We start from the raw sequence: 72,089 nt of genomic DNA, 5'->3' as shown, positions 1-72,089 counted from the left end.
CCAAGATGGTCAGCGAGTTGCTGGCATCGCGGTATAGCTTGTCAAGGTTGTCACGAGAAGTAGCAAGGGCACGTTTTTCTTCCTACAGACAAGAATCAGTTTCTCCAAACATCAAGCAAGCAATAAGAACACAGCAAACAAAGCCAAGATTCATAGGTCACCTTTTCATAGTTGAGCTGAGCATGGAGAGTAGAGTTCAGCGTGTTAACATCATTCAGAGAAGCAGAAACCCGGGCCAGTTCAGTCTGACCTTGAGAACATTTTTCTTCAAGATCAGAGCACCGCCGGGCCAGTTCAGTCTAACCTTGAGAATATTTTTTCTTCAAGATCAGAGTACTATCGAGCCATATCTGTCAAGAAATAGTCAAGCAAATGTGTAAAATAAAAAGTAGATTAATCAGGTAGCCAAAAAAGGAAGTAAAAGAGCACTGACCGGCATTTGCCACCTCCAAATCAGATACACGCCGCTGAAGCAGCACTGGATTCCAACGCGCCAGAGACAAAGCTCCTTCTGTGACAGAGGCACCCTGCAACCTCAGCCGACTAGACATCTCATCAACCAACGTCTGGCATTAAAAACAGACAAGCATGAGAACAATTATATACATGGGTAAAGTCAGACCAGAAGAAACCAAAATACCTGGAGGTTGGAGAAGAATGAGGGAACCCCCAAGTCGTGAGAGGTCAACTGATGGCTCGGCGAAGGATCACCAACCGGAACAACTCGCAACGAATCAGCAGGAACCAATTCAGTGTCATCAGCAGAACCCAGAACTCTGTCATCGGGTGCGCTGGCCTCTAAAGCGACTCCTTGACCGAAGGCTTGGGCTATCGCCATGCAACCAGAGTGTGGAGGAGAAGACCCTACGTGAACATCCATGGAAGTGTGGGAGGGAGAACCCACTCGGACACCCTCGGGGGCTGGGTCACAGCTCGCGTTACCCATCCGAGCCGAATCATCTCCGGCAACACCCTCGGGGGCTGGGTAAGCGCTACCGCCATCCATGAGGGCCGAGTTCTCTACAACAGCCACCTCTAAGGCTGAAGGACCCTCAGTCACTTCCGTGGGGGCAGAGCAATCCAGACCAGCCTCCTGACCCTCAAGACCGCGCTCTAAGGTCGATGAGGCGCGGGACGCTGCCCGGGATGACCCCAACCCGGCATCGGGCACATCAGCACAAACAACCATCGAGCAACCATCTGCTGGCTCTAACAACAGATCTTCTGGAACCATGTCTTCAAGAGTTTGATCAAAGTTCGCCAGAGATAATTCTTGCAGACCAATGAGGGTAGACAAAGCAAGAGAAGGAACACCACTACTTTCCCCACTAGCTATGTAACGCCGGCTGTTCTTCCGAATCATAGGGATTTCATCCTCTTCTTCATCATCTTCATCAACAACACGGACAGTACACCCATTGGGGTCAGCATCAGACGGGTCACACCCATTGAGATCAGCTTCAGCAAATTCAGGCACTGGCACTTCCTCAGCAACAGGAACAGAAGGACCGGCACCCTGATCCAAGCTAGACACTCGACGAAGACGTCTCTTCTTCTTCTTCTGCCCCTCAGCAGGAGAAGTGGGTTGATCGGCTCGGCGAGATCGTTTCGGGCGAACATTGTCAGACCTCTGAGCATCTGTCACACCCGGTTTCAAAAGGCAAACCGAATGCGAACTATGTACGTGCCAGGATCAGAATTCACGTACACAGCGATTACATAAATGAACATCATCGCATAGTGCTCGAATAATAACATAAAAGAGTATTAACTTATTACATCACAGAGTCAGAGACATCCACATAGTCATCAACTTAACGGGTAAATCAAAGTGCTGAGCGAAACGCAGTAAAGATAGGGCCTTCACAGGCAGCTGACTGGGGGTTGCCGCCAACCCACACCTAGAACTCGTCGTAGTCTTGGAACTCCTGGAAGTCTCCTTCCACGGCTTCATCTTCTCCTGAGCAGTGGTTGCAATGTGGACAACCTGGTGTTTTGTGGTAAAGCAAGGATGAGTACACATCAATGTACTCAGCAAATGCCCCGTTTGGCTGAAGTGGACTAGCTTTTATGTGGGGTTAGGCTCAAGCAGTTGCTTTTAGTTGGTCAGGTATTTATTGTTAGTAGAAGCTAGATTTTATCATAAAACCCAAGTTATAATCCCAAAAAGTACCTCCTCAGAGAGGAAATACTAGAATACATAATTAAAGTCACCATCATTAACCATCATCATTAAAGTCATCATCTGAGGTGTATCCAGAGTATCTCTAATCAAAGAGGATCCCAAGGCTGCTCTTAACCGTGAGCATGGCTGATATATCAGTTTCAATACCCTCTGCAGAGGTCGCACACTTTACTCATGAGCCGTGATTCCCGTCTTACCCGAGGATCATGACTCCCCATTGATCACTTCCTAGGTGGTCCGGCAGGGTATCACTACGTAGCCTTTACAAAGATTCCCTAGAGGTCATAGCCGCCCGTTAGGTTTCTCCAGTTTGATAAACACAGTACCTCTCCCCGCAGGAGGGTGACTAACAAAAGCAAAACGAAAGAACCTCGGCACTCAGCCTCGGCAGAGCAAGCACTGTGCCTGGACCCCATTGACGGCACGACGGCGAAGCAACTACACCTCTAGTTCCTCTAATTAATTAGCTAAGGGCATCCCATTTCACCCTCATGGTTGCACTGTTATCCCGGGTGGTCTCTCAACGAACAGGTCCTTACGGAGAGGTACTCGGGAAACAGCCCGAGTCCCCTTAAATGCCACAAGTATATCATCATATCCAGAATAAAATCATAGTATCATCATTGTATCTCATCATGTTCATTGATTAAAGTAAAGCGCTAGCATGTAGCTAACCATAGTAACCCAAAAAGGTAAATCAAGGACAAGGTAAATAGAAAGCTAGTAAATCCTTAGGTTGTTCATAGTATGTGGGACAGTGTATTATAAAGTAAATGGGACATAATGGGTCAGAGGACACTTGCCTTCACCAAACAGATGCTCAGGGTCTTCAATCTCGTAGAACTCGAAGAGTTTTGATCTCTTGGTCACCAACGCTTGATCATCGATTCCTGGAAGCTTGGAGATGGATCGCATTCTAATCGCAACGCGAAGCGAAGACGAACATACACAAGCAAGCCAACACATACATATGCATAAGAACATTACACCATACAAGATAAAACATCATAAAAACGAGCAATATAAAGTAGAGAGCGCTTCTCCGGTTACGTGAGGAAAAGAAACGCGACGGTCGAGGCTACAGTCAAGGAGTTATCGTGTTTACGTTAAACAAATGTTAAAAATAACATTTAATTCGACATTGACAAACATAAATGTTATATATCAGTTAGTTCGATTAATCTGCTACACTAACAAATATCAGTTAATTAAATAATTTAATTAAAACAAGAGATCCTACGCGAGATGGATTTATGACGTGTGAAACAGCACGATAGCATGTAAACGACGCGCGGACACGCACGACATAGCACGCTAACGACACGCGAAAATAGCGCGCGCGACGAGCGCGAATACGCACGAACCAGCACGCGACCACGAGCCCATCACACACGAACAACGCGCAGGCAGCACGTGAACGACGCGCGAAGCAGCACACAACCGTGTGCTGAACAGCACGAGCGATAAACGAGAAAAGCTAAATCGGTGACGGGTTTATACTAAACAAGTGTTAGTTAAATAAAAAATGAGTTAAGCTAATATTAGCCCGGTTAATGTTTATTATAAAAGCGCGAGATAAACACTACACATTTAATCTAATTGAAATGTTAGTCTAATAAATATCAGTCGAGCGAACCTTAAGTTAATTTCTAAGATGTATGACTTGACGAACTAATGTCACTAACATGAATATTCATAAGTGGCAAACTATTTATTATCACGCGCAGACGCCGTGCGACACACGTGATCGTCACGCGACGACCCACGCACACTATGTGACAACACATGCGAACGGCACGCGCGACATACGCAAAACAACGCGCACGAGTCAATGCGACTATACGCGCGAACAACACAATGACGCGTAAAGGATGTCACGCGCGAACAACAAACAAATGATTAATGAAAAGTATTTCTGTTGGTATTAACCATGTTACCCTGCATTTATAAAAATGCAAATAAAACTATAAATTAGTTTTATTTAAATTGTTATTCTAATAAATATCAGATGGACAAATAATTAACCAATTAATTAAAACTTGCGTCATGGCAAAATAATGTTACTAACATGAAATTGGTGTTGCCACAGAGTAGACGCGACCGAAACGAGTCAAAACAGATTTACTACGGATAATATATCGAATAAATAACAATTTACGGATTGTACAACGCGACATATGAAAACCGCTAAACACACGTCATGACTACACCAAGTAAGTTTAAAATGAAAAACATTTACATCGGTATTAATTATGTTAATATTTATATATGAAAGTACAAATTAAAACTACAAATAAATTTTAATTAGTTTGTTATTTCAATAATGTTTGGACAAACTAACAAGTAAATAAATAAATAAAACATGTGTCATGATGAAATAATATTTTTAACATGTACACGATACTATTACGAAGTTAATAAAACTGAAACGGAATAAATCGGACGTCTAACGCAAATGGTAACTTGTATTTAATAACACGCGGATTTAATGCAGTGGAGCAATATAACTGGCCAGAGCCAAGCCACACAGAGGCCTACGAAGTCGTGGGCGCAGAAGATCCAACACGAGGCAGTTCCCAAGACTCACAGCATGCCTGCATGCGAATTTGAAGATTACGCAACATACGCATGTACAGGAATGCATGGCATTGGATGGGGCCAGGCGGTTTCCAGGGAGCTAATTATGTGCATGGCATCACGGGACGGTTATTTCTTCTTTCTCATCACGCACGCACGCACGCACGCACGAGAGTCTTCTTCCTTGGAACAACGGCTCTGGGCTTCCTGCGCAGGGACGGGGCTGCGGGCCGGACGCGCAGCCGCAGCTGGAGAGTCGCCATGGGCGCACGCAGGAGCCGGAAAGCCGCGGCCAGGGCTGGACAGCGGTGGGGCTTCGCCGGATAGAGGCCGCACCAGCAGGGGAGACGCGCGCTAGGGGCATAGTGGTTGGCCGCACGCGCAGGCACGCGAGCACGCCGCCTGGGAGGCTCAGTCGCACGCCAGCGGCGGCGAGGCAGAGGCCAGGCACGCTGCGTGGGTGGCCGGGGCTGGGCGCCACACGGAGCTGTAGGGGCACGCAAGGCAGAAGCGCGCACGCGCGCTATGCTGCTGCGGCACTGCGCTGGGTGGGCAAGCGTCCACCGGGAGCGCAAGGGATGGGCAGCGTCGGGGACGGCGACCGCCACGGCGGCTCTACAGATCTGGGCATCGGTATAACGGATGAAGGGAGGATGAGGGAGCTGCGTACCTGGTAACTGCTGCTCGTGAGATTCGGATCTAGGGGAGAAGTTCGTATCTGTGTAGAGGGAAGGAGTTTTAGCGATAGAGAAATAGAAGAAGGAACGTCTGCATATATAAATAAAGGTGGGGTGGGGTGTGGCGAGGCGGTTGCGCGTACAACGCGCAAGGCGCTGCGCGACGAGGCGAGGCAAAACGAGGTGGCTGCGACTGATTCTGAGTTGATGCTCGTGTGTGAAACAGATAACAATTTAGGAACAACAGATTTGACTCATGGGCCTGAGGTGTCAGCGAGTGGAGCATGTGAGGCGGTTGTGTCTACGCGATACGGCGAGGGCGGGGAAAAGGTTGCACACACGAGCGTTGCGTGACAAGACGACGCGAGGTGAGATTGATGGAGGGGATAGACTTAGACGGAGGGTAGACAGTAGGAATAGACGATGGGTCGATGAGGTAGTCGGGGATGGCAGATGCAAGCGACTTGCTGTTCGCGAGGAGAAGCAGTTTGTTGATCTCACGAAAAAGAACACGAGATCTGGAACAGGCTCGATGAGAGGAAATATATATATATATATATATAATTGAGTTTCCAAAATTTTATAGTTTTCGCAAATACTAAATTTTAAGTATTTAATTAATATTAGAAAAACTAAAATTCATATTTCATGCTCGAAGAAACCTTCCGAAGATTCCAAAAACTCTTGGAAACATCCTCGAGATATTTTAATCTGTTACGATAATATTTTGCATTCATAAACACTATGCATCATCATGAATGCAACAACCAACGTTCCTCTAAGATTTTATTTTACTAGGCTTATGCATAGATATAAAGCAAAATAACTCTTCACTATTTAGGAAAAAGAAATAAAAAGCAAGGAAAAGAGAGGGTAACACCTGAATTTTGTGAATATTAGAAAAAAAAATCTATACCCCCAAAGTCAGGGCGTTACAAATCTAACCCCCTTAACAGGAATCTCGCCCCCGAGATTCAAGAAAAAGGTAGCAAGAAAAACAAGGTTGGTTCATCGGTTGTTCATGGCTTTCTTGAGTTGACTTTGACTGTGCAAGGTTAACTTGCAGATTGGTTGCTTTGACCTTCATATGTTCACGACCCACTGATGCAATTCTTGAGGATCTCTTGGACCTGTGGGTTAGGACCCATGCATGCTTTCACTGCACCACTCTGATCTTGTTAGTTGATGTTGATCGCATTGTCTTTATTGGGGTTAGCAGCTAACCCCCTTAACAGGAGCGTTGATATGCACTTGGTGAAGATGCTGCCGACTCTGATCTTGACTGATTTGGATGAGTTGGAGGTTGCCAAATGGATAGGTGCAAGAGGAAAGAATAGAGAGAAAAGGTAAGTATAGACGGATTAGAGAGAGCAGGGGAGAGAACCCAACTACCTAAATATATGACACTCACCTAGCAAATTGATGCCATTGCGGACCAAGGGCCACAACACATCAACACTCATTCCAAAGAAGCAAATCAGTCATAGCAGAAGGACAACCATCATGAGCACACAACAACAAACATCTCGTGCTACACGTTCCTTTTAATTAAATGGTGGTCTTTCCTTAAAAAGGGATACTACTCTAAGGCCAACAAAAGGCAAGGGGAATAATAAGACATGGAGGGTAGGGGCATGAGCATAATAAAGGATGGAGCTAAAGCAATGATTGTAACCGACAAGGGAGAGAATGCAACCAAGGTCAGGATAGGTAAAACACCGTTCTCAAATCGAGATGGAAAAGATGATATTTCAAAAGGTAGGCATAAGATAACATCATGGAAAGATCTAGAGATTACAAAGGTAAGGGAGGTGAAATAAAAAACACACCAAAAGATAGAGTTAGGACAAGACTTGCAACGCGACAGAGGAAAAAGGGAATGAACAAGAGCGGGATAGGCAAGACATCACTCTTGAAATGAAATGGGAGAGGAGGCTTTAAAATGCAGGTGCAAGATAAGCTGATAGTCGCCTAGAGGGGGGGGGGGGTGAATAGGGCGAAACTGAAATTTACAAATATAAACACAACTACAAGCCAAGGTTAGCGTTAGTAATAAAGAAACGAGTCCGCGAGAGAGGCGCAAAACAAATCAAAAGCGAATAAGCAAGTGAGACACGGAGATTTGTTTTACCGAGGTTCGGTTCTTGCAAACCTACTCCCCGTTGAGGAGGCCACAAAGGCCGGGTCTCTTTCAACCCTTCCCTCTCTCAAACGATCCACGGATCGAGTGAGCTTTCTCTTCTCAAACACTTGGAACACAAAGTTCCCACAAGGACCACCACAAGTTTGGTGTCTCTTGCCTCAATTACAAGTGAGTTTGATTGCAAAGAAAGGATCAAGAAAGAAGAAAGCAATCCAAGCGCAAGAGCTCGAAGGAACACAAGCAAATCACTCTCTCTAGTCACTATGGCGTTGTGTGGAATTTGGAGAGGATTTGATCTCTTTGGTGTGTCTAGAATTGAATGCTAGAGCTCTTGTAGTGGTTGGGAAGTGGAAGACTTGGATGCAATGAATGGTGGGGTGGTTGGGGTATTTATAGCTCCAACCACCAAATGTGGCCGTTGGGAGGCTGTCTGCTTGATGGCGCACCGGACAGTCCGGTGCACACCGGACATGTCCGGTGCCCCCGCCACGTCATCACTGCCGTTGGATTCTGACAGTTGGAGCTTCTGACTTGTGGGCCCGCCTGGGTGTCCGGTGCACACCGGACAACTACTGTTCCTTGTCCGGTGTGCCGGAATGGGCGCGCCTGACTTCTGCGCGCGCAGAGCGCGCATTAAATGCGCGGCAGAGAGCCGTTGGCGCGGAGATAGCCGTTGCTCCGGAGTCGCACCGGACAGTCCGGTGAATTATGGCGGACTATCCGTTGGAGTTTCCCGAAGCTGGCGAGTTCCTGAGGCCGCTTCTCCGTGGCGCACCGGACACTGTCCGGTGTACACCGGACAGTCCGGTGAATTATAGCGCGAGTGCCTCTGGAAATTCCCGAAGGTGGCGAGTTCGAGCTGGAGTCCTCTGGTGCACCGGACATTGTCCGGTGGTGCACCGGACACTGTCCGGTGTACACCGGACAGTCCGGTGCTCCCAGACCAGAGGGCCTTCGGTTCCCACTTTGCTCCTTTATTGAATCCAAAACTTGGTCTTTTTATTGGCTGAGTGTGAACCTTCTACACCTGTGTAATCTATACACTTGGGCAAACTAGTTAGTCAAAATGTTTGTGTTGGGCAATTCAACCACCAAAATTAATTAGGGACTAGATGTAAGCCTAATTCCCTTTCAATCTCCCCCTTTTTGGTGATTGATGCCAACACAAACCAAAGCAAATATAGAAGTGCATAATTGAACTAGTTTGCATAATGTAAGTGTAAAGGTTGCTTGGAATTGAGCCAATATAAGTACTTACAAGATATGCATGGATTGTTTCTTTCTTATATAACATTTTGGACCACGTTTGCACCACATGTTTTGTTTTTGCAATTTCTTTTGTAAACCCTTTTCAAAGTTCTTTTGCAAATAGTCATAGGTAAATGAATAAGGTTTGCAAAGCATTTTCAAGGTTTGAATTTTCTCCCCTTGTTTCAAATGCTATTCCTTTGACTAAACAAAACTCCCCCTAAATGAGATCCTCCTCTTAGTGTTCAAGAGGGTTTTGATATATCATTTTGAAATACTACTTTCTCCCCCTTTTGAATACAATAGGATACCAATTGAAAATATTCAACACTTAAGTTTTGAAATTGGTGGTGGTGCGGTCCTTTTGCTTTGGGCTCTTACTTTCTCCCCCTTTGGCATGAATCGCCAAAAACGGAACCATTAGAGCCCTCGAAGTACTATCTTCCCCTTTGGTCATAAATAAATGAGTTAGGATTATACCAAAGACGAAGTCCGGTCCTTTTGCTTTGGGCTCTTGCTCTCTCCCCCAAAGACAAGGTCCTTTTCTTTGATGCTCAGCTTTTCTCCCCCAAGAATGGAGAGTCTCTTGGAGTGACGGCGAAGGATGAGTTACGGAGTGGAAGCCTTTGTCTTCGCCTAAAACTCCAATTCCCTTTCAATATACCTATGACTTGGTTTGAAATAGACTTGAAAACACATTAGTCATAGCGTATGAAAGAGACATGATCAAAGGTATATAAATGAGCTATGTGTGCACTTTAGCAAAAGAAGTTCCTAGAATCAAGAATATTGAGCTCATGCCTAAGATTGTTAAAAGATTGTTCATCAAGTGGCTTGGTAAAGATATCGGCTAATTGATCTTTAGTATTAATGTAAGAAATCTCAATATCTCCCTTTTGTTGGTGATCCCTTAAAAAGTGATACCGAATGGCTATGTGCTTAGTGCGGCTATGCTCGACGGGATTGTCGGCCATTTTGATTGCACTCTCATTATCACATAGCAAGGGGACTTTGGTCAATTTGTAACCGTAGTCCCGCAGGGTTTGCCTCATCCAAAGCAATTGCGCGCAACAATGGCCTGCGGCAATATACTCGGCTTCGGCGGTGGAAAGAGCGACCGAATTTTGCTTCTTTGAAGCCCAAGACACCAAGGATCTTCCCAAGAACTGGCAAGTCCCCGATGTGCTCTTCCTATTGATTTTGCACCCCGCCCAATCGGCATCCGAATAGCCAATCAAATCAAATGTGGATCCCCGAGGATACCAAAGCCCAAACTTAGGAGTATAAGCCAAATATCTCAAGATTCGTTTTACGGCCGTAAGGTGAGCTTCCTTAGGGTCGGCTTGGAATCTTGCACACATGCATACGGAAAGCATAATATCCGGTCGAGATGCACATAAATAGAGTAAAGAACCTATCATCGACCGGTATACCTTTTGATCCACGGACTTACCTCCCGTGTCGAGGTCGAGATGCCCATTGGTTCCCATGGGTGTTTTGATGGGCTTGGCATCCTTCATCCCAAACTTGTTTAGAATGTCTTGAGTGTACTTCGTTTGGCTAATGAAGGTGCCCTCTTGGAGTTGCTTTACTTGAAATCCTAAGAAGTACTTCAACTCCCCCATCATAGACATCTCGAACTTTTGTGTCATGATCCTACTGAACTCTTCACATGTAGACTCGTTAGTAGACCCAAATATAATATCATCAACATAAATTTGGCATACAAACAAGTCATTTTCAAGAGTTTTAGTAAAGAGTGTAGGATCAGCTTTTTCGACTTTGAATCCATTAGCAATAAGGAAATCCCTAAGGCATTCATACCATGCTCTTGGGGCTTGCTTGAGCCCATAAAGCGCCTTAGAGAGCTTTTAGACATGGTTAGGATACTCACTGTCTTCAAAGCCGGGCGGTTGCTCCACATAGACCTCTTCCTTGATTGGTCCATTGAGGAAGGCACTTTTCACGTCCATTTGATAAAGCTTAAAGCCATGGTAAGTAGCATAGGCTAATAATATGCGAATTGACTCAAGCCTAGCTACGGGTGCATAGGTTTCACCGAAATCCAAACCTTCGACTTGGGAGTATTCCTTGGCCACAAGTCGAGCTTTGTTCCTTGTCACCACACCATGCTCATCTTGCTTGTTGCGGAAGACCCATTTGGTTCCTACAACATTTTGGTTAGGACGTGGAACTAAATGCCATACCTCATTTCTAGTGAAGTTGTTGAGCTCCTCTTGCATCGCCACCACCCAATCCGAATCTTGGAGTGCTTCCTCTACCCTATGTGGCTCAATAGAGGAAACAAAAGAGTAATGTTCACAAAAATGTGCAACACGAGATCGAGTAGTTACCCCCTTATGAATGTCGCCGAGGATGGTGTCGACGGGGTGATCTCGTTGGATTGCTTGGTGGACTCTTGGGTGTGGCGGTCTTTGTTCCTCTTCCTCCTTGTCTTCCTCATTTGCATCTCCCCCTTGATCATTGCCATCATCTTGAGGTGGCTCATTTGATTGATCTTCTTCTTCATCAACGTGAGCCTCTTCCTCATTTTGAGTTGGTGGAGATGCTTGCGTGGAGGAGGATGGTTGATCTTGTGCATTTGGAGACTCTTCGGATTCTTTAGGACACACATCCCCAATGGACATGTTCCTTAGCGCGATGCACGGAGCCTCTTCATCACCTATCTCATCAACTTGCTCTACTTGAGAGCCATTAGTCTCATCAAACACAACGTCACATGAGACTTCAACTACTCCAGTGGACTTGTTAAAGACCCTATATGCCCTTGTGTTTGAGTCATAACCAAGTAAAAAGCCTTCTACAGTCTTAGGAGCAAATTTAGATTTTCTACCTCTTTTAACAAGAATAAAGCATTTGCTACCAAAAACTCTAAAATATGAAATGTTTGGCTTTTTACCGGTTAGGAGTTCATAGGATGTCTTCTTGAGGATTCGGTGTAGATACAACCGGTTGATGGCGTAGCACGCGGTGTTGACCGCCTCCGCCCAAAACCGATCCGAAGTCTTGTACTCATCAAGCATGGTCCTTGCCATGTCCAATAGAGTTCTATTCTTCCTCTCCACTACACCATTTTGTTGTGGCGTGTAGGGAGAAGAGAACTCATGCTTGATGCCCTCCTCCTCAAGGAAGCCTTCGATTTGAGAGTTCTTGAACTCCGTCCCGTTGTCGCTTCTAATTTTCTTGATCCTTAAGCCGAACTCATTTTGAGCCCGTCTCAAGAATCCCTTTAAGGTCTCTTGGGTTTGAGATTTTTCCTGTAAAAAGAATACCCAAGTGAAGCGAGAATAATCATCCACAATAACTAGACAGTACTTACTCCCGCCGATGCTTATGTAAGCGATCGGGCCGAATAGATCCATGTGTAGGAGCTCCAGTGGCCTTTCGGTCGTTATTATGTTCTTATGCGGATGATGAGTGCCAACTTGCTTCCCTGCTTGGCATGCACTACAAATCCTGTCTTTCTCAAAATGAACATTTGTTAGTCCTAAAATGTGTTCTCCCTTTAGAAGCTTATGAAGATTCTTCATCCCAACATGAGCTAGTCGGCGGTGCCAGAGCCAACCCATGTTAGTCTTAGCAATTAAGCAAGTGTCGAGTTCAGCTCTATCAAAATCTGCCAAGTATAGCTGACCCTCTAACACTCCCTTAAATGCTATTGAATCATCACTTCTTCTAAAGACAGTGACACCAATATCAGTAAAAAGACAGTTGTAGCCCATTTGACATAGTTGAGAAATAGAAAGCAAGTTGTAATCTAAAGAATCAACAAGAAAAACATTGGAAATGGAATGGTCAGGAGATATAGCAATTTTACCCAAACCTTTGACCAAACCTTGATTTCCATCCCCGAATGTGATCGCTCTTTGAGGATCTTGGTTTTTCTCATATGAGGAGAACATCTTTTTCTCCCCAGTCATGTGGTTTGTGCACCCGCTGTCGAGTATCCAACTTGAGCCCCCGGATGCATAAACCTACAAAACAAGTTTAGTTCTTGACTTTTAGGTACCCAAATGGTTTTGGGTCCTTTGGCATTAGACACAAGAACTTTGGGTACCCAAACACAAGTCTTGGAGCCCTTGTGCTTGCCCCCAACATATTTGGCAACTACCTTGCCGGATTTGTTAGTCAAAACATAAGATGCATCAAAAGTTTTAAATGAAATGTTATGATCATTTGATGCACTAGGAGTTTTCTTTCTAGGCAACTTAGCATGGGTTGATTGCCTAGAGCTAGATGTCTCACCCTTATACATAAATGCATGATTAGGGCCAGAGTGAGACTTCCTAGAATGAATTCTCCTAATTTTGCTCTCAGGATAACCGGCAGGGTATAAAATGTAACCCTCGTTATCCTGAGGCATGGGAGCCTTGCCCTTAACAAAGTTGGACAATCTTTTAGGAGGGGCACTAATTTTGACATTGTCTCCCCTTTGGAAGCCAATGCCATCCTTGATGCCCGGGCGTCTCCCATTATAAAGCATGCTACGAGCAAATTTAAATTTCTCATTTTCTAAATTGTGCTCGGCAATTTTAGCATCTAATTTAGCTATATGATCATTTTGTTGTTTAATTAAAGTCATGTGATCATGTATAGCATCAATGTTAACATCTCTACATCTAGTGCAAATAGAAGTGTGCTCAACGGTAGATGTAGAGGGTTTGCAAGATTTTAGTTCTACAACCTTAGCATGCAATATTTCATTTTTATTTTTAAGGTCGGAAATAGTAGCATTGCAAACATCAAAATCTTTAGCCTTAGCAAGCAATTTTTCATTCTCAATTCTAAGGCTATCAAGGGAAGCATTCAACTCATCAATCCTAGCTAGTAAATCAACATTATCATCTCTAGGATTTGAAGTTGAAATATTGCAAACATGTGAATCAACCTTAGCATTTAAACTAGCATTTTCATTCCTAAGGTTGTCAATCATCTCACGGCAAGTGCTTAGCTCACTAGATAATTTTTCACATTTTTCTACTTCTAGAGCATAAGCATTTTTAACCTTAACATGTTTCTTATTTTCTTTAATTAGACAATCCTCTTGGGAATCCAAAAGGTCATCCTTTTCATGAATAGCACTAATTAATTCATTTAATTTTTCTTTTTGTTCCATGTTAAGATTGGCAAAAAGGGTACGCAAGTTATCCTCCTCATCACTAGCATTTTCATCACTAGAGGTTTCATATTTAGTGGAGGATCTTGATTTTACCTTCTTCCTTTTGCCGTCCTTTGCCATGAGGCACTTGTGGCCGACGTTGGGGAAGAGAAGCCCTTTGGTGACGGCGATGTTGGCGGCGTCCTCGTCGTCGAAGGAGTTGCTTGAGCTTTCGTCGGAATCCCACTCCCGATAAACATGGGCATCGCCGCCCTTCTTCTTGTAGTATCTCTTCTTCTCCTTTCTTCTCCCCTTCTTGTCGTCGCCTCGGTCACTGTCACTTGATATAGGACATTTAGCAATAAAATGACCGGGCTTACCACATTTGTAGCAAACTTTCTTGGAGCGAGACTTGTAATCCTTCCCCTTCCTTTGTTTGAGGATTTGGCGGAAGCTCTTGATGACGAGCGCCATCTCCTCATTATCAAGCTTGGAGGCGTCGATTGGTTGTCTACTTGGTGTAGACTCCTCCTTCTTTTCTTCCGTCGCCTTGAATGCGACGGGTTGAGCTTCGGATGTGGTGGGTTCGTCAAGCTCGTTGATTTTCCTTGAGCCTTCGATCATGCACTCAAAACTTACAAAATGCCCGATTACTTCCTCGGGGGTCATTTTAGTATATCTAGGATTACCACGAATTAATTGAACTTGAGTAGGGTTAAGGAAAATAAGAGATCTTAGAATAACCTTAACCACCTCATGGTCATCCCACTTTACGCTCCCGAGGTTGCGCACTTGGTTCACCAAGGTCTTGAGCCGGTTGTACATGTGTTGTGGCTCCTCTCCTTTGCGAAGCCGGAACCGACCGAGCTCCCCCTCGATCGTTTCCCGCTTGGTGATCTTGGTGAGCTCATCTCCCTCGTGCGCGGTTTTGAGCACATCCCAAACCTCCTTGGCGCTCTTCAACCCTTGCACTTTGTTATACTCCTCTCTACTTAAAGAGGCGAGGAGTATCGTTGTCGCTTGAGAGTTGAAGTGCTCGATTTGGGCCACCTCATCCTCGTCATAGTCTTTATCCCCTACCGACGGTACCTGTGCACCAAACTCAACAACATCCCATATACTTTTGTGGAGTTAGGTTAGATGAAATCGCATTAAATCACTCCACCTAGCATAATCTTCACCATCAAAAGTTGGTGGTTTGCCTAATGGGACGGAAAGTAGAGGTGCATGTTTAGAAATGCGAGAATAGTGTAGGGGGATCTTACTAAACTTCTTACGCTCTTGGCGTTTAGATGTTACGGAGGGTGCATCGGAGTCGGAGGTGGATGTTGATGAAGTGTCAGTCTCGTAGTAGACCACTTTCATCATCCTCTTTTGCTTGTCTCCGCTTCGATGCGGCTTGTGGGAAGAAGATTTTTCCTTCTTCTCTTTGTGGTGAGAAGAAGATTTCTTCTCCTTCCCTTTGTTGGAGGAGCTCTTCTTCTTCTCCCTCCTTTTGGTACGGGACTCTTCCGATGAAGTGCTCACGTGGCTTGTAGTGGGCTTTTCGCCGGTCTCCATCTCCTTCTTGGCGTGATCTCCCGACATCACTTCGAGCGGTTAGGCTCTAATGAAGCACCGGGCTCTGATACCAATTGATAGTCGCCTAGAGGGGGGGTGAATAGGGCGAAACTGAAATTTACAAATATAAACACAACTACAAGCCGGGGTTAGCGTTAGTAATAAAGAAACGAGTCCGCGAGAGAGGCGCAAAACAAATCAAAAGCGAATAAGCAAGTGAGACACGGAGATTTGTTTTACCGAGGTTCGGTTCTTGCAAACCTACTCCCCGTTGAGGAGGCCACAAAGGCCGGGTCTCTTTCAACCCTTCCCTCTCTCAAACGATCCACGGATCGAGTGAGCTTTCTCTTCTCAAACACTTGGAACACAAAGTTCCCACAAGGACCACCACAAGTTTGGTGTCTCTTGCCTCAATTACAAGTAAGTTTGATTGCAAAGAAAGGATCAAGAAAGAAGAAAGCAATCCAAGCGCAAGAGCTCGAAGGAACACAAGCAAATCACTCTCTCTAGTCACTATGGCGTTGTGTGGAATTTGGAGAGGATTTGATCTCTTTGGTGTGTCTAGAATTGAATGCTAGAGCTCTTGTAGTGGTTGGGAAGTGGAAGACTTGGATGCAATGAATGGTGGGGTGGTTGGGGTATTTATAGCTCCAACCACCAAATGTGGCCGTTGGGAGGCTGTCTGCTTGATGGCGCACCGGACAGTCCGGTGCACACCGGACATGTCCGGTGCCCCCGCCACGTCATCACTGCCGTTGGATTCTGACCGTTGGAGCTTCTGACTTGTGGGCCCGCCTGGGTGTCCGGTGCACACCGGACAACTACTGTTCCTTGTCCGGTGTGCCGGAATGGGCGCGCCTGACTTCTGCGCGCGCAGAGCGCGCATTAAATGCGCGACAGAGAGCCGTTGGCGCAGAGATAGCCGTTGCTCCGGAGTCGCACCGGACAGTTCGGTGCACACCGGACAGTCCGGTGAATTATAGCGGACTATCCGTTGGAGTTTCCCGAAGCTGGCGAGTTCCTGAGGCCGCTTCTCCGTGGCGCACCGGACACTGTCCGGTGTACACCAGACAGTCCGGTGAATTATAGCGCGAGTGCCTCTGGAAATTCCCGAAGGTGGCGAGTTCGAGCTGGAGTCCTCTGGTGCACCGGACATTGTCCGGTGGTGCACCGGACACTGTCCGGTGTACACCGGACAGTCCGGTGCTCCCAGACCAGAGGGCCTTCGGTTCCCACTTTGCTCCTTTATTGAATCCAAAACTTGGTCTTTTTATTGGCTGAGTGTGAACCTTCTACACCTGTGTAATCTATACACTTGGGCAAACTAGTTAGTCAAAATGTTTGTGTTGGGCAATTCAACCACCAAAATTAATTAGGGACTAGATGTAAGCCTAATTCCCTTTCATAAGCATCATGGTAAAGATCAAGGGATGACAAGGGTTAAGGTGATAATAGACAAACACAACCAAGGAGGTATTTTAGACAAAACGTGCGAGGTATCAAAGAATGGGAAGCAATAAATGGTGAAGTAGGTGAGGCATTATCCTCAAACAGCGATGGAAAAGAGCAGGCTTTAAAGGGTAGGTTCAGGATAAGCATGTGGGCAAGGGCATAGGTATCACGAGGGTTTAAAGGTAATAATGGACAAGGATGTAGAAGAGGAGGTAAATGGGTATAAGAACCAAGGATATAAATACCACAGAGGGTGGAGTTAAGACAGGACGTGCAAAAATAAAAAAAGAGGGTACGTCCAAGGGCCAGATTAGGTAAACTGCCACTCTCAATTTGAGGTGGAAGAGCGGAGATTTTTTTAGTATGAATAAAGATGAGTATCAAGGCAAGATCGATGGATGACAAGGTGATGGTGATTGTCGGGGACCATAATTAGGGGTACCCTCAAGACGCCTAATTCTCAGCTGGTAACCCCCATCAGCATAAAGCTGCAAAGGCCTGATGGGTACGATTAAGTCAAGGATCAGTCCACACGAGTGACTTGATCACGCTTCACCCGAGCCTAGCCTCGGCCGAGGGCAGCCGACCTCGAGAGACTTCCGTCTCGCCCGAGGCCCCCCTTTTTACGGCGGACACATCACCGGCTCGCCCAAGGCCTTGGCTTCGCTCAGAAGCAACCTTGACTAAATCGCCACACCGACTGACCAAATTGCAGGGGCATTTAACGCAAAGGTGGCCTGACACCTTTATCCTGACACGCGCCCCCCCCGGCAGAGCCGAAGTGACCGCCGTCACTCCACCGCTCTTCTGACCAGTCTGACAGAAGGACAGCGCCGCCTGCGCCACTCCGACTGCGGTGCCGCTCGACAGAGTGAGTCTGACAGGCAGTCAGGCCTTGCCAAAGACGCCACGGCGAACTCCGCTCCGCCCGACCCCAGGGCTCGGACTCGGGCTAAGACCCGGAAGACGGCGAACTCCGCTCTGCCCGACCCCAGGGCTCGGACTCGGGCTAAGACCCGGAAGACGGCGAACTCCGCTCCGCCCGACCCCAGGGCTCGGACTCGGGCTAAGACCCGGAAGACGGCGAACTCCGCTCCGCCCGACCCCAGGGCTCGGACTCGGGCTAAGACCCGGAAGACGGCGAACTCCGCTCCGCCCGACCCCAGGGCTCGGACTCGGGCTAAGACCCGGAAGACGGCGAACTCCGCTCCACCCGACCCCAGGGCTCGGACTCGGGCTAAGACCCGGAAGACGGCGAACTCCGCTCCGCCCGACCCCAGGGCTCGGACTCGAGCTAAGACCCGGAAGACGGCGAACTCCGCTCCGCCCGACCCCAGGGCTCGGACTCTGGCTAAGACCCGGAAGACGACGAAACTCCGCCTCGCCCGACCCCAGGGCTCGGACTCCGCCCTGGCCTCGGCCGAACGACTTCCGCCTCGCCCGACCCCCTGGCTCGGGCTCGGCCTCGACAACAGAAGACAGACTCAACCTCGGCTTCGGAGGAGCCCCCACGTCACCCTGCCTAGGACACAGACCCGCCACGTCAACAGGGAGCGCCATCATCATCCCACCCCGAATCGACTCGGGTCACTGTGAATCATCTAGGCCCCTTTGGTAATGTTTTGGTAATTAATGACAACTACTTGTGGACTAACGATTCTTGGAGAAATAAGAATGCAGGGTTGGACCACATAGAACAGGAAATGTAGAAGAGTCATACGCATTGGTTGTGGATCAGATGAAGGCAAAGGTATAATATAGGTTTTACTTTTGCCGGTCTTGAGGAGTTTAGAGAAGATACCTGACCGGATTAGTAGGCTAGATAACCGTACTATTAAGAGGGGTCAATGACTTAGATCTGTGTAAAACTTAGTGCCTCATAGAGCATCAAGTAGTTGCATTTGCATAAGGACTAACAGCGCTTCACATTTCGCAAGTCAAAAGTTCTTTCAAAAGCAGGTTTGAAATTGTGAAGTCTTGGTCGCGCGGACCGTCCGGCCGTTGGGGGCGGACCGTCCGCGATCCTCCAGAGGGTCCGAAGTCTGACCAGTTGTGTTGGCAATGTGTTCTATTGCACTACGGACCGTCCGGGCTTTAGGGCCGGACCGTCCGCAGTCCTGACCAGAGGAAGGGTGGCGTCGGGTCAGTCCTTGAATTATAGGCGGACGGTCCGCCTGTGAGGCGCGGACGGTCCGCATGTGTCTAACTCGTCTTTGGACAGGGACTGTGTGTTTTTATAGATTTGTACTACGGACGGTCCGGGGGTCCAGTCCGGACAGTACTGTCTCAGGTCGCGGACGGTCCGGGATTTATAGCCGGACGGTCCGCGTGTGTTAACTCCGTTTGATCCGAGGCTCGGGTGTTTGAACTTGCCAGGTCGCGGACGGTCCGGCCTTGTAGGGCGGACTGTCCGGACCCACCTTTTGAGTCTGCTCTGACATGTTTCAACGGTCATTATAGCCGTTATGGTGTACGGCGGACCGTCCGGCCCTAGGGCGCGGACGGTCCGCGTGTGCGCAGAAATGCCCCCTTTTGCACATAACGGTTGGTTTTAGATGGGGGACTATAAATAGAAGGGTAGCTCGTGTGTGAGATCTCTCTTGGCCATTCCTTGCACACATTGAGCTCATTTGTGATCCTCCAACTCACTCTCTCACACTCTTTGCTTGAGATTGCATTCTAGTGAGAGATTGAGGGTTCCTAGTGCATTTGCATCATTTGGTGATTCTTGAGGCACTAGGTGGTACACCGAGCAAGCGTCGTTGGCTTGTTACTCTTGGAGGTTGCCGCCTCCTAGACGGCTCGGGTGATTGTCTCCGTCGAGCTCTCCAAGAAGATTGTGGAGAAGCCGCGGTGTTGATTGTGAGGGGTTCGCACCTACCTCGCCGGAGCGGCAAAGGTGACATTAGTGGAATCGAGGTATTGAGTGATTTCTTGTCCACTTGGCTCAAAGATCAAGTCGTGTCTTGATAGAGGAGCAAGTGAGAGCTTGAAGTCCACCTCAACGTGGATTAGGGGTGATCGGCAAATCACCGATACCACGGGATATATTTCGGTGTCTATTCCTTCTCGCATTACTTATTGCCTTGCAATTGATTAGTGTTTTGCTTATTGTTCTTCAAGTATTCAATCTCCGTAGTTGTCTTTCATACATTGTTTACTTATTGACACTAGTAAATTTATTCCTCTTGTTGAATTGATTAAATTTACTTAGTATTGTTGTTTTTAATCAAAACCGTCTATTCACCCCCCCTCTAGCCGGTGTCCTAGATCCTACAAGTGGTATCAGAGCCGAGGACTCCATTGTTTGTGGATCTAATCATCCCGGAGTGGGACAAAATGGCTAGTAACAACAATGTGCACATTGGGAAGCCACCGCACTTTGATGGAAACAATTATGATTATTGGAAAATAAGAATGTCAATGCATCTTAGAGCAATGGGTGGAAAAATTTGGCCAATTGTTAGAGATGGATTTGTTGTATTGAAGGAAGATGAACCATCCGTTAGTGTTAATGAGAATATCCTCACAAATGATCAAGCCATGAATGTCTTTTATGATGCTCTTGATATAAATGAGTTCAATCGTATCAAGAATCTCACAACCGCTCATGAGATTTGGGTAAAACTAATGGAAATTCATGAAGGAACTACAATTGTGAAGAGTGCCAAACTATATGTGTGCAAAGGGAAGTTTGAGCAATTTATTATGAAAGAAGATGAGAGTGTATCCGATATGTTCAATCGGTTGAATGAGATAGTAAATGAACTCAAAGGACTTGGTTTTAATGTACCGGATGTGGATTTCACACACAAGTTCCTTAGATCACTTCCGGAGAAATATGAGACTATTGTGACAATGCTAGTAAGGAGTGATCTATCTACAACCTCTCCAACCGAAGTATTGGGAGAAATTCTCACTCAAGATATATTTAAGAAGTCACAAGCCGATGCTTTAAGTTTGGCAAAGAAGGTGAAAAATGAATCTATTGCTCTCAAAGCCAAGGCCTCAAAGGCAATTGACAAGGAAGATAGCAATGATGAAGAAAATGAAAGTGAGAGTGATGGTGACATGGCTTTATTTGTAAGGAAATTTAATAAATTCATGAAGATGAAAAGAGGTCAACCTAGAAGAGGTCAAACATCTAGAAGAAATGCTTTCAATGATAGAAAATGTTTTGAGTGTGGGGAACCCGGTCACATTGCCATGAATTGTCCAAGCAAGAAGAAGAAGGGCAAAGATGAAAGTGACAAGAAGAAAAAGAAATACTATAACAAGAAGAAAGATGGCAAAGCCTACTTAGTTGAATGGGACTCGGATGATAGCTCGGATGATGATGATGATGACACCTCATCCAAGCTTAATGCCGGAATTGCCATCAAGGAAGCTCCCTCACTCTTCTCATCCCCCCATTGCCTCATGGCAAAGGGAGATGCTAAGGTAAAAATCATCACCGATTTAAATGATATAAATGATGATGATGATATCGATGATGTTGATGATGATGGCTATTCATATGATGATCTTGTTAGAATGTTAGGTGAGGCCGATGACTACATGCACAAAGAAAAAGAAAAATTTAAGGCCTTGAAGGAATTGTATAAAAACCTCCAAGTGTCTTTTGAGGAGCTCAAGACCTCTCACAATGACCTCAAGGAAAATTGTGAGAAGCTTGCGGATGCTCAAAAATCATCTATTGTGCATGAAGTTGAGGTGGTCACTAAGGATGTTGGAGTCACTTGTGACTTACTTGATAGTCTTACAAGTGAACCACTACCTACTAACTCTATTTGTGATAAATGCAAAATTTCTCTCAATGATAATATTGCTCTTGATGAATCAAAAATTATTGTTGAGAATGAAGTGTTAGTGGATAGAATAAATACTCTAACTCATGACCTAGAAAAGGCATATGGTGGTAAGAAGAAATTGGATTTCATATTGGGGAGTCAACGATGCTCTCTTAACCGTGAAGGTCTTGGATATGTTCCCAAGAAAGGAAAGAATGCTTTTGTAAAGCAAAAGACATTGTTTGTGAAAGAATGTGACAAAGTGTGTCACAAGTGTCACAAAAAGGGACATGTTAAAAAAAATTGTCCCAAGTTCAAACATGTATCCTCCACTTGTTTTGAGCATTGTTATGTTCTTTCTCATAATGCAAAAGGTGTTCATGCTAAATTTGTTGGTACTTCAATTGTTGGAAACAAAAAGAAAGCTATTTGGGTGCCAAAGACCTTGGTCACTAACATCCAAGGACCCAAGCAAGTTTGGGTACCTAAAAGAGATTGATTTCCTTTTGTAGGTAAACTACAAGGCGGGAGGGAATCATTGGGTGTTGGATAGTGGATGTACTCAACACATGACCGGGGATATGAAGATGTTTACTGTAACACCCTGAATTTGGGGGTATAAAATTTCTTTGCTCATATTCACAAATTCAGGTGTTACTTCCTTTTCTCATCCTTCCTAATTCTTTTCTCTCTCATTTCTATAGGAGCTAAGTGCTTATTTTACTTGTAACCATAGTTTATTATGTTAAACCCTAGTGGAGTATGAATTGTTGCATCATGTTGAACCCTAGATTTCACTTTTGTTTGGTGCATAATTCTCAAAAGGTCTAATTTGAATTTGGGGCTCATTTGAATTTGGATCAAATAGAATAAATAAAAGAAAAGGGAAAAACAATTCAGAATAAAAGGGAAAGGCAAAGCAGCCCACTTACCCGCCCTCCTCGGCCTTTCGGCCCAGTCGGCCCACCCCGCGCGCGCCTCTCCCCCCCTTCTCTCTCTGCGCAGCGGGCCTGGCCTGTCGGCGCGCCCGCCTTCCGCGCACCCGCCTCCCTCTCCCACTGCTCGTCCAGCCCCACCCGTCGGCGCCCGCCTTCCCCGCGCGCGCCCGCTCCCTCGCTCTCTCTCTGCCCGTGGGCCCAACCCGTCAGCCCCGCTTCTCTCGCGCCCGCACCCGTTTTCTTCTCTCTCTCTGCGTCGCGGGCCCGGGCTGTCAGTCCCGTCGTCCCCGCGTAACCGCCGCCGAGCTGCTCGCGCCCACCTCCCCCGCGCCCACGTCGCGCGTGGAACTCGCCCCACCTCGCCCTCGGCCACTTGTGCCCCGAGCCCACTCGCCCTCACCCTTCCCCCCATTCGCGCCCCAATTCTCTCTCCCCCCCCTCGCTGCGCGCACGCAGAGCACCGCCGCCATAACCCCGCCGTCCCGAGCTCGGTTCTTCGTCGCCGTTGGAGCTCCGCCGCGCCCTTAGCCCCGGTGAGCTCCGCCCCGACGCCCGCAACTCGGAACGCGCCCCAATTCCCTCTCCCCCTCCCTATTTCTCTCTGCCCGCGCTCACCCGTCGTCCGCCGTGCAGCCGCCACCGTCGACCCGGGTCCCCGTCGCGTCTCCGTCGCCGCCGAGGAGTCCCCGGAGCCCGCCTTGAGGTAACGGACCTCTCCCGCCCCTATCGCCCTTTGTTTTGCTCTCTGTTGCGTTTGATTGCTCGCCGGAGTAGAGTAGCCCCGCCGCCGAGCCGCCCCGCCGTGAATCGCCCCCCTCCGGTGCCTCTGCCCCGACCCAGACCCTACCGGAGAACTCCCCGCGCCCTCCCCGACCTCCCCGACCACTCGGATTGCCCCAGAGCCCCGCCAGTCGCCCGTGCCCCTCGTCTCCGGCAAGCCCTCCGCCGCGGGGACGAGCGCCGCCGCCCCAGCTAGCCGTAGGGAAGACCCAGGCCGCCCATCCGATCTCCGCCGTTCAACCCAGATCGGGCGGCCCTGATTCAACTCGCCCGGACCTAATCCTGGCCGTCCGCCAGCGATCCAGCGGCCCAGGCCCACTGCCCCCCCTCACCCCGTCTCTCTGCCCGCTAGGCCCCACTTGTCAGCTCGCCCACGCGCCCGCGCTGTCCGCCCGACCCCGCCCGTCAGTCCGCCCGCGCGCTCTGCCCGCCCGGACCCGCTTGCCAGTCGCCCGCGCCCGCGCTGTCCGCCCGGCCCCGCCTGTCAGCCGCTCCCGCCGCCGCGCGCCCGCGCGCCCGCCCGCAGGATCTAATCCTGGCCGCCGATCTGAGATCCAACGGCTGTAGGCGCCCGATACCCCTTCGCCCGCGCATTTTCTTAAAGAGCCCCCCTGTTTTCTGGAAATTGCGCCCGCCATCCCTGGTTTCTCGCAGTTAAGTCCCTGGCCCTTTTATTTAATTAAAAATAAGTCCTTAGGGTATAATTTTAACCCCTAAACTTGTAAAATTCATAACTTTGTCATATGAACTCCAAATTAGGTGCTTCAAATTGCAAAATGTTCATAATATAATTATCTATCTGTTTATGCAATGTTTCCCTGCTGTTTCCATGTATTAATTAATAGCTAATCACTAGGATAGGATTAAGACTATTGAAACCTTATTTAAGATAATTGGAAATGAGTAGACTTTAATAAAAGTTGGATTACTTAAGTTTAGGGACTTAAACACCTAGGTTTAGGAACTTAAACCAGGTAATTATTTAATCCCACCACTAACTTAGACCTGATTAGTGGATAGTGAACCACTTTGTGTAGTCCTCTACCCCCAGACCTAGGGAACTTTAGAGTGCCTACCCCTTTCTTGTTATGAACTTGTGGCCCCTCTCTACTGCATATGTTTGGTATATTGTTTTTGTTTGTTATTCTCCCAAGTGCATAGTGTGAATGATTGCTTTGCGTAGACAACGAGCAGTCTGTGTTCCCCGAGGCAGTTGCAGAGGAAGTCCCTGAGCAGCAGTTTGGTGAAGGCAAGTGTCCTCTGTCCCACTATGTCCTATTCATTTATAACTTACTACCCCGCATTACTCACTTGAAACCTAAGGATTGACTAGCTTTACACTTTACTTTGTCCTTGATGACCTTATGGGCTATTATGGTTAGCACTTTGCTATTGCTTTAACCTAATCAATGAACATGATGTGGCTATTTATGATACTGTTATCCTGTTGATGTTGATGATCTTGTGATACTCTAGGGGGCTCAGGCTGTTTCCTGAGTACCTCTCCGTAAGGACTGGTTCGTTGAGAGACCACCCGGGATAACAGTGCAACCATGAGGGTGAAATGGGATGCCCTTAGCTGATTAATTGGATGAACTGGAGGTGTAGTTGCTTAGCCGTCGTGCCGTCAATGGGGTCCAGGCACAGTGCTTGCTCTGCCGAGGCTGAGTGCTGAGGTTCTTTCGTTTTGCTCTTTGTTAGTCACTCTCCTGCGGGGAGGGGTACTGTGTTTATCAAACTGGAGAAACCTAACGGGCAGCTACGATCTCTAGGGAATCTTTGTAAAAGCTACGTAGTGATGCCCTGCCGGACCACCTAGGTAGTGGTCAATGGGGATTAGCTCTCCCCGGGTAGAAAGGGAATCATGACTCATGGGTAAAGTGTGCAACCTCTGCAGAGGGTAGTGAAACTGGTATATCAGCCGTGCTCACGGTTAAGAGCAGCCTTGGGATCCTCTTTGATTAGAGATACAGATGGTTCGAGATACAATGGTTATGATATGGTTTTGGTTCGACTATGATGATGATGTTCCTCGATGAGGAAATGGTTTACGGATTGGTTAATGCTAAAATCTGGCTTCTACTAATGATAAATACTTGACCAACTAAAAGCAACTGCTTGAGCCTAACCCCACATAAAGCTAGTCCACCTCAGCCAAACGGGACATTTGCTGAGTACGTTGATGTGTACTCATCCTTGCTTTACCACAAAACACCAGGTTGTCCGCATTGTAACCACTGCTCGGGAGAAGGCGAAGCCGTGGAAGGAGACTTCCAGGAGTTCCAAGACTACGATGAATTCTAGGTGTGGGTTGGCGGCAACCCCCAGTCAGCTGCCTGTGAAGGCCTTATCTTTACTGCGTTTCGCTTAGCACTTTGATTTACTTGTTAAGACAATGACTATGTGGATGTCTATGACTCTATGATGTAATAAGTACTCTTTTAAGTTATTATTCGAGCATTGTGTGATGATGTTCATTTATGTAATCGCTGTGTACGTGAGTTCTGATCCTGGCACGTACATAGTTCGCATTCGGTTGCCTTCTAAAACCGGGTGTGACATAAGTGGTATCAAAGCCGTGCTGACTGTAGGACCGCTGACCTAGAGTAGCACTGGTCGTACTAAGGACTGTTGACCTTCCCTCTCACCTTGACCTCTGTTGTTACTTCAAAAGTCGGTCACCTCGACCAACCCTATGTTTTACTATCTATCTATACTATACCTTGTTAAAATTTTTATCTTATTCTATCTTTGGTTTATTCACTTGTCATATTAGTTCTGCTCTTACTCTTGTGCTTACGGTGTCTTTTGTAGATGGCTCGTCTTAGGCACACTGCACGTAAGTCGGTGATTCCTTTCCTGCCGTCTCGACTTGCGGAGCGTCCTCTGCACCGCACCGTGTCCGGATAGTCGAGTCACCTGGAGAGGCTGCACCACCGCCTGCGTGAGGAGCAGGAACGCCGGTGCCAGCACGGAGAGCAGCAGGGCTCTTCCTCCTCACCCCAGCAGGAGGTGGAGACCGTGAGGCCCCGTTCCTCTGTTGCCCAGCTGGAGGCGCCCCTTGTTCCACCGCGGGACGTCCCGGCTGTTGGAGGAGCTACTGGAGGAGCCACTGGAGGAGATCCCGACGACGACGACTCAGACCACAGCACGGAGTCCTCTGAGCCGCAGGAGGCGGAAGGATGGGTCGCCCGACCCATCACCCGTGACGCCGCTCGCGGTTGTCACTTCCACGACGCACTCGACACCTTGCTGCGCCAGGCTTTCGACCGGCACACCTGGTCGATCGAGTATCGTTGTGTGGTCTACCAGCACAGTCGCGGGAGGTACCCGGACCGCTGGGAGGCTACCTGCCTAGTTCGCCGTCCGGAGGATGACCTCCGGGGTGCGGAGGCCGTTTCGGAGCACTATTCCATCTCCGAGAGGGACACTGCAGAGGCGGCTATGCAGGATGCAGCACGACGTGCACTCTCTCAGTACTGTTCTTTGTTCGGTGGCGTGGCCGACGGTCTTAACCTTCGGTACTACCCCCGCCGCCCTACTGGCAGCACAGAGAGTGTGGTTGTTTCACCTGTTAGTGAGGCTAACCCTAGGTTGAGCAGCACAGTCAACCTAGTCGCAGTGCTTAACACGGAGCTGGATCACTCTCTGGACGAGCTAAGCAGGGCTCGAACGGAGATTGCGGAGTTGCGTGCTGAGCTGGCAGAGCGCCATCACCAGGAGGGTGGTTCCCCCGCTCCTGTTGGGACTCAGCACCCATACCGCTCACCGCCACGTGGTCACCACACTTATGGTTCTCCTGTCTGTAAGACCAGGATAGATCTGGATCCTTAGATCGTTAGCGTCGGAGTTTGTAATAATTCTTAAGTCAGATGTCTCAGTCTTAGGTAGTCAGTTTAGTTTGCTTATTAGTTGCTTCCATTTAGTTTAGTTTGCTTATCAGTTGTTTGCATGCTTGTTATGATGAACCTGTGTTGGATTTGGATCTTTGTAATGACTGTAGCCAACATGTGGGTTTCCCCTGCAGTTTGGCTTAGCTAGTAATATTAATGAAGTCAGTTGTTTAGCTGGGAAGCCATTTACTCTTACTTTCCTTTCTTATCTGAGAAGCTGTGTTGAATCATAATAAGGATCAGTGAAGCTCTTTTGTTCACTCAGTGTCATGAAGAATTCTGTATTCTCTTTTCTTATGCTGAAAGATTGTGAGATCAATGCTGATGTGTGAATGTCTTCCACAGATGTCTGACAACAGGCGCCGATGCAACAGGCGTGCTCAGCTAGAGCAGCATGACCAGCAGGAGGAAAATCAGAGGCAGCCTCCCCCACCACCCCCGATGTCAGTGGAGCAGATGTTCTTGATGCAGACCCAGGCAGTGCAGGCCATTGGGCAGACTCTGGCAGCCATGCAGCAGGCTCAACAGCAACCCCAACCCCAATTGCAAGTGCAGATGCCCCAGATGCCACGAGATAAGCGTGGTGAGTTCATGAGAGGGCACCCTCCTACCTTCGCCCATTCTGCTGACCCCATGGATGCAGAAGACTGGTTGCGCGCAGTGGAGAGGGAGCTGCGCACCGCCCAATGCAACGACAGGGAGAAGGTTCTGTATGGTCCCCGCCAGCTGAGGGGAGCAGCCCAGTCCTGGTGGGAGTCCTACCTCGCCACCCATGCTGACCCCGAAGCCATCACCTGGGAGGAATTCAGCGAGAGTTTCCGTCGGTACCATGTGCCAGAGGGACTGATGATCGTGAAGAAGGAGGAGTTTCTGGCCCTGAAGCAGGGACCCCTGTCTGTTAGTGAGTACAGAGACAAGTTTCTGCAGCTGTCTCGTTACGCACCTGAAGACGTCAACACGGATGCCAAGAGGCAGTACAGGTTCATGAGAGGTTTGGTGGATCCCCTGCATTACCAGCTGATGAATCACACCTTCCCCACCTTCCAGCACCTGATCGATAGGGCAATTATGACTGAGAAGAAGCGTAAGGATATGGAAGATCGGAAGCGCAAGATGAGTGGACCCCAGTCCGGAGGCATCAGCCGTCCACGTTTCTCAGGCAGTTCATCTCAACAAGGCAGACCTGGTCACCCACAGGGATATCAGAATCAGAATCAGCGTCCGCATCAGTAGCAGTTTCAGAGGCAGTACCCGCAGCAGCAGCAGCAGTATCGTCAGCACAGCCAGCAGGGAGGTAATCAGTATCAGAAGCAGAACAACCAGGCACCTCGCCTTCCTGCCCCAGCAGCGAATCAGAGCAACCAAGCAGCCCCAGCACAAGGAGGAGGCAGAGGATGTTTCCACTGTGGAGATCAAGGCCACTGGGCGATGCAGTGCCCAAAGAAGACGGCTCAGCAGCAGACCAACCCCAATGCTTCAGCAAAGCAAGGTGTACTGCAGCCGGCAGCAGGCAATCGTAACCAAGCATACAACCGCGGAAAGGTGAACCACTTGGAGGCCGAAGCGATCCAGGATGCACCAGATGTGGCAGTAGGTATGTTCTCAGTCGAATCTCATCCCGCAAAAGTGCTATATGATACTGGTGCAACTCATTCTTTTGTCACTGCAACCTGGGTAGAATTGCATAACATCTCAGTAGAGGCAATGATGCCGCCCATGAGGATTAATTCGGTTGGTGGCAAGGTGCAAACAGATAAAATATGTTCAAATATAATGGTGGAAATAAGGGGGATAGGATTCCCCAGTGACTTAATAGTAATAGACACCCCCGGGATAGATGTTATTCTAGGGATGAATTGGTTAATGAAGTATGAGGCGAATGTTAGTTGTGACAAGAGGACCGTAACATTGAAGTCCCCGTCAGGAGAAGAGGTAGTGGCCGAGCTATGGATGCCTAAATCAGCGGAGGGAGCCTGTCATCAGATTTCAGTTGATAGTAAGGAGCCCAACCCGCTCGAGGCTATCAAGGTGGTGTCGGACTTTCCGGATGTGTTTCCTGAGGAGCTAACGGGCATGCCACCCGAGAGAAAGGTTGAGTTTGCCATAGAGCTTGTCCCTGGTACCGCCCCCATCTCCAAAAGAGCCTATCGAGTGTCTGGACCAGAATTGGTGGAACTCAAGAAGCAGATAGATGAGATGTTAGAGAAGGGTTACATCAGGCCAAGCACCTCGCCTTGGGCCGCTCCAGTGTTGTTTGTAGAGAAGAAAGATGGTACCAAAAGGATGTGCATAGACTACAGAGCCTTGAATGAAGTCACTGTCAAGAACAAGTACCCCCTGCCCAGGATAGAAGATCTGTTTGACCAGCTCAGAGGTGCCAGCGTATTCTCGAAGATAGATCTGAGATCTGGTTATCATCAACTCAGAATCCGACCCTCGAATATACCGAAGACAGCATTCATCACCAAGTTTGGGTTATATGAATTCACAGTTATGTCCTTTGGTTTGACAAATGCGCCAGCCTTCTTTATGTACCTGATGAACAGTGTGTTCATGGATTATCTGGACAAGTTTGTGGTAGTGTTCATCGATGACATTCTCATATACTCTCAAAGTGAGGAAGATCATGTAGAACATTTGAAGATGGTATTGCAAAGGCTTCGAGAGCATCAGTTGTATGCCAAGCTGGGCAAATGCGAGTTCTGGATTCATGAAGTCTTATTTCTGGGTCACATCATAAATCAAGATGGGTTAGCAGTGGATCCAAAGAAAGTAGCAGATATCCTGAACTGGAAAGCACCGAAGGACGTTCGTGGGATCAAGAGCTTTATTGGAATGGCCGGATATTATAGGCGTTTCATTGAAGGTTTCTCGAAGATTGCTAGACCAATGACAGCGTTGCTAGCGAAGAAAGTTGAGTTTAAGTGGACCCAAAAGTGTCAGGAAGCATTTGAAGAACTGAAAAATAGATTGACTACAGCTCCTGTGTTAGTCCTGCCTGATGTTCACAAGTCATTCTCAGTGTATTGCGATGCTTCGTACACCGGATTGGGATGTGTACTGATGCAAGAAGGGAGAGTTGTAGCATACTCATCTCGACAGCTGAAGATCCATGAGAAGAATTATCCCACACATGACCTGGAATTGGCAGCAGTGGTTCATGCTTTAAAGACCTGGAGACATTACCTGTATGGGCAGAAGTGCGACATCTACACGGATCATAAAAGTCTGAAGTACATATTCACCCAGTCAGAGTTAAACATGAGGCAGCGAAGATGGTTGGAATTGATCAAAGACTATGAGTTGGAGATACATTACCATCCGGGCAAAGCCAATGTTGTTGCAGATGCTCTGAGCAGGAAAAGTCAAGTCAATATGTTGGCCTCGCACCCAATGCCGTATGAGTTAGCCAAGGAGTTTGACAGACTGAGCCTCGGTTTCCTGAATAGTACGCAAGGAGTGACAGTGGAATTAGAGCCCACCCTAGAGCGGGAGATCAAAGAAGGGCAGAAGGATGATGAAAACATCAACAAGATCCGGCAGCTGATCCTAGAAGGAAGAGGCAAAGACTTTCGAGAGGATGAAGAAGGAGTAATCTGGTTCAAGGACCGATTGTGTGTTCCCGACCTCAAACCTATTCGGGAATTGATCCTCAAGGAAGCTCATGAGACAGCCTACTCCATACACCCAGGGAGTGAGAAGATGTACCAGGATTTAAAAAGGAGGTTTTGGTGGTATGGTATGAAAAGGGAGATCGCAGAATATGTCGCCATCTGTGATAGCTGTCAGAGAACCAAAGCGGAGCATCAGAGGCCTGCCGGATTGTTGCAGCCATTGCGGATTCCTCAGTGGAAGTGGGATGAGATCGGGATGGATTTCATAGTTGGCCTACCTCGTACCCGGGCCGGCTACGATTCCATCTGGGTGGTTGTGGACCGCTTAACAAAGGTGGCCCACTTCATACCTGTGAAGACGACATACACCGGAGCAACGTTAGCTGAGTTATACATGTCACGAATAGTCTGCCTTCATGGTGTGCCGAAGAAGATAGTGTCAGATCGAGGAACGCAGTTCACATCTCATTTTTGGCAGCAGTTACAAGAAGCTTTGGGCACACATTTGAACTTCAGCTCAGCTTATCACCCGCAGACAGACGGCCAGACTGAAAGAACTAACCAGATCCTAGAAGACATGTTGAGAGCCTGTGCGTTGCAAGACAAGTCAGGATGGGACAAAAGGTTACCTTATGCAGAATTCTCCTACAACAATAGTTACCAGGCCAGCTTGAAGATGTCACCGTTTCAGGCACTCTATGGACGGAGTTGTAGGACTCCGCTGCACTGGGACCAGCCTGGAGAGAGACAGGTGTTTGGCCCCGACATCTTGCTTGAAGCCGAAGAGAATATCAAAATGGTTCGGGAGAACCTGAAGACAGCCCAGTCAAGGCAGCGAAGCTATGCGGACCGAAGGAGAAGAGAACTGAGTTTTGAAGTGGGAGACTACGTCTATCTGAAGGTGTCACCTATCAGGGGAGTCAGAAGGTTCGGAGTCAAAGGCAAGCTAGCACCCCGGTACGTCGGACCATATCAGATTCAAGCCAAGCGTGGAGAAGTGGCCTACCAGCTCGACCTACCAGAGAGTTTGTCAGCAGTGCACAATGTGTTCCATGTATCGCAATTGAAGAAGTGTCTGCGAGTACCAGAAGAACAGTTGCCAGTGGAGGGTTTGGAAGTCCAGGAGGATCTGACATACATAGAGAAGCCAACGCAGATTCTGGAGTTTGCAGACAGAGTCACCCGGAGGAACACCATCAGAATGTGCAAAGTCAGATGGGGTCACCACTCTGAGGAAGAAGCAACCTGGGAACGAGAAGATGACCTGAAGGCCAAATACCCTGAACTCTTTGCTGACCAACCTTGAATCTCGGGGCGAGATTCTTTTAAGGGGGATAGGTTTGTAACACCCTGAATTTGGGGGTATAAAATTTCTTTGCTCATATTCACAAATTCAGGTGTTACTTCCTTTTCTCATCCTTCCTAATTCTTTTCTCTCTCATTTCTATAGGAGCTAAGTGCTTATTTTACTTGTAACCATAGTTTATTATGTTAAACCCTAGTGGAGTATGAATTGTTGCATCATGTTGAACCCTAGATTTCACTTTTGTTTGGTGCATAATTCTCAAAAGGTCTAATTTGAATTTGGGGCACATTTGAATTTGGATCAAATAGAATAAATAAAAGAAAAGGGAAAAACAATTCAGAATAAAAGGGAAAGGCAAAGCAGCCCACTTACCCGCCCTCCTCGGCCTTTCGGCCCAGTCGGCCCACCCCGCGCGCGCCTCTCCCCCCCTTCTCTCTCTGCGCAGCGGGCCCGGCCTGTCGGCGCGCCCGCCTTCCGCGCACCCGCCTCCCTCTCCCACTGCTCGTCCGGCCCCACCCGTCGGCGCCCGCCTTCCCCGCGCGCGCCCGCTCCCTCGCTCTCTCTCTGCCCGTGGGCCCAACCCGTCAGCTCCGCTTCTCTCGCGCCCGCACCCGTTTTCTTCTCTCTCTCTGCGTCGCGGGCCCGGGCTGTCAGTCCCGTCGTCCCCGCGTAACCGCCGCCGAGCTGCTCGCGCCCACCTCCCCCGCGCCCACGTCGCGCGTGGAACTCGCCCCACCTCGCCCTCGGCCACTTGTGCCCCGAGCCCACTCGCCCTCACCCTTCCCCCCATTCGCGCCCCAATTCTCTCTCCCCCCCTCGCTGCGCGCACGCAGAGCACCGCCGCCATAACCCCGCCGCCCCGAGCTCGGTTCTTCGTCGCCGTTGGAGCTCCGCCGCGCCCTTAGCCCCGGTGAGCTCCGCCCCGACGCCCGCAACTCGGAACGCGCCCCAATTCCCTCTCCCCCTCCCTATTTCTCTCTGCCCGCGCTCACCCGTCGTCCGCCGTGCAGCCGCCACCGTCGACCCGGGTCCCCGTCGCGTCTCCGTCGCCGCCGAGGAGTCCCCGGAGCCCGCCTTGAGGTAACGGACCTCTCCCGCCCCTATCGCCCTTTGTTTTGCTCTCTGTTGCGTTTGATTGCTCGCCGGAGTAGAGTAGCCCCGCCGCCGAGCCGCCCCGCCGTGAATCGCCCCCCTCCGGTGCCTCTGCCCCGACCCAGACCCTACCGGAGAACTCCCCGCGCCCTCCCCGACCTCCCCGACCACTCGGATTGCCCCAGAGCCCCGCCAGTCGCCCGTGCCCCTCGTCTCCGGCAAGCCCTCCGCCGCGGGGACGAGCGCCGCCGCCCCAGCTAGCCGTAGGGAAGACCCAGGCCGCCCATCCGATCTCCGCCGTTCAACCCAGATCGGGCGGCCCTGATTCAACTCGCCCGGACCTAATCCTGGCCGTCCGCCAGCGATCCAGCGGCCCAGGCCCACTGCCCCCCCCTCACCCCGTCTCTCTGCCCGCTAGGCCCCACTTGTCAGCTCGCCCGCGCGCCCGCGCTGTCCGCCCGACCCCGCCCGTCAGTCCGCCCGCGCGCTCTGCCCGCCCGGTCCCGCTTGCCAGTCGCCCGCGCCCGCGCTGTCCGCCCGGCCCCGCCTGTCAGCCGCTCCCGCCGCCGCGCGCCCGCGCGCCCGCCCGCAGGATCTAATCCTGGCCGCCGATCTGAGATCCAACGGCTGTAGGCGCCCGATACCCCTTCGCCCGCGCATTTTCTTAAAGAGCCCCCCTGTTTTCTGGAAATTGCGCCCGCCATCCCTGGTTTCTCGCAGTTAAGTCCCTGGCCCTTTTATTTAATTAAAAATAAGTCCTTAGGGTATAATTTTAACCCCTAAACTTGTAAAATTCATAACTTTGTCATATGAACTCCAAATTAGGTGCTTCAAATTGCAAAATGTTCATAATATAATTATCTATCTGTTTATGCAATGTTTCCCTGCTGTTTCCATGTATTAATTAATAGCTAATCACTAGGATAGGATTAAGACTATTGAAACCTTATTTAAGATAATTGGAAATGAGTAGACTTTAATAAAAGTTGGATTACTTAAGTTTAGGGACTTAAACACCTAGGTTTAGGAACTTAAACCAGGTAATTATTTAATCCCACCACTAACTTAGACCTGATTAGTGGATAGTGAACCACTTTGTGTAGTCCTCTACCCCCAGACCTAGGGAACTTTAGAGTGCCTACCCCTTTCTTGTTATGAACTTGTGGCCCCTCTCTGTTGCATATGTTTGGTATATTGTTTTTGTTTGTTATTCTCCCAAGTGCATAGTGTGAATGATTGCTTTGCATAGACAACGAGCAGTCTGTGTTCCCCGAGGCAGTTGCAGAGGAAGTCCCTGAGCAGCAGTTTGGTGAAGGCAAGTGTCCTCTGTCCCACTATGTCCTATTCATTTATAACTTACTACCCCGCATTACTCACTTGAAACCTAAGGATTGACTAGCTTTACACTTTACTTTGTCCTTGATGACCTTATGGGCTATTATGGTTAGCACTTTGCTATTGCTTTAACCTAATCAATGAACATGATGTGGCTATTTATGATACTGTTATCCTGTTGATGTTGATGATCTTGTGATACTCTAGGGGGCTCAGGCTGTTTCCTGAGTACCTCTCCGTAAGGACTGGTTCGTTGAGAGACCACCCGGGATAACAGTGCAACCATGAGGGTGAAATGGGATGCCCTTAGCTGATTAATTGGATGAACTGGAGGTGTAGTTGCTTAGCCGTCGTGCCGTCAATGGGGTCCAGGCACAGTGCTTGCTCTGCCGAGGCTGAGTGCCGAGGTTCTTTCGTTTTGCTCTTTGTTAGTCACTCTCCTGCGGGGAGGGGTACTGTGTTTATCAAACTGGAGAAACCTAACGGGCAGCTACGATCTCTAGGGAATCTTTGTAAAAGCTACGTAGTGATGCCCTGCCGGACCACCTAGGTAGTGGTCAATGGGGATTAGCTCTCCCCGGGTAGAAAGGGAATCATGACTCATGGGTAAAGTGTGCAACCTCTGCAGAGGGTAGTGAAACTGGTATATCAGCCGTGCTCACGGTTAAGAGCAGCCTTGGGATCCTCTTTGATTAGAGATACAGATGGTTCGAGATACAATGGTTATGATATGGTTTTGGTTCGACTATGATGATGATGTTCCTCGATGAGGAAATGGTTTACGGATTGGTTAATGCTAAAATCTGGCTTCTACTAATGATAAATACTTGACCAACTAAAAGCAACTGCTTGAGCCTAACCCCACATAAAGCTAGTCCACCTCAGCCAAACGGGACATTTGCTGAGTACGTTGATGTGTACTCATCCTTGCTTTACCACAAAACACCAGGTTGTCCGCATTGTAACCACTGCTCGGGAGAAGGCGAAGCCGTGGAAGGAGACTTCCAGGAGTTCCAAGACTACGATGAATTCTAGGTGTGGGTTGGCGGCAACCCCCAGTCAGCTGCCTGTGAAGGCCTTATCTTTACTGCGTTTCGCTTAGCACTTTGATTTACTTGTTAAGACAATGACTATGTGGATGTCTATGACTCTATGATGTAATAAGTACTCTTTTAAGTTATTATTCGAGCATTGTGTGATGATGTTCATTTATGTAATCGCTGTGTACGTGAGTTCTGATCCTGGCACGTACATAGTTCGCATTCGGTTGCCTTCTAAAACCGGGTGTGACATTTACCCAAATGAGTGAGGAAGATTGCTCAAATTATGATAGTATCACATTTGGAGATAATCGTAAAGGAAAGGTTAAAGGTTTGGGTAAAATTGCTATCTCAAATGATCATTCTATATCAAATGTGCTATTGGTTGAGTCTTTGAACTTTAATTTACTTTCCGTAGCTCAATTATGTGATTTAGGATTTTGTTGCAACTTCACGGTTGAAGATGTTATTATCTCTAGTGTTGATGGTAGCAATCTTAAATTTAAAGGTTTTAGACATGAAAATCTTTATCTTGTTGATTTCTCATCTAATGAGGCAAAGCTCACAACTTGCTTATTTTCAAAAGCTTCACTAGGTTGGTTATGGCATAGAAGACTTGGTCATGTTGGGATGAAGCAACTCAATCGGCTAACCAAGCATGACTTAGTTCGAGGCTTAAAAGATGTGAAGTTTGAAAAGAACAAATTGTGTAGCTCTTGTCAAGCCGGTAAGCAAGTGGCAAACACTCATCCAAATAAAAGTCAAATGTCCACTCATCGACCTTTGGAATTACTTCACATGGATTTATTTGGGCCCACATCTTTTGTAAGTATTGGTGGTAATTCTTATTGTCTTGTGATTGTGGATGACTATTCAAGATTTACTTGGGTTTATTTTCTACGAGACAAATCCAATGTGTTTGAAACATTCAAGTCATTTGCTATATTGGCTCAAAATCAATTTGACTTTGACATCAAAAAGGTTAGAAGTGATAATGGGTCGGAATTCAAAAATGCAAGAATTGATCAATATTGTGATGACAAGGGTATCAAACATGAATTCTCTTCCAAATATACCCCGGAACAAAACGGTATTGTTGAAAGAAAGAATAGAACTCTTATTGATATGGCAAGGTCTATGTTAGCGGAATATAATATATCGGATTCTTATTGGGCCGAGGCAATAAATACCGCTTGTCATTCATCAAATAGACTATATTGTCACAAGCTCTTGAAGAAAACTCCATATGAATTGCTCATTGGTAGAAAGCCAAATATCTCATATTTTAGGGTATTTGGTTGCAAATGTTATATTTTGAGAAAGGGAAGCCGGCTTTCTAAATTTGAGAAGAAATGTGATGAGGGTTTTCTTCTTGGATATTCATCAAATAGTAAGGCTTATAGAGTCTTCAACAAAACTTATGGTATTATTGAGGAAGCATATGATGTTGAATTCGATGAAACAAATGGGTCTCAAGATGAGAGTGATAATCTCGATGATGTTGGGGGAACTCAATTGATAAATGCAATGAAAACAATGGCCATTGGTGAAATAAAACCAAAGGAAGATGATGATGAAGATAGCGTGGTTGTCATTCCTTCATCCTCAACTATAAATGAGGAAGATCACTGAAGCCAACAACTCAATGAAACCATGGATACTCATGATCAAGGTACTTCAAGACCTCCAATTCCTCCTAATGCTTCAACAAGCAATTATCAAACGGTATCAAGAATTCATCATTCCATTGTGAAGGATCACCCGGTTGATCAAATTGTGGGTGATATTAGTAAGGGTGTTCAAACTCGCTCTCGCATAGCTTCGTTTTGTGAACATTTCTCTTTTGTATCTTGTATGGAACCTAACCGTGTAGATGAAGCTCTACTTGATGTTGATTGGGTGAATGCAATGCATGAAGAATTAAATAACTTCGCTCGAAATGAAGTTTGGGAGCTTGTTGAGAGACCAAAGAACCACAATGTTATTGGTACAAAATGGGTGTTTCGCAACAAGCACAATGAAGATGGTGTGGTAGTAAGAAACAAGGCAAGATTAGTTGCACAAGGATATACTCAAATTGAAGGATTGGATTTTGGGGAGACATTTGCTCCCGTAGCAAGATTAGAAGCAATCCGGATTCTACTTGCTTATGCTTGTGCACACAATATCAAGCTCTACCAAATGGATGTAAAGAGTGCCTTCCTAAATGGTAAGATTAGTGAACTAGTGTATGTTGAACAACCTCCCGGTTTTGAGGACCCCAAAAGACCTAACCATGTGTTCAAGCTTTCTAAAGCTCTCTATGGGCTTAAGCAAGCTCCACGCGCTTGGTATGAAAGGCTTAGGGATTTCTTGCTTTCCAAAGACTTCAAAATTGGGAAGGTTGACACTACTCTATTCACTAAAAGAATTGGCAAAGATTTATTTGTTTGTCAAATCTACGTTGATGATATTATTTTTGGATCTACTAATGAACCATTTTGTGAGGAGTTCGGAAAAATGATGTCAAAAGAATTTGAAATGTCTATGATAGGAGAATTGAGCTTCTTTCTTGGCCTTCAAATCAAACAATTGAAAGATGGAATTTTTATAAGTCAATCAAAATATTTGAAGGACATGCTCAAGAAGTTTGGTTTAGAAAATGCTAAGCCTATCAAGACTCCAATGGCAACAAATGGTCATCTAGACTTAGATGAAGGAGGTACTATAGTTGATCAAAAACTTTATCGTTCAATAATTGGTAGTTTGCTTTATATTACCGCATCTAGGCCCGATGTTATGTTTAGTGTATGCATGTGTGCTCGATTTCAAGCTTCTCCTAGAGAGATTCACTTGAAGGCCGCTAAAAGAATTCTAAGATATTTGAAGTATACTCCCAATATTGGTCTATGGTATCCCAAAGGTGCTCAATTTGAATTAATTGGATATTCGGATTCGGACTATGCGGGGTGCAAAGTTGATAGAAAAAGCACCTCCGGTTGTTGTCAATTTCTTGGTAGATCTCTTGTTTCATGGTCTTCTAAGAAACAAAATTCGGTTGCTCTATCTACCGCCGAGGCGGAATATATATCGGCCGGAAATTGTTGTGCTCAACTTTTATGGATGAAACAAACCCTATTGGACTATGGAATTATTTTCAAGAATGTGCCTCTCATGTGTGATAATGAGAGTGCGGTAAAATTGGCTACCAATCCGGTCCAACACTCAAGAACCAAGCATATTGATATACGGCATCACTTCTTAAGAGATCATGTTGGCAAGGGAGATATCTCTATTTATTCCATTGGCACCGATGATCAATTGGCAGACATTTTTACAAAACCTTTGGATGAAACAAGATTTTGTTCTCTAAGAAGTGAAATGAATGTGATCGATATCTCAAATGTGGCTTGAAGTTGATCACACATGTGTCGTATTGCACCTCGGGTCTCAATATGCTCTTTATGCTATTTATTTGGTATTTTTGGTACATTTTTCATTCCAAACTATTCGAGTTCGTTTAAATTCAAAATTTTACATTACTCAATTACATCATATGTATATGCATGCATACTAACTCTTGGCTTGGTCAAAATGTCCATATATGAGCACCAATTCGGATTCGAAATTCAAAATCAGCAAGTGGACAGCAATTGGCAAAATGAGTATCAGGCCGCGGACCGTCCGCCCATGGTCCGCGGACCGTCCGCAACATCAGGAAACTTGCAGGGCGTGGTTTTGGTGGTCTCCGCAAGAAACTTGCAGGTCGCTTTAAATCCAAGCGCCCTCGTGGCAATGATGATGACTATACACCGACCACTGATTCAGAGGCCCAATCCTCAGCTGGGGGCACTGAATCCATGGATGCTGAAGATTTTCTTCATGTTCATCCTGATTATCCCATTGATATCCAAGGATGGACTTATCCCAAGCGGAGATTTTCTATGGCTGAGTACTGCTCTAGACGGACTGTGAACCAGTATGCTCTGCCATCTGATACAAATATCCAGTTTTTCCACACTCAGCTGCAGTTTGATGTCTTTTGGGGCACCCTGGTGGATACCAACTTTCATAAGCATCAGGTGATTGATTGGTCCTTCTTGCTCAGTCAATCAGTCATGGAGGGTCTCATCCCCAAGTTTGAAACATGTGGACTATATCAGTTTATGGGGCAACGCACCGATTTCAATGAAATGGCAGTTAAGCAATTCCTGGCTACCTCTGAGATTGACATTGCAGAAGAATCTATCACCTGGATGACTGGCTTCAAGCGCTATTCTGCTTCTTTTGCTGACTTTGCCGCTGCCAACAGTCTGGACTATGGCACCATTTCTGCTGGGCTGGATCTTTATACTGAAGATAATTTTGAGGATTTTGTGCAGTTTTATGAGCCAGCCAGGCTCGGTATACCCAGGAGGTTTGGAGAGACAGCAGGACTCCGACATCATCCTGCTGTCATCAACAAAATTGCTAGAGTCACCATTCTTCCCAAAAGTGGTGATAAGAGTAAAATTCGAGATAAGTTTTGGAACATAATCCAGCACATCATGAATGGTGAAGTCATGAACATTGTCCTTTTCATGATGAGGCAGCTTAATGATTTAAAGATGGACAAGAATCAAAACTTGGCATATGCTCCATACATTATGGCTCTCATCAAATCCAAGACAAGATTTGAGGGCCCATGCGAGATTGTTCACACTCCATTCAGGCCTTTTAAGAATGAGATAGGGTTTCTCACCAGGCCACTCACTCCATTCCCAGATGATGAGGAAGACCCTGGCTATGAGGGTGGAGCAGCTCCTAATGTTGAGGAACAGCAGATGCCTCCTCCTCCGCCTCCTCCTCAGCCTCAGCACTATTGGGAGCCTGCTCCAGGATATTTTGATCCTTATTTTCACAATATGCAGCAAGGGCTGGAGACTCATATTGATGCTCGCTTTGATGGCCTGATGTCACATGTGGATCACCGCCTTGATGACATGCAGTCTCACTTTGACAGTAACTGGGATGCACTTAACTCTGAATTTTCTGAGTTTCGTGATCAAATTCACACTAATGTCACTGATCCCATCATGTCAAGGCTGAATAATATGCAACAAAGTTTTCAAGATAACATGGGTGCTCTCTCCAGTCAGTTTGACAATCTTTCTACCACTGACAACATGCATGATATAAGTCAGAGGCAGCAGCAGCTCCAGCAGGACTTTGGCCAGTTCTCCTCCCTGTTTGACACCTTCAGCACTCATTACTACAACATGCATCCTCCGCCGAGTGATCAGTGAGGCCTCTCCTTTCTGGCAATTGATGCCAAAGGGGGAGAGAAGTGGAAGAGAAGTTGTCTGGCGTTTCTTTCAGGGGGAGTTGGTGGTTCTATGTGGACATCAAGACCATGCATATGCATTTTACCTTTTCATGCCGCTTTAGTTTATGTCTTATGCATTTGGAACTTGGTTTGATCTATTAACTCTATGTCGTATGTCTGTGGACTATTATCTGTAATATTCTGTGGGATGAACTATGTTTTAGTTCAAATTACTCTGTGTGTGGTTAATCGAGATGTGATTATAATTGCTGCGCTCACTCTACGAATCATCTCTTGTATGCCTCGATAACCATGATTGTAGGAAAGTCTCCATCAAGCTCCAATATATTATGTGTGTTATATCTTCAACTTCAAATAATCCTGCACACACTTAGGGGGAGCCTTTCTTGCTTACTGAGTTTTTATTGGGATTTATCTATCTCTTGGACAGAACTTCAAATCAAGATAAGTCCTATGAAACTCATCTCCAAGATCTATCTTATACCTTAGGTATGAGAGAGATTTGGAGTAACTAAACTTCTCTTTAATATACTATGTGGTGTTGTCATCAATTACCAAAAAGGGGGAGATTGTGAATCATCTAGGCCCCTTTGGTAATGTTTTGGTAATTAATGACAACTACTTGTGGACTAACGATTCTTGGAGAAATAAGAATGCAGGGTTGGACCACATAGAACAGGAAATGTAGAAGAGTCATACGCATTGGTTGTGGATCAGATGAAGGCAAAGGTATAATATAGGTTTTACTTTTGCCGGTCTTGAGGAGTTTAGAGAAGATACCTGACCAGATTAGTAGGCTAGATAGCCGTACTATTAAGAGGGGTCAATGACTTAGATCTGTGTAAAACTTAGTGCCTCATAGAGCATCAAGTAGTTGCATTTGCATAAGGACTAACAGCGCTTCACATTTCGCAAGTCAAAAGTTCTTTCAAAAGCAGGTTTGAAATTGTGAAGTCTTGGTCGCGCGGACCGTCCGGCCGTTGGGGGCGGACCGTCCGCGATCCTCCAGAGGGTCCGAAGTCTGACCAGTTGTGTTGGCAATGTGTTCTATTGCACTACGGACCGTCCGGGCTTTAGGGCCGGACCGTCCGCAGTCCTGACCAGAGGAAGGGTGGCGTCGGGTCAGTCCCTGAATTATAGGCGGACGGTCCGCCTGTGAGGCGCGGACGGTCCGCATGTGTCTAACTCGTCTTTGGACAGGGACTGTGTGTTTTTATAGATTTGTACTACGGACGGTCCAGGGGTCCAGTCCGGACAGTACTGTCTCAGGTCGCGGACGGTCCGGGATTTATAGCCGGACGGTCCGGGATTTATAGCCGGACTGTCCGCGTGTGTTAACTCCGTTTGATCCGAGGCTCGGGTGTTTGAACTTGCCAGGTCGCGGACGGTCTGGCCTTGTAGGGCGGACTGTCCGGACCCACCTTTTGAGTCTGCTCTGACATGTTTCAACGGTCATTATAGCCGTTATGGTGTACGGCGGACCGTCCGGCCCTAGGGCGCGGACGGTCCGCGTGTGCGCAGAAATGCCCCCTTTTGCACATAACGGTTGGTTTTAGATGGGGGACTATAAATAGAAGGGTAGCTCGTGTGTGAGATCTCTCTTGGCCATTCCTTGCACACATTGAGCTCATTTGTGATCCTCCAACTCACTCTCTCACACTCTTTGCTTGAGATTGCATTCTAGTGAGAGATTGAGGGTTCCTAGTGCATTTGCATCATTTGGTGATTCTTGAGGCACTAGGTGGTACACCGAGCAAGCGTCGTTGGCTTGTTACTCTTGGAGGTTGCCGCCTCCTAGACGGCTCGGGTGATTGTCTCCGTCGAGCTCTCCAAGAAGATTGTGGAGAAGCCGCGGTGTTGATTGTGAGGGGTTCGCACCTACCTCACCGGAGCGGCAAAGGTGACATTAGTGGAATCGAGGTATTGAGTGATTTCTTGTCCACTTGGCTCAAAGATCAAGTCGTGTCTTGATAGAGGAGCAAGTGAGAGCTTGAAGTCCACCTCAACGTGGATTAGGGGTGATCGGCAAATCACCGATACCACGGGATATATTTCGGTGTCTATTCCTTCTCGCATTACTTATTGCCTTGCAATTGATTAGTGTTTTGCTTATTGTTCTTCAAGTATTCAATCTCCGTAGTTGTCTTTCATACATTGTTTACTTATTGACACTAGTAAATTTATTCCTCTTGTTGAATTGATTAAATTTACTTAGTATTGTTGTTTTTAATCAAAACCGTCTATTCACCCCCCCTCTAGCCGGTGTCCTAGATCCTACAGTCACGGAGAACAAGACCGGCATCCCATCCGGCCAGCTCCGCCGGATGGGCAATGATGGCGCTCCACCAGCTCTGTGACGACGGCGGCCCCCAGCTCTCTTACGGAAGCAGGACGACGTCAGCAGGGACTTGACCGCTCCAACAGCTGTCCCTCCGCCAGGCTCCGTCGCACCTCCGACAGCCACGACATCACGCCAGCAAGGTGCCAAGATCTCTCCGGCTGCCACATTGGCATGTACCTAGGGCACTAGCTCTCTCTCCGCTAAACACGTAGCACTCTGCTACACCCCCCATTGTACACCTGGATCCTCTCCTTACGACTATAAAAGGGAGGACCAGGGCCTTCTTAGAAAAGGTTGGCCGCGCGGGACCGAGGACGGGACAGGCGCTCTCTTGGGGCCGCTCGCTTCCCTCACCCGCGTGGACGCTTGTAACCCCCCTACTGCAAGCGCACCTGACCTGGGCGCGGGACGAACACGAAGGCCGCGGGACTTCCACCTCTCTCACGCTCGACTCCGGCCACCTCGCCTCTCCCCCCTTCGCGCTCGCCCACGCGCTCGACCCATCTGGGCTGGGGCACGCAGCACACTCACTCGTCGGCTTAGGGACCCCCCTGTCTCGAAACGCCGACAGTTGGCGCGCCAGGTAGGGGCCTGCTGCGTGCTGACGAACAGCTCCCCGTCAAGCTCCAGATGGGCAGTCTCCAGCAACATCTCCGGCCCGGGACGGTGCTTCGTTTCGGGACTCTTGAGTTCATGTCCTTCGACGGCAGCTACGACATGATACTTCTTCCACCGCCGCGCGACGACGACAATGGCGGCCGACAACCCGCCCGCCGGCGGCGGAATCGACGACATCTTCCCCGCGTGGTGGAAGAGCAACATTCGGGCTCGCACCGTCCTCTCCCCCGCCAACGGAGGAGGAGGCGGGGCCGTCAAGGCCAGGCGGGAGGCCGCGCTTCGTTGGCCGTCGAGCGAATCGACGCCCCCGACGCCCCGACGGAAGGCACGCCGGACGTCGATCTCGCGTTCAAGACGGAGGCAAGCGCCGTCCCCCCGCGACACGCTGACCCCGAACAAGAAGACGACGCCGGCGCGCTCGCGGAAAGCCTGCAGGACGTCGCCCTTGTACCTGAGACGACGGTGCAACCAGTCCCCGATGTGACTACGTCGCTCCTCGTCGACCAAAAGGTACCGACTAACTCCCATCTTGCGTCATTTCGACTCGGCCTCAACCCGCCAAACGACCTCGTTTTGGCGGGCGCTCTCATTGAGGCGAGTGCAACCCCACTGGGGTTTCGTATGCGGTCACCTTGGGACCGGCTGACGGACGTCTCGACTTACGGACCCTCTGGGTCCGAGGAAGATGACGATCCCAGCATCTGTTGGGATTTCTCCGGACTTGGCAACCCCAGTGCCATGCGGGACCTCATGACCGCATGTGACTACTGCCTATCCGACTGTTCCGACGGAAGCCGCAGCCTTGGCAACGAGAGCTGCGGCTCAAGCCGCGAATGTTTCCACATCGAGCTAGGGGATCCCTCCGAAGGCAACCATCTCGGCATGCCGGAGGACGGTGATCTTCCTAGGCCGGTGCCTCGCGCCGACATCCCACGGGAGCTAGCTGTGGTCCCCGCTCCGGCGGGGGTTTACGACCCACAACTCGAGCAAGTCCGCGAGGCGCAGGCCAGGCTCAACGAGGGAACAGGAGCGCTTGAGACGATCCGTCGGGACGTCGGGCAGGTATGGGCGGGCCAACCCCTGGCCGGAGAAATACGTCACCTGCCCCAAGGTCTCCAGCACCGCGTCGCCAACGATGCCAGGGTCAGGCCGCCGCCCGCATCCAGCGGGGTTGGTCAGAACCTGGCAGCCACAGCGATGCTCCTCCGCGCGATGCCGGAGCCATCAACCACCGAGGGTCGGCGAATCCAGGGAGAGCTCAAGAATCTCCTGGAAGGCGCTGCGGCCCGACGGGCCGAGAGCACTGCCTCTCGAAGGCAAGGATATCCCTCGGAACCTCATGCCGCGACTTCCCGATTCATGCGGGAAGCCTCGGTCTACACCGGGCGCACGCGCAACACCGCGCCTGCGGCCCCGGGCCACCTCGGCAACGAGCACCATCGGCGCGACCGTCGGGCCCACCTCGACGAAAGGGTGCGCCGAGGCTACCACCCCAGGCGTGGGGGGCGCTACGACAGCGGGGAGGATCGGAGTCCCTCGCCCGAACCACCCGGTCCGCAGGCCTTCAGTCGGGCCATCCGACGGGCGCCATTCCCGACCCGGTTCCGACCCCCGACTACTATCACGAAGTACTCGGGGGAAACGAGACCGGAACTGTGGCTCGCGGACTACCGCCTTGCCTGCCAACTGGGTGGCACGGACGACGACAACCTCGTCATCCGTAACCTCCCCCTGTTCCTCTCCGACACTGCTCGCGCCTGGTTGGAGCACCTGCCTCCGGGGCAGATCTCCAACTGGGACGACTTGGTCCAAGCCTTCGCTGGCAATTTCCAGGGCACATACGTGCGCCCCGGGAATTCCTGGGACCTTCGAAGCTGCCGGCAACTGCCGGGGGAGTTGCTCCGGGACTACATCCGGCGATTCTCGAAGCAGCGCACCGAGCTGCCCAACATCACCGACTCGGATGTCATCGGCGCGTTCCTCGCCGGCACCACATGCCGCGACCTGGTGAGCAAGCTGGGTCGCAAGACCCCCACCAGGGCGAGCGAGCTGATGGACATCGCCACCAAGTTCGCCTCTGGCCAGGAGGCGGTTGAGGCTATCTTCCGAAAGGACAAGCAGCCCCAGGGCCGCCCATCGGAAGAGGCTCCCGAGGCGTCTGCTCCGCGTGGCGCCAAGAAGAAAGGCAAGAAGAAGTCGCAATCGAAACGCGACGCCGCTGATGCGGACCTTGTCGCCGCCGCTGAGTACAAGAACCCTCGGAAGCACCCCGGAGGTGCGAACCTCTTCGACAAGATGCTCAAGGAGCCGTGCCCCTACCATCAGGGGCCCGTCAAGCACACCCTCGAGGAGTGCGTTATGCTTCGGCGTCACTTCCACAGGGCCGGGCCACCCGCCGAGGGTGGCAGGGCCCGCGACGACGACAAGAACGAAGATCACCCAGCAGGAGAGTTCCCCGAGGTCCGCGACTGCTTCATGATCTATGGAGGGCATGCGGCGAATGCCTCGGCTCGGCACCACAAGCAAGAGCGCCGGGAGGTCTGCTCGGTGAAGGTGGAGGCGCCAGTCTACCTAGACTGGTCCGACAAGCCCATCACCTTCGACCAGGCCGACCACCCCGACCATGTGCCGAGCCCGGGGAAATACCCGCTCGTCGTCGACCCCGTTGTCGGCAATGTCAGGCTCACCAAGGTCCTGATGGATGGGGGCAGCTGCCTCAACATCATCTACGCCGAGACCCTCAAGCTCCTGCGCGTCGATCTGTCCTCCGTCCGAGCAGGCGCTACGCCCTTCCACGGGATCATCCCTCGGAAGCGCGTCCAGCCCCTCGGGCGACTCGACCTCCCCGTCTGCTTCGGGACGCCCTCCAACTTCCGAAGGGAGACCCTGACGTTCGAGGTGGTCGGGTTCCGAGGAACCTACCACGCCGTACTAGGGAGGCCATGCTACGCGAAGCTCATGGCCGTCCCCAACTACACCTACCTAAAGCTCAAGATGCCGGGCCCCAACGGGGTCCTCACCGTCGGCCCCACATACAAACACGCGTTCGAATGCGACGTGGAGTGCGTGGAGTACGCCGAGGCCCTCGCCGAGTCCGAGGCCCTCATCGCCGACATGGAGAACCTCTCCAAGGAGGTGCCAGACGTGAAGCGCCATGCCGGCGACTTCGGACCAGCGGAGACGGTTAAGGCCGTCCCTCTTGACCCCAGTGGCGACACCACCAAGCAGGTCTGGATCGATTCCGGGCCCGACCCCAAATAGGAAGCAGTGCTCGTCGACTTTCTCCGCGCGAACGCCGACGTCTTTGCGCGGAGTCCCTCGGACATGCCCGGCATACCGAGGGATGTCGCCAAACACTCGCTGGATATCCGGGCCGGGGCCCGATCCGTCGGGCAGCCTCTGCGCCTCGGTCATCAAGGAAGGGTCGGCCTCGCCTTGGCGGAGCCCGACCCTCCCTCGGGGGCTAAAAAGGGGGAACCCCTCTGCGTCAAGATCTTTTTAAATCAAAAAAGGGGCCTCTTGCGTTCTCCCAGCTACGTTCTCTCGGCTATGTCAGAAGCAGGGTCTCGAGGAGCGAACGCGGGTACATGAAAATGGCAAGGCCGACTGAGCCGAGGAACTCCCGTGCCTCCGGGTTAGGGATACCTCACTCATCACCTGCCACGAAGAATGGCCCAACTCGAGAAGCCACCCTATTATTGACGAGCCAGGACGAACATGCAGATGGAAAGAAAGGAGAGTACGACTCCATGCAAGAAAGACAAAGTGTTCAGGCCTCAGCGGCCGCGGTGAGACGCACATTTAACAAGAAACTGTTCAAACGAGAATTAGGCGCCGCCTTGGGAAGGAGCCGCGCCCTCAGCTCCATCCCCGCCGTCGGTGGGGTCCATCTCGGCCTCCGGTGACGTTGCAGGGGGAAGGACCTCCGCCTCAAAGGTGGTCGCCAGCACCGCGCTCGGACCCGCGGCGACCGCGTCAAGCCGCTGGACCTCCGCTAGAGCAGCATCGTCTTCGTCGGGAAGACAGTACCCCTCACTAACCCGCTCCAGGTCCACAACATAGTGGGAAGCGAGCACGGCGAAGGCCCGCCTGACGCCGTGGTGTAGCGCTTCGCGGACTCTGCCGCGGGCGTGACCACCCAAGGCTCGAAGGCGGCTCTGAGGGGAGCTTCCTGAAGGGACGTCGCCAGAGCCGAGGACACGATAAAAGTCCGAGACGGCCTCGGACATGGCCGCGAGGTCCGCCTCCCTCTGCTCGGCGGCTCCGGCAAGCGCCTCAGCAAGCGCCTTGGCGGACTCGTCAAGGGCGGACTCAAGCTCTGCAGGCAACCAGCAGAAATACCTCAAGCACAAGCAAGGGAAACGGACAAGAAAAAGAACCAGGGAGGACCAAGACGTACCTCCGACTCAGGCACGGTGCTCCGAGGCCGCGACCTGGGCCGCGGCTAAGTCAGCCGCAAGGGTCTCGGCTCGGCTTTCGGCCTCGGCAGCCCGACCCCGAAATCGGTCCCGTTCCTCGACGACCTGGACGAGCTCCGATCGCTGCCGTTGCGCCTCCGCACGCGCTGCTGCCGCCTCGGCTCTCAGGTCGGCGCAGAGCAGCTGGAGATCCGCCACCTTGGCATCCTGCTGAGAAAGGCGCGTGGTAGCCCCGGCGAGCGAAGACCTCAGGGATCGCAGCGAGCCCCAGACATCAACCTCACGGCGGATGAACGACGACTTGGCGGCACTCCAGTCCGTCAGATCCTGGGGAAAGGAAACAGGGCGTCACAATGAGTATCTCGCTCACAGAAGAAAAAAAAGGTATGCCTGAAACCGCTACCTGGAGGATTTTGGGGACGTCTCTGCAGAAAACCTCCAGCGACGACCGGAGCAACCCCACCGTTGCCTCTGCGCGCTCGCGGAGCTCACCCCAGGACTGGTCCTCCTGCTCATCATCGAGAACGAAGACGGGGTCCGAGGCCTCGCGGGTCCGGAATCGGAGCAACGGGCGCCGGGCCTCGGGGCTCCGCCGCACAGCGATGAGGCTGTCACCCGGCTGGACGGATTGCGCGACCGCGCCCACCTCTCCTGAGGTCTTGGGCGCCGACGCATCAGCCATCCCGGCGCTGGCGGCAACTGGACGCCCTTCGACAGGGACGGCGGCAACCTTGGCGGTGGCAGGCGCCGGCATGACCGGCACGACAGGCGAACTCAGGGCCGCGAGGGCGTCAGCCGCCTCCTCAACCACGATCGCCGCCTCGGCTGAAGAGCCGGCCTCGGGAGCCCGCTCCTCCAAGATTGGCGACACCCGAGCCCCCGATGGCGGAGTACCCCGCGAGAGGGTCGGCTGAATGGCGCTGGCCACACAGTTCGGCGCCGTCTTGAGGGCCTTCCGGGGTGCCAGGTCGGTCTGGCCATGACTTCGCTTGCTGGATAAAAAAAAAGGGGGGGGATCACAACCGAGACGTGCGAATGGGAAGCCAAGACGAAGACGTTCCGAGGTACTCACCCACTCCGGGCCATGATCCACCGCGCCTGGGGGGAGCCTTCTTGGATCCCGGCTCCCGAAACAGCCGCCGAGGTCCGCTTCGCCGGCGCTTTCGGCTCCACCCCTGCTTGGGGCGCCTGGGAGGCAGATTCCCCGGGCACGGCCGCGACGACCTGAGGGTCACCCCCATGCGCCACCGACACGAGCGGCGGCCCCTGGGGAACAGACGCCTTGGCCTGGGCCTCCGGATCTGCCTCAGCTCCTCCGGCTGAGGGGTCAGGTGACCTCTCGGTTCGCCCCCATGCCTCGGGTCGGGAGCCCGACGCCCCGACTTCGGGGGCTGACGGAGTCGGCCCGCTCGGGGGCTGGCTCGACGGCTCCTGGCCACACCCCAGGCCGGGGCTGAGGCCGAGACGGGCGGCCATGTCATCATCATCGACATCATCATCGTCATCATCATCGTCGTCATCGTCGTCGGGCGTCTCCGGCGACGGCTCCCTCGGGAGTCCGTCCCTCTCCTGCTGGCGACGGCGCTTCTCCAAGGCGTCCCGAGCCCGCCTCCGCTCGCGGGCCCGGGCCTTCTCCGCGTCTTTCTTTTTCTTCTTCTCCTCCGCGGCGACCCGCCGCGCTGCACGGTCCACCGCGTCCTCCGGGACCCGTGGCCGGGAGGGTTTGTGCCACCCCACATCCTAAAAGGAGGGGGGAAAGGAACCCGATCATAAGGACCCGGAGCGACCAGATATACGAAGAAGGAAGGAGCGAACACTCACCAAAGTCACGCACCCCTGGTCGGGGCGCATCCGAAGCTGGGAGTATGCGTGGGGGTCCGGCTTCCCCATCGCGGCCGACACCCGCCATTGGAGGGCGTTGAAGGGGAGAGGATCAGGGGACATTCGTGAGCCCTCCCAGTCAGCCTCCGGGGTCATCTCCCAGAGCGGCAGCCGCCGCTCCGCCAAAGGAAGCACCCTCCGACGGTGGATAGCGGCGATCACTCCCGCAGCGGTAAGTCCCCCCTCCCGCAACTCCTTCAGGGCCTGGAGAAGGGGTTCGAGATTCTTCTGCCTCTCGTGCGGGGTCCCATGGCGCCAGGCGTCGGTGGCAGCCGTAACTACTCGCTGGGAAAACGGTGGGAGCAACTCACCGTCATTCCGGAGATAGAACCACCGGCGCTGCCACCCCTTGTTCGAAGACGCAAGAATGGCAGGAATGTACTGCAACGCCCGCGACTGCCTCAACAAGAGAATGCAGCCGCCGGCCCGCACCGCCGCACGGATCCTCCTCTCCCCCGTCGACAAGGCGAAAGGCTCGGCGAGGAAGAGATGAGTCCACAAGTCCCAGTGAGGAGCGATCCCCAAGTACCCTTCGCATAACGCTACGAAGATAGCGGCCTGCGAGATGGAGTTGGGGGAGAGGTTGTGCAACTCCACCCCGTAGTGGAACAGGATGGCCCGCATAAAGCGGCCCGTCGGCACACCAAATCCCCGCTCGTGGAAGGAGACGAAGCTCACGACATACCCCGGCGGTGGGGACGGAGCGGCTCCGCCCACAGGAGGAATCCACTCTGGCCGCTGCTTGTCGGTGAGGGGGCGGAGCAAACCTTCGCCGACCAGCTCCTCCAGATCACTCGCCGTCACCGTGGAGAAGGGCCACGGATCGCGCGGGGGGATTATGGTCACTCGATCCGCCATCACCAAAATGGAGAAGATGGCGGCGCGGGGGGCAGGGAGAGCGGTTTCTCTCTTTTCCGACTAAAGTTTCCCGGGTTGCGAAAACCTAAAGGGAAAAGAAGGGAGCAGAGCGAAGAACCGTCACCGGACCCCCTCTCAAGTATATGAAGGCCAGGGCGAAACCGTTTCCAGCACACCGCCCTGACCGGACGCGGGATTCAAAAAGCGCGAAGCGGTACAGCCGTTCCTCAAACGGCTCGCGCACGCGTAACGGCCACCCCGCCAACCACTCGCCCCGTCGCATTAACTCCGCGGCGGGACAGGCGGCGCCTCTGACGGGAGGAGCGCGCGACGCTTCGCCTTCGCCGTAATAACCGCGTCAGAAAAGGTACGCCACGTCGTTCGATTTCGTATCCTTTTCCTTTTTCCTCTTTCTCTATCTCTTGAAACAGGGACCGGGAAAGGGGGATACCCCGAAAAGGATCCTTCTCCGCAAAGGAACCGGGCTCCGAGCCCCCCTACTGATCAGGGGTTCGAAGGCTGGCCCTCCGAGGGGTTCAACAGTCGCCTCAGATCGTGTGGGCCCGACACCCACTACTGGTCAGGGGTTCGAAGGCCAGTCCCCTGAAGGGTTCCATGGCCGCCTCAGGCTACTCGGGCTCCGCGCCCATTACTGATCAGGGGTTCGAAGGCTGGCCCCCGAAGGGTTCACAGTCGCCTCAGACACCGAGCGAGGGATGACCAGGGGTACGTTCGATACATAACCAAGGCTCGGGCTGCGCTCCCGAGGTACCCTAGGACATTTCCGAGACCAGCGGGAACGATCTTGTAACGGAATCCCATCGGAGGGAGGCATCGAGCCCTCGGACCCCGTCGCCAGGGGACCGGGTCCGGCAAATCACCCGCAGGTACTTTTGGGCGTGCCTCTGGGCCCCTAGCCGACCCCCAACGAACGGGGCACGGACGTCCACTCGGATTACCCGCTTGCAGCTCACCGGAGACACCATGTTCGGTGCCCATCGAGGGTAACATGGCGCACTCCCCCCCTCCTCCTTGCGGAAAGGCGACGTAGGGGCGTATGTAAAAAGTCGAGTCTGTCCCTGATCGTCCTCTCGCCCTGTGCAGAGGCTCGGGGGCTGCTCTCGCAAAAACCGGCTCCGGCCAACCCGTTGACAGCGTCAACATACTAGCCCGAGAGCTTGGGCCCCGACCGTGCACCCAGGCTACGGCCAGTTCGCATGAGGGAACGACCAGACCAGCCGAAGCATTACGCAAGGTATTAAGACCTCGAAGGAGTGTAACCACTCCTCCGAGGCCTCGGGGGCTACACCCGGCGGGTGCGCTCGCGCGCACCCACCGGAACAAAATGCCACCGAGAAAGGCTGGTCCCCTTGCAAAAAAGTGCGACGAAAGCCTCCAAGCGAGTGTTAACACTCCCTTCGAGGCTCGGGGGCTACTGTCGGGGACCATAATTAGGGGTACCCTCAAGACGCCTAATTCTCAGCTGGTAACCCCCATCAGCATAAAGCTGCAAAGGCCTGATGGGTACGATTAAGTCAGGGATCAGTCCACACGAGTGACTTGATCACGCTTCACCCGAGCCTAGCCTCGGCCGAGGGCAGCCGACCTCGAGAGACTTCCGTCTCGCCCGAGGCCCCCCTTTTTACGGCGGACACATCACCGGCTCGCCCAAGGCCTTGGCTTCGCTCAGAAGCAACCTTGACTAAATCGCCACACCGACTGACCAAATTGCAGGGGCATTTAACGCAAAGGTGGCCTGACACCTTTATCCTGACACGCGCCCCCCCGGCAGAGCCGAAGTGACCGCCGTCACTCCACCGCTCCTCTGACCAGTCTGACAGAAGGACAGCGCCGCCTGCGCCACTCCGACTGCGGTGCCGCTCGACAGAGTGAGTCTGACAGGCAGTCAGGCCTTGCCAAAGACGCCACGGCGAACTCCGCTCCGCCCGACCCCAGGGCTCGGACTCGGGCTAAGACCCGGAAGACGGCGAACTCCTCTCCGCCCGACCCCAGGGCTCGGACTCGGGCTAAGACCCGGAAGACGGCGAACTCCGCTCCGCCCGACCCCAGGGCTCGGACTCGGGCTAAGACCCGGAAGACGGCGAACTCCGCTCTGCCCGACCCCAGGGCTCGGACTCGGGCTAAGACCCGGAAGACGGCGAACTCCGCTCCGCCCGACCCCAGGGCTCGGACTCGGGCTAAGACCCGGAAGACGGCGAACTCTGCTCCGCCCGACCCTAGGGCTCGGACTCGGGCTAAGACCCGGAAGACGGCGAACTCCGCTCCGCCCGACCCCAGGGCTCGGACTCTGGCTAAGACCCGGAAGACGACGAAACTCCGCCTCGCCCGACCCCAGGGCTCGGACTCCGCCCTGGCCTCGGCCGAACGACTTCCGCCTCGCCCGACCCCCTGGCTCGGGCTCGGCCTTGGCAACAGAAGACAGACTCAACCTCGGCTTCGGAGGAGCCCCCACGTCACCCTGCCTAGGACACAGACCCGCCACGTCAACAGGGAGCGCCATCATCATCCCACCCCGAATCGACTCGGGTCACGGAGAACAAGACCGGCATCCCATCCGGCCAGCTCCGCCGGATGGGCAATGATGGCGCTCCACCAGCTCTGTGACGACGGCGGCCCCCAGCTCTCTTACGGAAGCAGGACGACGTCAGCAGGGACTTGACCGCTCCAACAGCTGTCCCTCCGCCAGGCTCCGTCACACCTCCGACAGCCACGACATCACGCTAGTAAGGTGCCAAGATCTCTCCGGCTGCCACATTGGCATGTACCTAGGGCACTAGCTCTCTCTCCGCTAGACACGTAGCACTCTGCTACACCCCCCATTGTACACCTGGATCCTCTCCTTACGACTATAAAAGGGAGGACCAGGGCCTTCTTAGAAAAGGTTGGCCGCGCGGGACCGAGGACGGGACAGGCGCTCTCTTGGGGCCGCTCGCTTCCCTCACCCGCGTGGACGCTTGTAACCCCCCTACTGCAAGCGCACCTGACCTGGGCGCGGGACGAACACGAAGGCCGCGGGACTTCCACCTCTCTCACGCTCGACTCCGGCCACCTCGCCTCTCCCCCCTTCGTGCTCGCCCACGCGCTCGACCCATCTGGGCTGGGGCACGCAGCACACTCACTCGTCGGCTTAGGGACCCCCCTATCTCGAAACGCCGACAGTGATAGAAAATCAAAACACAACAAAGTATGGAATTAAGACAACACTTGTAAGACGAAAAGAGGTGAAGAGAAATCAAGGGAGAGGTAGGTAACTCGCAACTCTCAAACTGGGTTGAAAGAAAGGGGAGGATTTAAAGGATAAGTTTAAGGTAAGCATTTAGGTAGAAGACATAAAAATCGCAAGGGCCAAAGGCGATAACGGACAAGGGTGTAAGATAAAAGATAAAGGCATAGAAGAGCAAGTGGTACAAATACAATAACGAATGGAGTTAAGTCTGGGCCTGCACGCGGTAAAGAAGAGGATATAGTCAAGGGTGAGATAAGTAAGAGACCACGCTTGAACTAAGGTGGGAGATTGGAGGTTTTAGATAACAAACATAACGTAATCGCTAAGGTAAGATTAAGAGATGAGAAGGGTAAAGGCAATAAGAAACAAAAGCACAACAAGGATGAGGTTACAAACTCGCGAGATACTACAGGTGTGCAAAATAAAATGATCACTCATGGATCATTAGGAAACAAGGGTGGTCAAGGGCGTGTTAACTGAAATATTTCAAACAGATATTGGGACATAAAGATAAGCATATATAAAAATAAGAGTATGCAAGATTCCAATGATACGAGCATACCAAGACCAAGAAAGTACAAATTGCCAAAAAGATAGCGACTTATCAATGGAATAGGTAAGGGTCTCAAAAGATAGTAAGATCATGGACATATAAACTGAAATGTTTAAATAGGCAGTAGAGGTACAAGGGTAAGTGCTTTAGATTAAGGGATAAGGGTATTAAAAATGCAAGGATACGAGCATGTCAATAACAAAATGGAATAGAGATGGTCAAATAGTAGCAATTTAATAATGGATGAGGAAAGAGTCCCAAAAGACTAAAGGCTATGGTCAGGGGGCATCTACAAAGATGTCGCAAGCACAAGATGAGATCAGATCTAATAGATTGAGAGAAGTATAGATCATACTAGAATAAAATACTTTTTGGCAAGGGGGCATATAGGAGCACAACATAGAATTAGTCGAGGTGACTAATATTTTGAAGCAAAATCAAGGATGAGATGAAGTAATAATCAATAAGTCCTTAAAACGACCAATGCTACTCTAGGTCAGCGGTCCTACAGTCAGCACGGCTTTGATACCACTTATGTCACACCCGGTTTCAGAAGGCAAACCGAATGCAAACTATGTACGTGCCAGGATCAGAATTCACGTACACAGCGATTACATAAATGAACATCATCGCATAGTGCTCGAATAATAACATAAAAGAGTATTAACTTATTACATCACAGAGTCAGAGACATCCACATAGTCATCAACTTAACGGGTAAATCAAAGTGCTGAGCGAAACGCAGTAAAGATAGGGCCTTCACAGGCAGCTGACTGGGGGTTGCCGCCAACCCACACCTAGAACTCATCGTAGTCTTAGAACTCCTGGAAGTCTCCTTCCACGGCTTCGTCTTCTCCTGAGCAGTGGTTGCAATGTGGACAACCTGGTGTTTTGTGGTAAAGCAAAGATGAGTACACATCAATGTACTCAGCAAATGCCCCGTTTGGCTGAAGTGGACTAGCTTTTATGTGGGGTTAGGCTCAAGCAGTTGCTTTTAGTTGGTCATGTATTTATTGTTAGTAGAAGCCAGATTTTATCATAAAACCCAAGTTATAATCCCAAAAAGTACCTCCTCAGAGAGGAAATACTAGAATACATAATTAAAGTCACCATCATTAACCATCATCATTAAAGTCATCATCTGAGGTGTATCCGGAGTATCTCTAATCAAAGAGGATCCCAAGGCTGCTCTTAACCGTGAGCACGGCTGATATATCAGTTTCAATACCCTCTGTAGAGGTCGCACACTTTACCCACGAGTCGTGATTCCCGTCTTACCCGGGGATCATGACTCCCCATTGATCACTTCCTAGGTGGTCCGGCAGGGTATCACTACGTAGCCTTTACAAAGATTCCCTAGAGGTCATAGCCGCCCGTTAGGTTTCTCCAGTTTGATAAACACAGTACCTCTCCCCGTAGGAGGGTGACTAACAAAAGCAAAACGAAAGAACCTCGGCACTCAGCCTCGGCAGAGCAAGCACTGTGCCTGGACCCCATTGACGGCACGACGGCGAAGCAACTACACCTCTAGTTCCTCTAATTAATTAGCTAAGGGCATCCCATTTCACCCTCATGGTTGCACTGTTATCCCGGGTGGTCTCTCAACGAACAGGTCCTTACGGAGAGGTACTCGGGAAACAGCCCGAGTCCCCTTAAATGCCACAAGTATATCATCATATCCAGAATAAAATCATAGTATCATCATTGTATCTCATCATGTTCATTGATTAAAGTAAAGCGCTAGCATGTAGCTAACCATAGTAACCCAAAAAGGTAAATTAAGGACAAGGTAAATAGAAAGCTAGTAAATCCTTAGGTTGTTCATAGTATGCGGGACAGTGTATTATAAAGTAAATGGGACATAATGGGTCAGAGGACATTTGCCTTCACCAAACAGATGCTCAGGGTCTTCAATCTCGTAGAACTCGAAGAGTTTTGATCTCTTGGTCACCAACGCTTGATCATCGATTCCTGGAAGCTTGGAGATGGATCGCATTCTAATCGCAACGCGAAGCGAAGATGAACATACACAAGCAAGCCAACACATACATATGCATAAGAACATTACACCATACAAGATAAAACATCATAAAAACGAGCAATATAAAGTAGAGAGCGCTTCTCCGGTTACGTGAGGAAAAGAAACGCGACGGTCGAGGCTACAGTCGAGGAGTTATCGTGTTTACGTTAAACAAAAGTTAAAAATGACATTTAATTCGACATTAACAAACATAAATGTTATATATCAGTTAGTTCGATTAATCTGCTACACTAACAAATGTCAGTTAATTAAATAATTTAATTAAAACAAGAGATCCTACGCGAGATGGATTTATGACGCGTGAAACATCACGATAGCATGCAAACGACGCGCGGACACGCGCGACATAGCACGCTGACGACACACGAAAATAGCGCGCGCGACGAGCGCGAATGCGCACGAACCAGCACGCGACCACGAGCCCATCACACACGAACAACGCGCAGGCAGCACGTGAACGACGCGCGAAGCAGCACACAACCGTGTGCTGAACAGCACGCGCGATAAACGAGAAAAGCTAAATCGGTGACGGGTTTATACTAAACAAGTGTTAGTTAAATAAAAAATGAGTTAAGCTAATATTAGCCCGGTTAATGTTTATTATAAAAGCGCGAGATAAACACTACACATTTAATCTAATTGAAATGTTAGTCTAATAAATATCAGTCGAGCGAACCTTAAGTTAATTTCTAAGATGTATGACTTGACGAATTAATGTCACTAACATGAATATTCATAAGTGGCAAACTATTTATTATCACGCGCAGACGCCGTGCGACACACGTGATCGTTACGCGACGACCCACGCACACTATGTGACAACGCGTGCGAACGGCACGCGCGACATACGCAAAACAACGCGCACGAGTCAACGCGACTATGCGCGCGAACAGCACAATGACGCGTAAAGGATGTCGCGCGCGAACAACAAACAAATGATTAATGAAAAGTATTTCTGTTGGTATTAACCATGTTACCCTACATTTATAAAAATGCAAATAAAACTATAAATTAGTTTTATTTAAATTGTTATTCTAATAAATATCAGATGGACAAATAATTAACCAATTAATTAAAACTTGCGTCATGGCAAAATAATGTTACTAACATAAAATTGGTGTTGCCACAATGCCACAGAGTGGACGCGACTGAAACGAGTCAAAACAGATTTACTACGGATAATATATCGAATAAATAACAATTTACGGATTGTACAACGCGACATATGAAAACCGCTAAACACACGTCACGACTACACCAAGTAAGTTTTAAATGAAAAACATTTACATCGATATTAATTATGTTAATATTTATATATGAAAGTACAAATTAAAACTACAAATAAATTTTAATTAGTTTGTTATTTCAATAACGTTTGGACAAACTAACAAGTAAATAAATAAATAAAACATGTGTCATGATGAAATAATATTTTTAACATGTACACGATACTATTACGAAGTTAATAAAACTGAAATGGAATAAATCGGACGTCTAACGCAAATGGTAACTTGTATTTAATAACACGCGGATTTAATGCAGTGGAGCAATATAACTGGCCAGAGCCAAGCCACACAGAGGCCTACGAAGTCGTGGGCGCAGAAGATCCAACACGAGGCAGTTCCCAAGACTCACAGCATGCCTGCATGCGAATTTGAAGATTACGCAACATACGCATGTACAGGAATGCATGGCATTGGATGGGGCCAGGCGGTTTCCAGGGAGCTAATTATGTGCATAGCGTCACGGAACGGTTATTTCTTCTTTCTCATCACGCACGCACGCATGAGAGTCTTCTTCCTTGGAACAACGGCTCTGGGCTTCCTGCGCAGGGACGGGGCTGCGGGCCGGACGCGCAGCCGCGGCTGGAGAGTCGCCATGGGCGCACGCAGAAGCCGGAAAGCCGCGGCCAGGGCTGGACAGCGTTGGGGCTTTGCCGGACAGAGGCCGCGCCAGCAGGGGAGACGCGCGCTAGGGGCATAGTGGCTGGCCGCACGCGCAGGCACGCGAGCACGCCGCCTGGGAGGCTCAGTCGCACGCCAGCGGCGGCGAGGCAGAGGCCAGGCACGCTGCGTGGGTGGCCGGGGCTGGGCGCCACACGGAGCTGTAGGGGCACGCAAGGCAGAAGCGCGCACGCGCGCTATGCTGCTGCGGCACTGCGCTGGGTGGGCAAGCGTCCACCGGGAGCGCAAGGGATGGGCAGCGTAGGGGACGGCGACCGCCACGGCGGCTCTACAGATCTGGGCATCGGTATAACAGATGAAGGGAGGATGAGGGAGCTGCGTACCTGGTAACTGCTGCTCGTGAGATTCGGATCTAGGGGAGAAGTTCGTATCTGTGTAGAGGGAAGAAGTTTTAGCGATAGAGAAATAGAAGAAGGAACGTCTGCATATATAAATAAAGGTGGGGTGTGGCGAGGCGGTTACGCGTACAACGCGCAAGGCGCTGCGCGACGAGGCGAGGCAAAACGAGGTGGCTGCGACTGATTCTGAGTTGATGCTCGTGTGTGAAACAGATAACAATTTAGGAACAACAGATTTGACTCATGGGCCTGAGATGTCAGCGAGTGGAGCATGTGAGGCGGTTGTGTCTACACGATACGGCGAGGGCGGGGAAAAGGTTGCACACACGAGCGTTGCGTGACAAGACGACGCGAGGTGAGATTGATGGAGGGGATAGACTTAGACGGAGGGTAGACAGTAGGAATAGACGATGGGTCGATGAGGTAGTCGGGGATGGCAGATGCAAGCGACTTGTTGTTCGCGAGGAGAAGCGGTTTGTTGATCTCACGAAAAAGAACACGAGATCTGGAACAGGCTCGATGAGAGGATATATATATATAATTGAGTTTCCAAAATTTTATAGTTTTCGCAAATACTAAATTTTAAGTATTTAATTAATATTAGAAAAACTAAAATTCATATTTCATGCTCGAAGAAACCTTCCGAAGATTCCAAAAACTCTTGGAAACATCCTCGAGATATTTTAATCTGTTACGATAATATTTTGCATTCATAAACACTATGCATCATCATGAATGCAACAACCAAAGTTTCTCTAAGATTTTATTTTACTAGGCTTATGCATAGATATAAAGCAAAATAAATCTTCACTATTTAGGAAAAAGAAATAAAAAGCAAGGAAAAGAGAGGGTAACACCTGAATTTGGTGAATATTAGAAAAAAAATCTATACCCCCAAAGTCAGGGCGTTACAGCATCCAAAGCTTTGCCAGCCTCAAGGAGGGGCGCCACCACTAGTGTTTTAGCAGGAGCGGCATCAGAAGAATCCTCAGCTAACATATCCAGCATGGCACTTATCTCTGCATCACTTGGATTCAAAGGCACCTCAAAATGAACCTGCCTCTCATCGTCAGAAATTTCTCTGAGTGAGGCAACCAAAGCACTAACTTCTTCAGGAGAGGGTCGCACTCTAAGGCCCAAACCGCTATCACTAGCAGGAGGGTTTAACACGAAACTGGTAAAGGCCTGAGAAGGAGGCAGATTCTAGGCCGAATATGCAACAGGAGCATTGATGTTCGACACCTTGCCTCTGAGTATCATCTCGAGCCGGCTCACCAAGTCCACAGCAGGAATTCTTCTGTTAGTTACCCGGGTTGAATCAGCCAAGCTTCTATGCAGATAGGCCGGATACGCTCTGTCTTTCAGCGGCTGAATATTCTTAAAAACAAAGTCAGCGACCACAACTTCTGCAGTCAGACCCCTTTCTTTCAACAATCCAACCTCAGCTAGCAGAGCCCCTGCCTCAGCCACCTCCTGGTCCGTGGGAGGCTCGGTCCAGCTCGGAGTGCGGACATCCGGCTGTCTCCCCGACCGTAGGGGGAGGGAATTCCCATGATTCTCCACGATGAACCATTCCAGGCGCCATCCCTTGATGCTATCCTTGAGTGGGATGTCGAGGTAGTCAGTCTTCCTCCCACGGCGCATCTCCAAGCTCGCACCCCCCACCAGCTGGTGCTGCCCTCCGGCCATCCCAGGCCGACAGTGGTACAAATACTTCCAAAGGCCAAAGTGGGGCAAAACACCAAGAAAGGCTTCGCATAAATGAACAAAAACAGAAACTTGAAGAATGGAATTGGGGTTCAGATGGGTCAGATTCAAGCGATAGAAATCAAGGAGACCGCGGAAGAAAGGAGAAATGGGAAGAGCAAGTCCATGGATAAGAAAAGGAACGTAAATGACGGATTCGTGGGTGTATTCTGTCGAAACAGTGACCCCACGGCAGATCCGCCATGAACAGAGCTCCTTTGGAGGAAGAACTCCGATGGAAACAAGATGAAGAAGGTCGGATTCAGAGACAACAGACATATAGTTACCTGCGAAAGGCAACTGACTGTTGGGATCGATGGGAGGAATGATTGCGACAGACGAACTCGAAGCCTTCCGCTTGGGCGCCATCTCAACCTCGCTAGCGAGCGGAGCGAAAGCAATATTGCAGGAAAGCAGAGAAAGCCTGGATGCAGAAAAGCAAAAACTAGGGCACGGAGCGTGGAGGCGTATGACAGTGTAGTACATATGGGGTTTTCCCGGGCCAGATGCCATTTCTAAAAAGTGCCCAGTCATCACCCAGTCGTTATTTCTAAAACGTTGGCGTGCCAAGTCATCACCCAGCCATTGTTTCTAAAACGCTGGCGCGCCATGTCATCACCCAGCCGTTGTTTCTAAAACGCTGGCGTGCCATGTCATCACTCGGCCGTTATTTCTAAAACGGCTGACGCCGCCCAATTTGACTCAGCTGTCGTTTCTAAAAACGCTGGCGTTATCTGACTTCACTCGGCCACTACTTTCTAAGCGGTCGACGCGGTCCGTTATCACTCGGCTGTTACCTCTAAAACACCGAGGCCGCCAATAACCGCTCGGTCGTTATTTCTAAAACACCGACGCGGCCCGCTATCGCTCGGCTATCACCTCTTAAAGCCCCAACCTCGCTGATAATCACTCGGCCACCACTACTAAGGCACTGGCATCATGAAAAAGGTAGTCTGAAGCACGGCTCAATGATTCTAAGTCGCTACACAAGCACTACTGCCGGCGTTTCGAGACCGGGGGGTCCCTGGGCCGACGAGTGAGTGTCGCCGCGTGCCCCAGCCCAGACGGGTCGAGCGCGAGGGCGAGCGCGAAGGGGGGAGAGCGAGGCGGCCGGAGACCGGCGTGAGAGAGGTGGGAATCCCGCGGCCTTCATGTTCGTCCCACGCCCAGGTCGGGTGCGCTTGCAGTAGGGGGTTACAAGCGTCCACGCGGGAGAGGGAAGCGAGTGGCTCCGAGCGAGCGCCTGTCTCGTCCTCGTCCCCGCGCGGCCAACCCTCTCTAAGAGGGCCCTGATCCTTCCTTTTATAGGCGTAAGGAGAGGATCCAGGTGTACAATGGGGGGTGTAGCAGAGTGCTACGTGTCTAGCGGAGGAGAGCTAGCGCCCTAAGTACATGCCGTCGTGGCAGCCGGAGAGATTTTGGCACCCAGCTGGTGTGATGTCGTGGCCGTCGGAGGAGCGATGGAGCCTGGCGGAGGGACAGCTGTCGGAGCGGTTGGGTCCCTGCTGACGTCCTCTTGCTTCCGTAAGGGGGTTGAGAGCCGCCGCCGTCACTGAGTATGCGGGGCGCCATCATTGCCTATCTGGCGGAGCTAGCCAGATGGGACACCGGTCTTGTTCCCTGCGGCCCGAGTCAGCTCGGGGTAGGGTGATGATGGCGCCTCCTGTTGACGTGGCTGGCCTGCGCCCTAGGTTGGGCGATGTGGAGGCTCCTCCGAAGCCGAGGTCGAGTCTGTCTTCCATGGCCGAGGCCGAGTCCGAGCCCCTGGGTCGGGCGAGGCGGAGGTCGTCGGCAGAGGCCAGGGCGGAGTCCGAGCCCTAGGGTCGGGCGGAGCAGAGTTTCGCTGTCTTCCGGGACTTAGCCCGAGTCCGAGCCATGGGTCGGGCGGAGCGGAGTTCGCCGTCTTCCAGGACTTAGCCCGAGTCCGAGCCCTGGGTCGGGCGGAGCGGAGTTCGTCGTCTTCCGGGACTTAGCCCGAGTCCGAGCCTTGGGTCGGGCGGAGCGGAGTTCGCCGTCTTCCGGGACTTAGCCCGAGTCCGAGCCCTGGGTCGGGTGGAGCGGAGTTCGCCGTCTTCCGGGACTTAGCCCGAGTCCGAGCCCTGGGTCGGGCGGAGCGGAGTTCGTCGTCTTCCGGGACTTAGCCCGAGTCCGAGCCCTGGGTCGGGCAAAGCGGAGCTTCCTATGGTGCCTTTGGCAGGGCCTGACTGCCTGTCAGTCTCACTCTGTCAAGTGGCACTGCAGTCGGAGTGGCGCAGGCGGCGCTGTCCTTCTGTCAAGGCGGTTAGTTGAGCGGCAAAGTGATGGCGGTCACTTCGGCTCTGTTGGGGGGCGCGCGTCAGGATAAAGGTGTCAGGCCACCTTTGCGTTAAATGCTCCTGCGATTTGGTCGGTCGGTGCGGCGATTTAGTCAGGGTTGCTTCTTAGCGAAGGCAGGGCCTCGGGCGAGCCGGAAACATGTTCGCCGTCAGAGGGGGGCCTCGGGCGAGACGGGAGTCCTTCGGGGTCGGCTGCCCTTGTCCGAGGCTAGGCTCAGGCGAGGCGTGATCGAGTCGCTCGAATGGACTGATCCCTGACTTAATCGCACCCATCAGGCCTTAGCAGCTTTATGCTGATGGGGGTTACCAGCTGAGAATCAGGAGTCTTGAGGGTACCCCTAATTATGGTCCCCGACAGTAGCCCCCGAGCCTCGAAGGGAGTGTTAGCACTCGCTTGGAAGCTTTCGTCGCACTTTTTTGCAAGGGGACCAGCCTTTCTCGGTTGCATTTTGTTCCGGTGGGTGCGCGCGAGCGCACCTGCCGGGTGTAGCCCCCGAGGCCTCGGAGGAGTGGTTTCACTCCTTCGAGGTCTTAATGCCTCGCGTAATGCTTCGGCTGGTCTGGTTGTTCCCTCATGCGAGCTGGCCGTAGCCCGGGTGTACGGTCGGGTCCCAAGTTCTCGGGCTGGTATGTTGACGCTGTCAACGGTTCGGCCAGAGCCGGGTTTGCGAGAGCAGCCCCCGAGCCTCTGCACAGGGCGAGAGGGCGATCAGGGACAGACTCGGCTTTTTTACATACGCCCCTGCGTCGCCTTTCCGCAAGGAGGAGGGGGGGAAAGCGCCATGTTGCCCTCGATGGGCGCCGAACATGGTGTCTCTGGTGAGCTACAAGCGGGTAATCCGAGTGGACGTCCGTGCCCCATTCGTTAGGGGTCGGCTAGGGGCCCAGAGGCACGCCCAAAAGTACCTGCGGGTGATCTGCCGGACCCGGTCCCCTGGCGACGGGGTCCGAGGGCTCGATGCCTCCCTCTGGTGGGATTCTGTTACAAGATCGCTCCCGCTGGTCTCGGAAATGTCCTAGGGTACCTCGGGAGCGCAGCCCGAGCCTCGGTTATGTATCGAACGTACCCATGGTCATCCCTCGCTCGGCGTCTGAGGCGGCTGTGAACCCTTCGGGGGCCAGCCTTCGAACCCCTGATCAGTAATGGGCACGGAGCCCGAGTAGCCTGAGGCGGCCGTGGAACCCTTCGGGGGGCCGGCCTTCGAACCTCTGACCAGTAGTGGGTGTAGGGCCCACGCGATCTGAGGCGGCTGTCGAACCCTTCCGGGGGGCCAGCCTTCGAACCTCTGATCAGTAGGGGGGCTCGGAGCCTGGTTCCTTCATGGGGAAGGATCCTTTTCGGGGTATCCCCCTTTCCCGGTCCCTGTTGCAAGAGAGAGAAAGAGGAAAAAAGGAAAAGGATACGAAATCGAACGACGCGGCGTACCTTTTTTGGCGTGGTTATTATGGCGAAGGCGAAGCGTCGCCCGCTTCTCCTGCCAGAGGCGCCGCCTGTCCCGCCGCGGAGTTAATGCGACGGGGCGAGTGGTTGGCGGGGCGGCCGTTGCGCGTGCGCGAGCCGTTCGAGGAACGGAACACGGGCGCGTTGTCTTCACACCGTGAGGGAGGTTTCTCTCGCTGCCCCCCGGATGGGACGTGAGCTTGGCCGACGACGTGACTGCTGCTCCTGCCCGCCTGCCACCGTCATTACTGCCGGCCCATTTTTGGCCGCACTGACCGCCGCGCCAGGCTGGCGCTGCTGGGTCGTGCGCTGGGTCGCCTCGAGTCGCGGTATTGGTTCCGCAGTCGAGGAGGCGCGGTGGTGGCGCAAGTGGCGGTGCAGTTGCATGCACGAAGCAGTCGGCGCGCCGGTTGTATGACGCGTGGGCCTGGGCCTCCAGGCTGGGCGTGTCGGGAGTCGGAGAAGGGGGTCCACTTGGCGCGGTTGCATGCCGCCTGCATGGCTGCCCGCCTCTTTCGCCCGTTGGTCTGGGCAAAAGTGGAGGGTCACTTGTAACCGCTGTGCGGTCATGCGCACCGCGCGCGGCGGTTTGGCTTCTTCTGCTCTGTGTCGGTTTGCATGACGTGTGGGACCCAGCCCCCGCGCCGCAGGGGGGGACCTTGGAGTGTGTTGGAGAAGACTCAGCCCGCGACGGTTGGGGGCGCAAGTAGGGAGAGTCGCCTTTAAAAGGAGGGTGACCCCCTTCGGAAGGCGACCATGTCTTCGCGCTCCCTTATGCATCGCGTCTTTCCACCTTCCAAGCCCCCGGATGGGGGATACCCGCCGTCTTTTCGCCTCATCGTTGGAGGAACGCAACTCCGTGGGAGTTGGTACCTTTCAGCCATCGTTCGGCTTCAAGGATTTTCATCATGCAACCCAGCTGCACCCCTCCGCCGGCGGTCACCCAAGATGGTGACCTCCAGCTTGATGGTGGGGGAAAGCGAGCCGGGCTGCGGCCTCTGCCCCTCCCTCAGCCTCAAGGATTTTCATCACTAGGGCTGGGGAGGGGAGTGTGCCGAGTTGTGGTCGGCCCCTGCGTAGGCGGTGGCCCGCTCCTTCACTCAGTGATCGGAGGGAAGGGCGGCCGTCGTCCGTGGCGCTGGCAGCTGCACCGTGCCTGGCTCTCGGACGCGAGTGGCTTCGGAGCCGCTCGCGGCGCCGGCATCTGCCACGGCAGCTGGAAGAGGTTCTTCCGCCGACGAGATAGCCAGGGCCGCCCACGGACCGACCTCCAACTCTATGGCCTTCTGCCCATCCTTGCCTCACGAGTTTGGGCATGGGCGGGGGCCTCTTGGCAGCAGCATCCGCCCTGAGGTCAGTGCTGCCGCTGTTTGGCCCCCCGGAGCAGAAGTCGTCGTTGTCGCTGCCGCTGGAGCGGGCGACGGCGTGCCGTTCGTCGGTCTTCTGTTGCTCCGCAGGCCCTCCCCCATCGAGTGGGGTTGTTCGTACCTGCGGAGGCGGAACCGGAGCTCCGTTTGTAATGGCACTTTGAATGCCAGTGTTTTTGTTCATTGTGGTTGTCGAGGCCTGAACATGTATGTAATTTTGGCACGGAGCCGTGTTTTTTCCTCTTTTTCGAGCACTAAGACTCGCCTGTTGGTTGTCTGAACCGCTTCACCAAGCGTGAGTCGCCCCGTGTCAAGGTGACGAGTGAGGTATCCGTATCCCGGAGGCGTAGGAGTCCCTCGGCTCGGTCGGCCTTGTTGTCCGAGGCTCCTCTAGCTTAGTTAAAGGGACCCCTTGGCCGCTCTTGGATGAGCCGAGGCCAGGGGTAGCGATATCAGCATGAACAGGGGCAGAGTTGGCTCGAAAATGAAACCTGGTTGGCCGGAGCCTAGCCGGGTCGTCCGTTGGCGGGACCGACGCTGGATTTGACCAGCCGACGCCTCGGATCGGGCTGGCGCCCTCGGAGGGCGGCTGGCCGAGGCCCCGGGGCGACCGGCCGAGCCGCCTGCTCGGGCCGGATTCCCGGAGAAGACCCTGGCAGCGATTGCCCGGGCGTGGTGATGACGTCGTCCTTTAGAGCGCAGATCCTTGGACCGCGTCGCCGTCCGAGGCTAGGTCGGACCTCGCCGAAGGTGTCGTCGATGCCGAGGGTGCTGCTGCCCCCTTCTAGCGTCAAGTCCCGAGCCTGCAGGATCAGATTGTCTTGTAGCGTGTGTCTCCTGCGGCCGCCGAGGCCAGAACACGCCCTCGCTGTGTTGTAAAGTTGCGTCTCTTTTCCTCTTGTTCCGAGTATCTGGACTTTTTTGTCGGTAACAGGGACGTTTGTGCGAGCGAGAGTTGCTTCTCGCGGAAGGTGATGAGTGAGGTATCTGTATCCCGGAGGCGTGGGAGTCCCTCGGCTCGGTCGGCCTTGCCGCTTACGCGCACTTTTACCCGTCCATGAGGCTCTGTCACCGACTCAGTCGAGAAGGCTCGAAGGATCGCTTCGGCAGAAGAACTTCCGAACGTGAAGACTTGTTCGGTCCGTGGAATCACTTATCCGAACGTGAGTTACTTATCGCAGAAGGTGATGAGTGAGGTATCCGTATCCCGGAGGCGTAGGAGTCCCTTGGCTCGGTCAGCCTTGGCTGCTTACGTGTACTCCGTCGTTTTCAGGATCCACTTTTCGAAGTAGTCAAAAAGCACGAAAGATATTCTGGCAGAAGAGATCTTTTTTCGAGGAAAATTTCAACGCAGAGGGGGTTCCCCCCTTTTAGCCCCCGAGGGAGGGTCGGGCTTTGCCGAGGCGAGGCTGACCCTTCCTTGATGACTAAACTTTGCGTGGGTGCGAGGTATATGAACAACTTGAAAACATCTTAAGGGTAGAAGCGACGTAGCTGTTGGATGTTCCAAGCGTTGTCGTAGACCTCGCCTTGACTGTTGGCCAGCTTGTACGTTCCGGGCTTCAGAACCTTGGCGATGACGAACGGTCCCTCCCAGGGGGGCGTGAGCTTGTGCCTCCCTCGGGCGTCTTGTCATAGCCGAAGCACCAGGTCGCCCACCTGGAGGTCTCGGGACCGGACCCCTCGGGCGTGGTAGCGTCGCAGGGACTGCTGGTACCACGCCGAGTGTAGTAAGGCCTTATCCCGAGCCTCTTCCAGCTGGTCCAGCGAGTCTTCTCGGTTAGTTTGGTTGCTTTGATCATTGTAGGCCCTCATCCTCGGGGAGCCGTATTCCAGGTCTGTGGGCAAGACAGCCTCGGTCCCATAGACTAGGAAGAACGGCGTGAAACCCGTGGCTCGGCTCGGCGTTGTCCTCAGGCTCCAGACCACCGAGGGGAGTTCCTTCATCCATCGCTTGCCGAACTTGTTGAGATCGTTGTAGATCCGAGGCTTGAGCCCTTGTAGAATCATGCCGTTGGCACGCTCTACCTGCCCATTTGACATGGGATGAGCCACGGCGGCCCAGTCCACCCGAATGTGGTGATCCTCGCAGAAGTCCAAGAACTTTCTGTCGGTGAACTGGGTGCCGTTGTCGGTGATGATGGAGTTCGGGACCCCGAAGCGATGGATGATGTTGGTGAAGAACGCCACCGCCTGTTCGAACCTGATGTTGTTCAGAGGTCGGACCTCGATCCACTTGGAGAATTTGTCGATGGCGACCAGCAGGTGCGTGTAGCCCCCGGGTGCCTTCTACAAGGGGTCGACGAGGTCCAGGCCCCACACAGCAAAGGGCCAGGTGATGGGTATCGTTTGCAGGGCCTGAGCGGGCAGGTGGGTCTGCTTCGCATAGAATTGACACCCTTCGGAGGTGCGGACAATTCTAGTGGCGTCGGCCACCGCCGTCGGCCAGTAGAAGCCTTGTCGTAAAGCATTCCCGACAAGGGCTCGAGGCGCTGCGTGATGGCCGCAAGCCCCCGAGTGTATCTCTCGCAGGAGTTCCTGACCTTCGGCGATGGAGATGCATCGCTGGAGGATGCCTGAGGGGGTGCGGTGGTAGAGCTCTTTCTCATCGCCCAGCAAGACGAACGACTTGGCGCGCCGCGCCACCCGCCGAGCCTCGACTCGGTCGAGGGGTAGCTCTCCTCGGTGGAGATATTGCAGGTACGGGGTCTGCCAGTTTCGATCAGGTGTGGCCCCGCTTCGCTCCTCCTCGGCACGCAGCGCCTCACCCTCGGGGGCCGAGGGTACCTCGGGCTGAACCGTGGGCGCCTCGGGCCGAGCTGAGGGTGCCTCGGGTTGTGCCGAGGGTACCTCGGGCTGGACCGAGGGTACCTCGGACTGGGCCGAGGGCGCCTCAGGCTCGGGCGTGTCGTTGATCTTGACGGAGGGTTGATGCAGATCTCGGGAGAAGACGTCTGGGGGAACAGTTGTTCGCCTCGAGGCTATTTTAGCCAGCTCGTCTGCAGTCTCGTTGTAGCGCCGAGCGATATGGTTCAGCTCGAGCCCGTAGAACTTGTCTTCCAAGCGCCGAACCTCATCGCAGTAGGCCTCCATCTTCGGGTCGCGGCAGTGGGAGTTCTTCATGACTTGGTCGATGACGAGCTGCGAGTCACCGCGGGCGTCGAGGCGCCGGACCCCTAGCTCGATGGCGATCCGCAACCCGTTGACCAGAGCCTCATACTCAGCCACATTGTTGGACGCCGGGAAATGGAGGCGTAGCACATAGCGTAGGTGTTTCCCGAGGGGCGAGATGAAGAGTAGGCCTGCGCCGGCTCCCGTCTTCATCAGCGACCCGTCGAAAAACATGGTCCAGAGCTCCGGTTGGATCGGAGCCGTCGGTAGCTGGGTGTCGACCCATTCGGCTACGAAGTCCGCCAAGACCTGGGACTTGATGGCCTTCCGAGGGGCGAACGAGATTATCTCGCCCATGATTTCAACTGCCCACTTTGCAATCCTACCCGAGGCCTCTCGGCACTGGATGATCTCCCCTAGGGGGAAGGATGACACCATAGTTACCGGATGAGACTCGAAGTAGTGTCGCAACTTTCGCCGTGTCAGGATCACTGCATACAGTAGCTTCTGAACTTGTGGGTAGCGGATCTTGGTTTCGGACAGTACCTCGCTGACGAAGTAAACTGGCCTCTGAACGGGCAATGCATGCCCCTCTTCTTGCCTCTCGACCACAATCGCGGCGCTAACCACCTGAGTGGTCGCGGCGACATAGACCAAGAGGGCTTCTCCGGCAGCTGGAGGCACCAAGATAGGCGCCTTTGTGAGGAGCGCCTTCAGGTTCCCGAGAGCTTCCTCGGCCTCAGGGGTCCAAGTGAAGCACTCGGCCTTCCTTAAGAGGCGGTACAGAGGCAGACCTCTTTCGCCGAGGCGTGAGATGAAGCGGCTCAGAGCCGCGAGACATCCCATGACCCTCTGTACGCCTTATAAGTCCTTGATGGGCCCCATACTGGTGATGGCTGCAATCTTCTCCGGGTTGGCTTCGATGCCCCGCTCGGAGACGATGAACCCCAAGAGCATGCCTCGGGGCACCCCGAAGACACACTTCTCGGGATTGAGCTTGACGCCTTTCGCCTTGAGGCATCGGAATGTCACTTCAAGGTCGGAAAGGAGGTCGGAAGCTTTCCTTGTCTTGACTACGATGTCATCGACGTAGGCCTCGACCGTGCAGCCAATGTGTTCGCCGAACACATGGTTCATGCACCGCTGGTACGTCGCGCCCGCATTCCTCAAGCCGAACGGCATGGTGACATAGTAGTACATGCCGAAGGGCGTGATGAAAGAAGTCGCGAGCTGGTCGGACTCTTTCATCCTGATTTGATGATACCCTGAGTAGGCATCGAGGAAAGACAGGGTTTCGCACCCAGCAGTGGAATCCACGATTTGATCGATGCGAGGCAGAGGATAGGGAACCTTCGGACATGCTTTGTTGAGACCAGTGTAGTCTACACACATCCGCCATTTCCCCCCTTTTTTTCTCACAAGCACAGGGTTGGCAAGCCATTCAGGATGGAATACCTCTTTGATGAACCCTGCCGCCATTAACGTGTGGATCTCCTCGCCTATGGCTCTGCGCTTCTCTTCGTCGAATCGGCGCGGAGGCTGCTTGACGGGTCGGGCTCCGGCCCGAATATCCAGCGAGTGCTCGGTGACATCCCTCGGTATGCCGGGCATGTCCGAGGGACTCCACGCGAAGACGTCGGCATTTGCGCGGAGAAAGTCGACGAGCACTGCTTCCTATTTGGGATCGAGCCCGGAGCCGATCCGGACCTGCTTGGAGGCGTCGCCGCTGGGGTCGAGGGGGACGGCCTTAACCGTCTCCACTGGCTCGAAGTTGCCGGCATGACGTTTCACGTCTGGCACCTCCTTAGAGAGGCTTTCCAGGTCGGCGATGAGGGCCTCGGACTCGGCGAGGGCCTCGGCGTACTCCACGCACTCCACGTCGCATTCGAACGCGTGTTTGTACGTGGGGCCGATGGTGATGACCCCGTTAGGGCCCGACATCTTGAGCTTTAGGTAGGTGTAGTTGGGGACAGCCATGAACTTCGCGTAGCATGGCCTTCCCAGTACCGCATGGTAGGTTCCTCGGAACCCGACCACCTCGAACGTCAGAGTCTCCCTTCGGAAGTTGGAGGGCGTTCCGAAGCAGACGGGAAGGTCGAGTTGTCCGAGGGGCTGGACGCGCTTCCCGGGAATGATCCCGTGGAAGGGCGCAGCGCCTGCTCGGACGGAGGACAGATCGACACGCAGGAGCCCGAGGGTCTCGACGTAGATGATGTTGAGGCTGCTGCCTCCGTCCATATGGACCTTGGTGAGCCTGACGTCGCCGATGACGGGGTCGACGACGAGCGGGTATTTCCCCGGGCTCGGCACGTGGTCGGGGTGGACGGCTTGGTCGAAGGTGATGGGCTTGTCGGACCAGTCTAGGTAGACTGGCGCCGCCACCTTCACCGAGCAGACCTCCCGGCGCTCTTGCTTGCGATGCCGAGCCGAGGCATTCGCCTCTTGCCCACCGTAGATCATGAAGCAGTCGCGGACCTCGGGGAACTCTCCTGCTTGGTGATCTTCCTTCTTGTCGTCGTCGCGGGCCCTGCCACCCTCCGCGGGTGGCCCGGCCCTGTGGAAGTGACGCCGAAGCATGACGCACTCCTCAAGGGTGTGCTTGACGGGCCCCTGGTGATAGGGGCATGGCTCCTTGAGCATCTTGTCGAAGAGGTTGGCACCTCCGGGGGGTTTCCGAGGGTTCTTGTACTCGGCGGCAGCGACAAGGTCCGCGTCGGCGGCATCGCGTTTCGCTTGCGACTTCTTCTTGCCTTTCTTCTTGGCGCCGCGCTGAGTCGATGCCTCGGGAGCATCTTT

Source organism: Zea mays, chromosome 3 (genome assembly GCF_902167145.1).
Source record: "Zea mays cultivar B73 chromosome 3, Zm-B73-REFERENCE-NAM-5.0, whole genome shotgun sequence".
NCBI classification, from domain to species: Eukaryota; Viridiplantae; Streptophyta; class Magnoliopsida; order Poales; family Poaceae; genus Zea; species Zea mays.
The sequence above is the reverse complement of the archived record's forward strand: the minus strand, read 5'-3'. Positions refer to the sequence as shown.